At 46.1% G+C, this 60,692-nt stretch overlaps 8 protein-coding genes and 1 long non-coding RNA gene across 9 annotated transcripts; 6 read left to right on the top strand and 3 right to left on the bottom strand.

The window, feature by feature from the left end:
- Positions 1-13,951: 13,951 nt before the first annotated feature.
- On the bottom strand, positions 13,952-14,388 carry LOC128468896 (histone H3). Its single transcript, XM_053450713.1, has one exon. It carries the CDS (start codon positions 14,386-14,388, stop codon positions 13,978-13,980), a length of 411 nt encoding a protein of 136 aa, XP_053306688.1. The 3' UTR covers positions 13,952-13,977.
- A 667-nt stretch (positions 14,389-15,055) lies between these two features.
- On the top strand, positions 15,056-15,464 carry LOC128469001 (histone H4). Its single transcript, XM_053450803.1, has one exon. The coding sequence runs from the start codon at positions 15,085-15,087 to the stop codon at positions 15,394-15,396; it is 312 nt and encodes a 103-aa protein (XP_053306778.1). The 5' UTR covers positions 15,056-15,084; the 3' UTR covers positions 15,397-15,464.
- Positions 15,465-16,296: 832 nt separating this feature from the next.
- Positions 16,297-16,757, bottom strand: LOC128468963 (histone H2B 1.1-like). The gene has a single exon (XM_053450770.1). The coding sequence runs from the start codon at positions 16,676-16,678 to the stop codon at positions 16,298-16,300; it is 381 nt and encodes a 126-aa protein (XP_053306745.1). The 5' UTR covers positions 16,679-16,757; the 3' UTR covers position 16,297.
- A 250-nt stretch (positions 16,758-17,007) lies between these two features.
- On the top strand, positions 17,008-17,509 carry LOC128468918 (histone H2A type 2-B-like). Its single transcript, XM_053450732.1, has one exon. It carries the CDS (start codon positions 17,032-17,034, stop codon positions 17,422-17,424), a length of 393 nt encoding a protein of 130 aa, XP_053306707.1. The 5' UTR covers positions 17,008-17,031; the 3' UTR covers positions 17,425-17,509.
- Positions 17,510-34,112: 16,603 nt separating this feature from the next.
- LOC128468868 (histone H1B-like) lies at positions 34,113-34,851 on the top strand. The gene has a single exon (XM_053450687.1). It carries the CDS (start codon positions 34,127-34,129, stop codon positions 34,763-34,765), a length of 639 nt encoding a protein of 212 aa, XP_053306662.1. The 5' UTR covers positions 34,113-34,126; the 3' UTR covers positions 34,766-34,851.
- Positions 34,852-35,159: 308 nt separating this feature from the next.
- LOC128469052 (histone H3) lies at positions 35,160-37,473 on the bottom strand. The gene is made up of 2 exons (XM_053450847.1): positions 37,457-37,473; positions 35,160-35,680 (listed from the first exon to the last, which is right to left on the bottom strand). Exon 2 carries the CDS (start codon positions 35,677-35,679, stop codon positions 35,269-35,271), a length of 411 nt encoding a protein of 136 aa, XP_053306822.1. The 5' UTR covers position 35,680; positions 37,457-37,473; the 3' UTR covers positions 35,160-35,268.
- On the top strand, positions 36,433-36,781 carry LOC128469000 (histone H4). Its single transcript, XM_053450802.1, has one exon. The coding sequence runs from the start codon at positions 36,461-36,463 to the stop codon at positions 36,770-36,772; it is 312 nt and encodes a 103-aa protein (XP_053306777.1). The 5' UTR covers positions 36,433-36,460; the 3' UTR covers positions 36,773-36,781.
- LOC128469063 (uncharacterized) lies at positions 37,239-39,171 on the top strand. The gene is made up of 2 exons (XR_008345911.1): positions 37,239-37,391; positions 38,239-39,171. It is a non-coding gene; the product is annotated as an uncharacterized LOC128469063 (long non-coding RNA).
- A 1,072-nt stretch (positions 39,172-40,243) lies between these two features.
- On the top strand, positions 40,244-59,339 carry LOC128468205 (enoyl-CoA hydratase, mitochondrial-like). The gene is made up of 4 exons (XM_053449898.1): positions 40,244-40,724; positions 41,200-41,397; positions 41,996-42,123; positions 59,217-59,339. Exons 1-4 carry the CDS (start codon positions 40,664-40,666, stop codon positions 59,337-59,339), a joined length of 510 nt encoding a protein of 169 aa, XP_053305873.1. The 5' UTR covers positions 40,244-40,663.
- The last annotated feature ends 1,353 nt before the right edge of the window (positions 59,340-60,692 follow it).

The following is a 60,692-nucleotide window of genomic DNA, read 5'->3' as shown; positions in this document are numbered from 1 at the left end:
GCTGAGTTTGTCAGCAGCTCCCTCGCTGCATGTCGCCTACACTTGATGTTAGTTGCCACTTTGGCCTTTGACATCTGTGACACGTACATATATATACGTTTCATGCCCTGATAGCCTTACACTGATTGCCCTGTCCGCCTATCCTCGACAGCAAGCTTGCGGTGCCCTTTATTTTGGGGATCACCTCATTTATTCTGTTCCTGATCTGTCTCCCCGGTCCTCCTCTTCCCCATGTTCTCCTTTCGCTCATTTTCATTACTCTTGTCCTGTCTGCCTTTTTTTACCGTGTGTGTGTCTCCTCTTCCCCATACGGCGCCTTACGCACCCCCCCTGCGGGGCTGCGAGGAATTGCTTGTCCCTCTCCCTGGTCCCCTCACCCTCCTTTCTCGTTCTCTCCTACTCCTCCTGTCTTACTCCCTTCCTCGTTTGCCTTTCCTTCCTATCCGCTTTGGTGGGCCTCCCCCCCCCGAGCTCTCCTGTCCTCCTGTGGACAGTGATTTTGGGACTCTCCGTAGTCCCTCCGCTCATTAGTTGTCGACACTCTGTATCGTAATGGTAGGTGCTTCCAAGACCTACTTCCACTCCACACTTTGCACCTCATACACCATACACATGTTTTTCTTGTAGTTGTATTTTATTGTTTTTCATTTTTGGTTTATTTGACCTGTGGTGGCTCAATATCCTACTCTTGTACTATACAAGCTCCGACTATGTCCTCTAACCACCTAAATTTTGTGACGCTTAATATAAGGGGCTTAAATAAACCAGAGCAACGCTCTAAACTTTGCTCCTTTCTCCGTTCTTCTAAATCCCACATTGCTTTTATTCAGGAGACCCATTTTAAGCGGGGCTCTGAACATAGGCTCTATGATCGGACCTTTTCTCACGCCTTTTTTTCTAGCTACCCTTCCTCGAAAACTAAAGGTGTGGCTCTCCTTATACATAAAGTGGTCCGCTTCCAACTTCTAGACGAATGGACGGACGACGAGGGGCGCTGCGTGTTTGTCAAAGGCTATGTGGGTTCCCAGAAGGTCACCCTGGCGAATCTGTATGCCCCTAATAAATCTCAGGGCCGATCCATCATTGCAATACTTAATAAACTGGCGGACTTCCAGGAGGGGGTTACTGTCCTGGGTGGGGACTTTAATATGGTTTTTGACCCTCTAGTGGATACTTCCTCTGGTAGGTCGCACCTCCCGTACTCTTATATTCGCAGGGTTCTCAAACACCTTAAATTCAACCAGCTTATTGATGCTTGGCGTACCCTGCATCCTGAGGAGAGGGATTATACACACTTTTCGGCTCCCCATGCCACCTACTCCAGGATAGACACCTTCTTCATTTCCCACTTCCATCTCTCCTTCCTGCGCTCTGCTGTGATAGGCCCTTCTACTATTAGCGATCATGCCCCGGTGTTCATACAGCTTTCCCTGTTTGCTCTTCCCAGGCCCCGTGGAGTTGGAGGCTTAATGAGTCTTTGTTGGATGATCCCGGCAATTTGTCGGCTCTGTCGTCCCATATCACTAACTACTTCACTGAAAATACCACTCCGGACGTTCCTACCGCAGTCGTATGGGAGGCCCATAAGGCAGTTGTGAGGGGGTGCCTGATTGGTATGGGGGCCACGGCTAAACGGCAGCATTCGGATGCTGTCCTGTCTCTGATTAAACAAATTGAGTCCCTTGAACTGCGGCACAAGGCCACTCTCCTTCCGGCGCTTCAGCTTCAGCTTACCACTCTTCGCGCTCGGCTGGCGACTATGCTAGACACCCGTATCAAACGTAACTTTTTGCTGATGCGACATCTTTTTTATGAGTTCGGGGACAAGCCGGGCAAGTTGCTGGGTAGGGCTTTGAGGGCGAAAAGGGCTCAAACTTATCTAACTAGGATCCGAGATCGGCATAACAAGCTGCATTTCCACTCATAAAATTGCTGAGTGTTTCCAACAATACTATTCCTCCCTTTATAACCTCCCCCCTGAATCTCCCCTGGCCTGGATCTCCATACTGCCACCTCCGACTTCTTGGGCGCACACCTTACCCGGGTTGTTACTGCGGAGGATAGTGCGGGTTTAGAGGATCCGATTGTGACAGAACCCTCCATCACTGGGGTCCCTGGAGAGGCCTGAGAGCCAGCCTCCTCCCTATCGACTATGGGCCCAGGCCTTGTAGAGACTTCTGTGTGTGGATACAGGGGTTCAGTTTCTGCTGATGTTCGCCATGTTTTAGCACTCAGTGTCTCAAAACTGTAATGTCAGCTGGACATCCTGTGGTAAGAAGAAGGCTGATTGTCTTAGCATTGTTGATTGTATAGGTGTGAAGTGTTTCCCCTGTTATTGTGTGAGTTAACCCTTGTCTTAAGACCCCCTGTAGGTATGACTAGGTGTCACTGCTGCATACCTAATTATCCATTACATAACAGGTAGCTGTTAATCCTGTGAGCTCCTGTTATCCCTGTGTCCTGGCCATTGTCTGTCTTAAGCCAATTATATGTCTATCGTAATTCCACGTCTACGTCCCCAGTTAATGTAATTATTTATGTCTCGTGTCATCCTATTGTGTAGCAGGATTTGATCTAATTACTTCCTTCCTGACATGGTAATTAGATCATGTGATATTTGTCTTGCCCCTTTTCTTACTTGTGTATATATAACTCTGTATTTGTCTTTAATAAATGAGTCCTGTTGTCACCTCAACATGAGTGTTGACTGATGTTTGGGGTGGGCTGTAGCCTCGCTGTGTAGCTAAGCTTCGGATAGCCACAGTGCCAATGCAGCTAGGGTGCAGCGACGTCCCCCCTTCTATCTACAACGCTGGTTCTGCCCGGCGCTGAAGGGGTTACTTGTTGGTGTCCCGTCAGGAGGAAGCAACGTTTGGCGGGAGTACCCAGTCGCGGTACAGGTCGGTCCCGTCACACCGATAACTTTGTCGGAAATTGAATTCGCTGTCAAAAATTCCCCTCCGGGCAAGAGCCCAGGCCCGGATGGCTTCACGGCCATTTATTATAAAAAGTTCCTCCCGCTTTTGGGCCCACATTTGGTAACTCACTTCAACGCTATTGCGAGTGGTGAACCCTTCGACCCCAGAGCGCTCGATGCCAGCATTGTCGTGCTTCCTAAGCCTGATAAAAATTTGGACCTTTGCAGCAGTTATCGGACGATCTCGTTGATCAATGTTGATGTCAAGTTATTCGCCAAGGTCCTTGCCAACCGCCTCTGTCCCCTTCTACCTGGCCTGATTCACCCGGATCAGGTGGGGTTTGTGCCAGGGAGGGAGGCGCGAGACAACACGATCAAGGTCATTGATTTGCTGTCACATGCACACCACTCTGGTACCCCTCTAGTCTTAGCCTCAATGGACGCCGAAAAGGCGTTTGATAGGGTCTCCTGGCCCTATCTGTTTCGAGTCCTGGAGGGTATTGGCCTGGGCCTTAGGTTCCTGACGTGTATACGCGCTCTATACTCCTCCCCGGTTGCCCGGATTACAGTTAATGGCATACAGTCTGATCAGGTCGCTCTCTCCAACGGTACGAGACAGGGCTGTCCCCTCTCCCCCCTTTTGTTCCTCTTGGTGGTCGAGCCCCTCGCGGCAGCTGTCCGCGCTCACTCGGATATCGCAGGGGTTGACGTCCCTGGTCGCTCCCATGTGATCTCCCTGTTCGCCGATGACATCCTAGTGACGCTCTCTGACCCTCCCTGCGTTGCTGTCAGTTCTCGACCGCTTCTGCTTTATCTCTAACTATAAGATTAACCTCCAGAAGTCGGAGGTGATGGGGTTTCGTTTAGCGCCAGAGTTGTCCCATCGCATTCGTACCACTATGCCTTTCCGTTGGAAGGATGATTGTATTAAATACCTGGGGGTTCTCATACCCGCGGATCTGTCCCGGATCCGGTCCCTCAACTTTGATCCCCTTTTGAGCTCCCTCCTATCTGATCTCCACAAATGGGCCTTCCCCCATGTGTCCTGGTTTGGGAGGGTCAGCGTCCTCAAGATGAACGTTCTCCCCCGTTTCCTGTATCTGTTCCAGACGCTGCCTATTTTTCTCCCTCGGTCGTATTTTCGAAAATGTCATGGGGCCTTTCTCCGCTATATTTGGAGGGGCAAACCGCCTAGACTTTCTTTCTCTTACCTGACGAGACTTAAGACATTGGAGGGGATGGGCCTTCCTAACCTGGAGCTCTATTGGAGGGCTGCTCATCTTCGTCGTGTGGTGGAGTGGTCTGTTGGCGCGCGCCGTCTCTGGGTGTCTGTGGAGGCTGCTGCGTTATCCTGCCCGATTGCCGCTCTCCCTTGGATTGCTAATCCTCAGCGCTGTATCTCTCACGCTCCACACCCCTTGATAGGCCCCACCCTGAGAGCCTTCGGGCATGCTGCGAGGACGGGGGGTCTCGTGTCCGTTCCCTCCCCCCTGTTTCCCATCTCGGGTCACTCGGATTTCGCCCCGGGCCATGATGTGGCCCGCCTAGCGCCTCTTACACCTGCCGGTGTCTCCACTCTACGTGTATGCCATGTGACGCGGGGCCCTACTCTCAAACCCCTGCCTGAGTTGACTGGGACGGCGACTAACTCTTTCCTGACTCTTTTTCTGTACCACCAACTCAAACATTTCCTCTCCTCCACCGGGGCCCTGGGTGGGGGCTCTCGCACGCCCACTGTTTTTGAACAACTATGCCTTGAGGCGCAGGAACCTCCGCACCTGCTCTCTGCCTCATACGCTATCTTACTTTTCCCGGCGGTTATTACTAAACCCTACTATTTCAGCCTTTGGGAAAATGATCTGGGCCTTTCCTTCTCACTGGAGGATTGGGAAAGGATGCTTATGATTGTTCACAAAGGGACCGTGTCTAGCAGGGTGCAGGAAACCTTCTTCAAAATTGTTACCCGGTGGTATAAGGTGCCCCTTGATCTACATAGGTTTCTGCGTCAAATCCCCCCGACGTGCTGGCGTTGTAATTCCCATATGGGTTCCCTCTTCCATATCTGGTGGACTTGTCCTGCTATTAGGCCCTTTTGGGACAAGGTTGCCGAGGTTATTCGGGAGGTGTCGGACCCTACGTTTACGGCTACTCCGGCCGCTATACTCCTCCACTATAACTCGGTCCCGTATCAGGCCTATAAGGGCTCAATTAAGTTCCCTTTGATCAATGCTGCGCTTACTACCCTTCCCCGCTCCTGGAAGTCTGTCGTTCCTCCCTCTGTTTCTGCCTGGTTCCGCAGGGTGGAATTTATCTACCAGATGGAAGTCCTTTCGAGCGCCTCCAAGGGCCAGGACCATACGGTGGAGCTTAAGTGGTTCTATTGGCGTTCCTTCATATCCTCCCTGGATGGTCGCTCGGACCCCTCTCTGACATGATTCTCTACGCTCTTTACCCCTCCACACCGGGTCTCTGATTTGATTTGTTCTAATTTTTTTTTTATTCCTTTTTTATCTGCACGCCACACAGGTCTTTGTTTTAGTTTGGTTTACTTTGTTATCATAAGTACCCGTCTTATCTGGGTCTTCTGACTCGATTCTACTGCCGTTTGGTATTGCCGTATTCCGGAGCTCGTTGCTCTCTCTGGGTACTATGTTTATTTCCTGCTCCGTATGCTCGTATTGTTGCCACATGTCCGTTACACAAATCTATCTGCTATTGTCTGTAACTGTAACCATCTATTGTTGGGCACTTTGTTGTGGTACCCTCTCAGACTGTATCTGTGCGGGCAATTGTCGCTCTTATTGTGGTGCTCATTGCCTACCTCATTTGTGCCTTACTATTGCTGTAACGTTGTGTAATGTCATGTTGTTTTTCAATAAACAAAGAATTAATTAAAAAAAAAAAGGGGAGGTTCTGGGGGTTTAAATCTTTCCTGCCCTATTTGGATAGGCGGGGCTATCTCCTATGCTACCGGGAAGTAACAAGGAAAGGAAATTCTCAGGTAAGAATTTAATATTTCTTTCCCGACAGGCTAGGTTTAGGGAGGGGGCCAACCAGATTTACCGCTACCCGGCTAAAGGGCTCGTCTATAATGGAGAGGGGGTGAAGGGGCGCTCTAGCATGGTCCCCTTTACTCCCTACCCGCTGGCACACATTGCAAGTCCGGCAGTACTCTGAAAGTCTGGGTCAGTCGATGATTAGTCTTGGTCACCCCGAGGTTGCCGGTTAGGGGGATGTTGTGCCCTATTCTCAACAAGTCATGTTGGTACCCCCCCCTTTGGTGTCCCTTCTTGTAAAAGGCAACTTGTCCCATAATACACAGTTTTTCTTTTGTTGTAAAGATATCACTTTGCTTGGGGATATTGCCTACAGATTGCGGTAGGTTATCGTCCTGAAGGGAGAAGTAGTTCTTGCCGTAGAGGGACAACCTTAGGTCCCTGATCAGTCCATCAGAGTGGCCCTCCAGGAGGCTGTTTTACCCCGGGGTCAGTGTCTTCCAAGCTCCGAACAAAGGATTACAGTCCAGTGGGAACTACGGATGTCATTCCTGGGACAGCAACCCCAAGAGCAAAGAACAGCCCCGGAGGGAAAGAATTGAACAGAGGGGCCACATGAATGTAGTGCGGACGAGGTACCCATGGTCAAGCCGGTTTAAGGGGTTAAGGCATGACTAAGCGAAAATTTTGGCACTGAAAGAGTTAAGTTTGGTGGCACGTGCAGGGCCCCTGGGGGGGGTATATAAGGAAGGGTCGTGGCCAAAAGGTGCAATTATTTTCAAGAGAATTTTCCCGCCCATCCCTCCCCTAATTTTGGCATTTGCCGGGTACTCTGGTTTGTTAAGCTGGTACGGTGCAGGAGTTAACCATCTAGGTATGGTTACTTGTGGTGCACAGAGGTGTAAGTGCAGGACACTCCAGGGGCATGCGCCCCTATGAATCGTAGGGTCATGTGACTGCCGCTCTAGGGGACGCCCGCAGTTCCAGCAGAGATACAGGTGGACACGCCCATACCAGCAGGTTATTAATTTGGTTATTAAGTGGTTATTAATGGTTACAATTGGTTATGTTTGCTTTCGTTTTTGACAATAAATTATTGATATATATTGTGTCAAATTTGTGTGTTTATAATATTTGACACTTTGTAACATATTAATAAAGGTTGAGTGTCGCGGTGCTGAAGTTATTTTAAGTCCGCACCGCGGACAAATAATTCCATATCTGACGTTTAATAAAGTTTTGAAATAAAGAAGTGTCTCTTGTTTTTATTTGTAAAAGAGGTACCGAAACTGGACGCTACTTCATTCATGGGTATCCGAATTGGACAAGCTCGTCTGTGACAGCTCCAGGTTAATCGGTGCTGTCTGTAGTAGTTGTTGTGCCCATCAGATGGGTTAAAATGTGTGGATATATTAATTATTGGTGATTTATGTATTTTCCCCATATATGTAGGGTTTATTTGTGTAAACTTTGTTCTCTCTCATGTCCTATCCTATCCATGTGCCACATGCCCTGCCCCCGGACTGCTAACCTTGTATAACCCGGACACCGTGGAGACATGGAAAGATAATCCATCAGAGGTGGTTAATTCCTTTGTGTTAGCATTCAATGGGTTAATCTAATGTTGATCTAACTCAGTTTCTTTGTACATGCCCTCCTTATCTGTTCTGGCAAGAGGTGTCATCTTCCCAGGACCCCTGTGGTGATTCATGGCCTAACTGATAAGGATCCTTAGTTATAGGAATTCCATATCTATTTTAAGTGGAGGGGTTTTCCATCACCTTTACCCCACCATAATTTATTGGCACATCAAAGATGGGAACCAATTTTTGGAAAAGGTATCATATAATTGGCCATGTGGTCAAAGGGATGTTTTCTTGAAACAGAATCTGATTTAGGGGCAATGCAGCGACCTCAAAGCAGAACTTCACGATATACTCATAAGAAACCATCTGGACTTAACGAGTACCCACAGGCCGGCTTATTGAAGAAACTCGTGAGTGAGGGTCCTGTGTTTAAGTCCCATCATTTTAAGAACTGTTTGCCATTTTGTTTTTCTTTTGTACGTCTTGTTTTTTTGTAATTGTGGCACTGTGTAATCTTTGTCTTTTTGTTATTAAAATATTCATAATCCAAGTCTGTCTTTGGGCTCTAGTATAGATATCCACAAACCCTAAGAGAGGATAACACGTTACCGTATTGTTATTAAGTTCTAGAGGATATATATATATATGTTGTTTGCCCGGGGTGGGTTGATATATATATAGAGATAAAGGTTCTAATTCGGATTTCTCATGAATCCGGTATCAAAATCGTGAGTGGTGGCAGACTACCTGGGGGATAAAGGCAGGATTTGGGGGTTAATTTGGTATAACTGATGCCTTTGAGGGGTGAAGATAGTAAATAAAGAGGCCTGGTGCTATTAACCCCTTCATGCCCACACCCTCCACATTGTCACGGCTTGGCAAGTAGTCCTGACCGTGACAAACTTGGTGGCAGCCAGTGGCGGAACTACCGGGGTTGCAGGGGTCATGACTGCGACCGGGCCCTGGAGTTCTGCCAGTCAGGGGGGCCCAAGGGGTGCCGAGTGGTCGTTTTCAGCAACCGCTCGGCGCCCTTCTGTCTCCTCTGCCTCCGCAGCCGCCTGCCTCAGGGCTACCCCGACTGCAGTGGTGGGAGCGTGAGGCGTCTGTCATGCCGGGGCTCAGCAGTGAAGCTGTGTCACACCTGTGACAGAGGCCTCGCGCTCCCACCACAGGACTGCACGGTAAGTGACCTACAAAGGGGGGTGGGAGAGGGTAGATAGTGAGAAGGTGGGGGTAGGAAGAGGGTAGATAGTGAGAAGGTAGGGGTAGGAAGAGGCTAGATAGTGAGACGGGGGGTAGAGAGAGGATAGATAATGAGAAGGTGGGGGTAGGAAGAGGGTAGATAATGAGAAGGGGGTAGGGAGAGGGTAGACAGTGAGAAGGGGGTAGGGAGAGGGTAGATAGTGAGAAGGGGGGTAGGGAGAGGGTAGATAGTGAGAAGGGGGGTAGGGAGAGGGTAGATAGTGAGACGGGGGTAGGGAGAGGGTAGATAGTGAGAAGGGGGTAGGGAGAGGGTAGATAGTGAGAAGGGGGTAGGGAGAGGGTAGATAGTGAGAAGGGGGGTAGGGAGAGGGTAGATAGTGAGAAGGGAGGGAGAGGGGGTAGATAGCCTGAGAAGGGGGTTCATGGTGTGAGAAGGCGGTAGATTGGGTTGGGGGAGGCCCTTAACAGATTCTCGCACTGGGGCCCTGAGGCTTCTAGTTACGCCCCTGGTGCAGCAGTGGGATAACTAAATCATTTTTCCATCTTTTCTGTACCAGATTTCAGTGTTGCCGAATTTGCTAGTTAATCAGGGCACTAAAAAGAAATTGTTTCTCAATTTCCAAATGCTGAACTCGGTGCATACTTAGTATATTTACACCTCAACAGCCACCCCCACCCCCCCTTTCTCTGTTTTTCTTTTTTGCTATCGCTTGTTTGGGCCGGTTTAAAATTGAGTACCAAGCGCAGTCCAAGGCAGCACTAGACCATCTTTGCCGTGAGAGATTGATTCCCTGCTGGGAAAAAACTAAAGAGGAGCTAGTACAAGCATTGGTGGACTATGACATACAACAAGCAGCACAGATTGATACCTGCAGCTGATGTCAGTGACGCTACGAGATCTGGAGATCCCTTGGACTCTTATCTACAAACTGTTTTCAAATACGTGGACTCAGCAAATGTAAACCTAAGACTTCAGCTCATCCTTAAATATCAGGAGGCTGCAGAGCGCCAGGCGGCAAGAGAGCTTGAACTAAAACCAGCAGAGTTGGAAGGTTAAGTGCCTCGCCTATCAGTGTTGGTTCGAAAGACTTTTCTGCACCCAAACCACTTGGGAGAATTTCCCAACTTTGGACAAAGATGGGGATCTGGATGTTTTCCTGCACAGTTTTGAAAAGGTTTGCAGGCAGTACCATTACCTAAAGACCAGTGGGCAAAGTACCTCACCCCTGGTCTCAGAGGTCCTGCACTGGAAGCATTTGCAGAGCTACCAGCAGAATTTGACCAGGACTGTGAGGCAATTAAGGCTGCACTGCAGAAACGGTACAACCTTACTCCTGAGGTGTACCGAAAGAAAAGCCTACTGTAGCATCTTCTGCGTTAGCTTCTACCTCAGGGAGAGGGGGAGCTAGTGCCATTTCTACGCATGGGGATAGTTGCAGGTGGTTTATTTGTAAAAAAGTGGGGTACATTAGTGCTACTTGCCCGGAGAAAAGAAAGCCTACACCATCCACAGGAGCGGATCACCCCTCAGGATCACCATCTTCGGTGTTGTTCGTCTCCAGCACTGAGAACACCCCTAATGTGAATATGCAACCTGTCACTGTGGGAAACAAGGTAACTGTGGGGCTCAGCGACAAGGCGGCAGAAGTGACTCCTGTGCGTCCAGAGCTAGTGAGCTCCAAGGACTTTATCCCTGGCAAGACCTTATCAGTGAGATGAATTGGGGGAGTAGGTCCTGCAGTGCCAATGGCACGAGTATTTTTGGATTGGGGAGCAGGGAAGGATGTAAGAGATGTGGGGGTATCGAATAACATTCCTACTAATGTGTTACTGGGTACTGATTTGGGTAGGCTGTTATCAAAGTATATGCCTGAGGATGATACTTGTAATTTATCCAAGTCTACTAGGGGCCCTACTATAGAATAGGCAGTGTGTAACAATGTACCAAGGCAGCCTCAGGGGGAGAGTGGGCAGAAAGGTTGTGCATGTCCGTCTGTGCCAGAACCCAGGATGTCTGAGGTGCCGTGCGAGAAGGTGGAGGTTTCGCATCACTGGGAGGGAGGGCAGAGTGAATCTGTGCCAGAGCCAGGGATGTTTGAGGTGCTGTGTGAAAATGTGAGGGGGCCACCGACTGTGAAGAAGGGCAGAGGGTGAGTGAGTGTTCCTCTGTGTCAGGATTAGTTGGTTCCCAGGGTCCTGTATGTATGCCTCCTTGGAGTGGAACAGGTGGAGTGACAGAGGTTTCAGCCATAGCTGTGGTAACCTGGCAGCAGTCTTCCCAGAATTAAAGGGCAAGGGCTGACTCGGCCTGTGGACTCAGAGCATGTGTCCGCAGGGGAGCACACTGATGGTGAGACCAGGGGATCTGGAACCATGTTACCCTCCCCTCCAGCAGCTCAGGGGCAGGAATCTATTGCAGAGTACTTTGTTGACGCTGAGACTCAGGCACAGAGCCCCGAATTCCAGCAGACTCAGCAGACAGATCCCACGTTAGAAATACTCAGGGAACTGGCCTATGCCACTGTAGAAAAGGAGTGTCTTGTTATCGTTTGGGCCTTGCAAAAACTACAATCGTACCTACAGGGCCGGCCTTTGGGGTGTGCGACCGCACAGGGCGCCACACTCCAGGGGGCGCCGCCGCCGCCGGGTCCTCCCCCGCCGCCGCTGCTGCCGCCACGGGGTCCTCCCCCGCCGCCGCTGCTGCAGCCACGGGGTCCTCCGCCGCCGCCGCGGGGTCCTCCTCCTCCTCCGCCGCCCCCTCTGCACCTAAATGAAAACATTGTTGTTTTTTTTTGTTGTTGTTTTTTTTAACTTTATTTAACATGGAGGATGTTAAATAAAGTTAAAAAAACCAACAACAAAAAAGAACAACAATGTTTTCATTTATGTCCCGGGCAGGGGCGCCGAGCGGTTGCTCGTGAAGTTCTCAGCAACCGCTCGACCCCCCTTACTCTCCGTGACTCCGTCGCGGTGCCGGCGCTCAACATGAAATGCCGGCAGGACTCCTCAAGGTAAGTTAGGATAAGGAGAAGTAGGGAGAGCAGGGGGATAGTTTGAAGGAAGAGGCAGAGGGGGGTAGTTTGAAGGGGCAGAGGGTGGGGGGTAGTTTGAAGGGGCAGAGGGTGGGGGGTAGTTTGAAGGGGCAGAGGGTGGGTAGTTTGAAGGGGCAGAGGGTGGGTAGTTTGAAGGGGCAGAGGGGGGGTAGTTTGAAGGGGCAGGGGGGGGTAGTTTGAAGGGGCAGAGGGGGGGTAGTTTGAAGGGGCAGAGGGGGGTAGTTTGAAGGGGCAGAGGGGGGGTAGTTTGAAGGGGCAGAGGGGGGGTAGTTTGAAGGGGCAGAGGGGGGTAGTTTGAAGGGGCAGAGGGGGGTAGTTTGAAGGGGCAGGGGGGTAGTTTGAAGGCACAGGGGGGGTAGTTTGAAGGGTCAGAGGGGGGGTAGTGAGGGGGGGGCGCCAGAGGAGTAGTTCGCACAGGGCGCCGGAACACCTAAGGCCGGCTCTGAGTACCTACATGGGCGCCAATTTACTGTGATTACTGATCGCAACCCCCTACACTGGTTACACAGGGTGGCTGGGACAAATAGGAAACTTCTCCGATGGAGCCTAGTTCTCCAGCAATATGAGTTTGCCATACCGGACAAAAAGGGGAGTACGCATGGCAATGCCGATGGTCTGTTAGGCCAAGGGGAGGATCCCACCTAATACGCAAGATAGAGGCATGTGAGCCTCCTCCCGCTGTGACCGGTCATGCCGCTTTTTGGACCGGATGTTCCTGGACCCGGAGCGCCGCCTGGGCACCCCCGAGATCGTGGCCGCTCCCTCAGGATCACCCCAAAAACGACGGCTGAAAGCTGTATGGACATTGCGGAGCTCGGTGGCCTACGTGTGGCGCCGGACTGTCTGGGCAGGGCGGGGTTATGTGGACATGGTTTATGGCCTTTTTCCTGTGTTGGACTGTATGTAAGCCTGTGTGTTTCCCATATAAAGAGTACCTGTTTTACAACACTACGATTCCTGTCTTGTTATTGAGGTAAGCCTTATCAGGGCGGTATTGCTATACTTCCGTATACTACAGCGCCGCCGAGGTTCCTGAAAAGCTGTGTCCTCTGCTATGATCACGTATTGTGCTTTTCAGGACAATAGCCCCACTGTGTAGTTTAGCTTCGGCTATCCACAGTGGTAAGGCCCCTTCTCTCTGCAACGCTGGTTCTGTCTGGCGCTGAAGGGGTTAATCACTGGTGTCCCGGTGGCCATGGGGTGGAGGAAGCAACGTTCGCCGGGCGTACCCAGGTCGGTCCCGTCACATTGCTGGTAGCGGTGGGATGCTTCCTCAGTACCGAGACAGCCCAACCACTACCGGGACTAACAGGCTTGGGGAGGGAGATGTGACGTCCCGGGCACGGAAAGAGTGCGTTGTCCCAGGGTAAGGGAGCACAAGTCAGCGGAGGTAGTCGGTCGGACTAGCCAGATCCGTGACACATATGCATCTACTTTTTCATTTCCTACTTCTTTACAAATCTTGCTTATTCCTAATCTTTCTTCTTTTTGCCTTATGGTTCTTTTTTGTTTCAGATTTGTATGTTCTTCTTTATGATTCTCTTTTTCCTTTTGATTCTTTTCCCTTGCTCCTTCCTATTCTTTCTTTTTTCCCCTTATGATTCAATCAACCCAACAAAACACACAAACACACACAAACAATTCACGAGGATCTTTCCTGTTATTTTCCCTTTCTAGTTCTATACACTCAAGACTAAAAAGGCAGCCCCCAAAAAGCGAGAAGGGGGGGAGGGGTGGGTTTTTGGAGCGCCTCTGGTGTGTGCCTTCCCACTTAATTCTTCACACAAAAGGTTCTTTTCAGAACCATCATATCCTCCGAAAAAGAGAAAATAGGCGTTGAATCACCCGGCCACGGCTATGTGGGCCACCCGCTGAAAGCCTAGCCCCATACTTGTGTGTTATGCATGGATTGACATATTCGGCCAGCGCGCTCGCTCGGAGCTCTGTCCGTAACATAATAGAGATAAGGGGCGGGGGGCTTAAAGATTGTGCTTTGCCGTTACTTGTTATGCCCAGCCAGGGACTCGGCCACTCAACGGCTCGCTCGGTAGTGGGATAACGGTGTAGAGATATTTCAAGCTTGGGCGCAAGCAACAGGGTTAATTTCGTGCATGCGAAGGGAGACACAAAACACAAGCTCGTTTGAGTGACAGCGTGGTGGCTCTTAAAAGAGCCTTTGTGAGGGGTGAGGGGGAAACCGCGTTTGCCCACACCACGTTTACTTAAGCACGTTCTCCTCTGATCCTACGAGCCAGCTGAATGTCTTTTGGCATGATAGTAACCCGCTTAGCGTGAATAGCGCACAAGTTGGTGTCTTCGAAAAGCCCCACGAGGTAAGCCTCGCTGGCTTCCTGGAGAGCCATAACAGCAGAACTCTGGAAACGTAGATCGGTCTTGAAATCTTGAGCAATCTCACGGACCAGCCGTTGGAAAGGCAGCTTTCGGATAAGCAACTCCGTAGACTTCTGGTAACGGCGGATTTCCCTAAGAGCTACGGTGCCCGGGCGGTAGCGATGTGGCTTCTTCACACCACCGGTAGCTGGAGCGCTTTTCCTCGCAGCTTTGGTCGCCAGCTGCTTCCGAGGAGCTTTTCCCCCGGTGGACTTACGGGCTGTCTGCTTGGTGCGAGCCATGCTGGTGCGTGCCGATCTGATTCACCGACGGGTACAACAGAACTGTAACGATTATGTGGCCAACTCAACCCCTTTATAGAGTAGCGGTGAATGTGATTGGATACGCTTAATCACGCCCCTCTTTTTCATAGGCTAGGACGATGGTTTGAAAAATCCAGACTTTGATCAAGAGACTTCGGTGTGGAGCGTTATCTTTTTATTTATTTATTTTAAGTAAATGCTCGAATCGGTCATTTATTCGTTAGCTGCGGTTCTTTTTTTATTTATTTCTTCTCCTCTCTTTTGGTCAGCCTCCTACCTAGTGAACCTGTGTACTGGCTGACCGTTAACAGCGATACGGCGAAAGCTAAAAGCCCGCCTTTATCTTGGTCTCCGTTTGGCGTTTATTTACAGCGATATGCTGCCACCTAGTGGTAAATGAGGGATCGTCGAAAGGGATCACGTGGAGGTGAGGGAGGCAAAAGCATTAAGGTTTTCCGCGGGCGGGCTTTTGATATTCCTAAATAGCCAATCGGTGTCTGGGGCACGCTTGGAAGCTTCTCCAGCCAACCAACGAGAAGCATATATTAAAAAAAGCAACGCCCCCTTGAGGCAGAATGGTGCAGTTCCCCATCAGGTCCGTCCAATACGCATAAAAGAAAGCGGGCCGGCCGTAGCCGAGTATTGTGCTGGGGAACTCGTGGAGTAAGCGTGAGCATGTCTGGCCGTGGCAAAGGAGGTAAGGGACTCGGGAAAGGTGGCGCAAAGCGGCACAGGAAGGTGCTTCGGGATAACATCCAGGGCATCACCAAGCCTGCTATCCGCCGTTTGGCTCGCAGAGGAGGTGTAAAGCGTATCTCTGGGTTGATCTATGAGGAGACCCGTGGTGTGCTCAAAGTGTTTTTGGAGAATGTGATTCGTGACGCAGTCACTTATACTGAGCATGCCAAGAGGAAAACCGTTACCGCTATGGACGTGGTGTATGCCTTAAAACGCCAAGGCCGTACTCTGTACGGTTTCGGAGGTTAAGCTTGTTGACTCGTCACCCTGAAACACCCAACGGCTCTTTTCAGAGCCACCCACACACTCTCTTAGGCTATGATCATGTTGTCCCCGTGTCTGCCCGCGTTTTTCTATGCATGCCTTGAAATAACCAGCTTAACATTGTCTGGGTCTGGCTATAGATTGTGCTACTGGCAGGATCGGAGTGCTGGGCCCGTTTGCCGAGCATGTGCTGGGATCAGCAGCTGGTGTCCTCCAAAGGCTGGCCCATGGCTGGCTTGAAGGGGGGCCGGCCCAGGGTTAGTAAGTTCCGTCTGTGGTGTAGTTCTCTTAATTCTGTATGTCCCAGTATGTGAGTGACTTTTATTATGCCTTCGTCGTCCCCTCATGTCTTATCCTGTCCGTGTGCCACATGTCCTACCCTCGACACTACCGAGTCATATCTTAGTGGGGTAAGACTCGGCGCTGCCCTTTTCAGGGCGGTAGAGCGCTGTATTGCTATACTTCCGTATACTACAGCGCCACCGAGGTTTCTGAAGAGCTGTGTCCTCTGCTAGGATCACGCATTGTCCTTCAGGACGATAGACCCACGATGTAGCTCAGCTTGGGCTAGCCGCAGTGTTAAAGCAGCCCCTTCTCTCTGCAACGCTGGTTCTGTCAGGCGGTGAAGAGGTTAATCCCTTGGGTCCCAGCAGGAGAAACCAGCAATTAGCTGGAATACCCAGTCGGGATACAGGTCGTTGCCATCGCAGGAGCTCCTTCACCTTGGGCTTCTCTTCCCAAGCAGTCTGGTCGATGGGCACAATACCCCAGCTAACCTGGATAGCTAGCAGTCCGACAAAAGTGCTAGATCATTCACATAGCTCTGAGACAGACTGTGTGGGTGGCTCTCAAAAGAGCCTTTGTTTAAAGAGAGAGAACGAGAACTTTACTTGGCGCTGGTGTACTTGGTAACAGCCTTGGTGCCCTCTGACACAGCGTGCTTGGCCAGCTCTCCAGGAAGGAGGAGGCGTACAGCAGTCTGAATCTCCCGAGAAGTGATAGTGGAGCGCTTGTTGTAATGGGCTAGGCGTGAAGCTTCCCCGGCAATGCGCTCAAAGATATCGTTGACAAACGAGTTCATGATGCCCATGGCCTTGGAGGAAATGCCAGTGTCTGGATGCACCTGCTTTAGTACCTTGTAGACATAGATCGCGTAGCTTTCCTTTCTGCTCTTCTTGCGTTTCTTCCCATCTTTTTTCTGAGTCTTCGCAACAGCTTTCTTAGAGCCTTTCTTCGGAGCAGGCGCAGATTTCGCTGGATCAGGCATCGCGTCTGCTTTCTTTTCAACACGCAACGCAGGAGAAGGCGATGAACATTGAAGCGTTGCTGCGCTGGGCCCTTCCCTTTATAGGCACCGCATGCAAATAAGGCCGTTCTGCTGTCTCGCGTCCGATTCGATGAGGTTGTCACGTGTGCAGATGCGGCAGCCCATGAACCGCAGTGCCTACACCGATTGGTGTCTCAGACTATGTCCACCCGATTGGATGTTTTGAAAAGGAACCAATCAGTGACGAATAGCGTCACGGGGGGAAGCTACAAATAGCTGGGTAAGTGTGCAGCGGTTCATCTTTAACGTGTTTCTTAGTCGGTTATCAGGGTGGTTTTTTGTCGAGAGATATCATGTCTGGCAGAGGAAAACAAGGTGGAAAAGTTCGTGCTAAGGCGAAGACACGTTCTTCCCGAGCTGGTCTGCAGTTCCCTGTCGGCCGTGTGCATAGGCTTCTTCGCAAGGGTAATTATGCCGAGAGAGTAGGAGCCGGCGCACCCGTGTATCTGGCAGCGGTGTTGGAGTATCTGACTGCTGAGATATTGGAGTTGGCTGGTAACGCTGCACGCGACAACAAAAAGACCCGTATCATTCCTCGCCACCTGCAACTTGCCGTTCGTAACGACGAGGAGCTCAATAAGCTGCTCGGAGGGGTCACCATTGCTCAGGGAGGTGTTCTACCCAACATCCAGGCGGTGCTCTTGCCCAAGAAGACCGAGAGCCACAAGCCTGCCAAGAGCAAGTGAGTGCGGTAATCGGTAACCGCAGGGCAATTAGCCAACACCACCAAAGGCTCTTTTCAGAGCCACCCATAATCTCTGGAACAAGCTATATCTGTCCTGCTATAAATTTGCTGCAAGCTTCCCTAAAGGCAACTGCTTTCCACTGCAGTTTTTCAGCCCGATGTTTAGTTGCTGAGCTTCACGGTGGCTAAACACCATTCATACAAACTACATTATACACCATACCCCGTTTCAGGGCTAAAATTCGAGGCAAAGCTGCCAGCACTTACACGGATAAATATGGTTCTCAAGAAAGGTGGGTGGGCAAGTGCTACCACACGGTGGCAGCATTGCATAAGAAATTGTGGTTTACCGCAAATTAATGTGGCAGAAGCCGGGGAATCCCTCAGCTGTGTGATGATCGTGTAGCTGGCAATGGTCTGGGGAGCGTATTAATGAATTTGATAATCATTCTGAGAGAGAGCCGTGAGTAGCTCCACTGTAGACATCTCCCTTGCCTCTGAAAGCTTAATTGCTAAGAAGGGATTAACCCTTCCTATACCCCAAAGTAGTGATGCGATGTTCGGATCAGTAAAGTGAATCGGATCATTTCGAGTCGGTCATTGAAATGATCCGATTCATGATCCGAATCTTCGGATCACTCAGTGTGACTCATAGGAGTTACTGTTTCCCCAGTCCCTCCCTCCAGTCAAACTAACGTTTGGCCCCGCCCCTTTCATTAGCGTCAATGAACCCTCCTGCCTGCCTACTCTAGCGATGTCACTGAAGGCAGAGAATCGTTCAGAGATTCGAACCATTCAGAGAATATCACTGACACCACACTTTTATAAATAAATACATTAATAATCTTCACTGCCCCCAGGATTTAGATTCACCTTAGATTACCCACTTTAAGATTGCTTTTAGATTGCTTTACCTCTAACTGCACCTTTAGTTAACTTTATTAAATTAACCCTCAGTCCTCAGCATTAAATTAACCCTAAACACCCCATTAACCATTACTGCCCCTAAATTAACCCTAAAGACCCCCATTAACCATAACTGCCCCGGCGCGGCTATCGGACCAACGCCGGCTGTGCCGCGGTCCATCTCGGGGGAAGCTTCAACCTACTGCCGCTCGGTTCCCCTTCCCTTCCTACCCCATGTATCACCTGCCCTACCCATGGACTTCGGCTCTCGTAGCCCAGACACCCCCGCAGAGACTGGGGATCCCTTGTCACTGGAGCCGCTAGAGAGGTGGCAATCAGGCGGTGCGGCTATCATACAAACGCCGGCTGTCCCGGGGAAACTTCGATTTGCTGCCGCTCGGGGTCCCTACGGATATTGCGGGGCTCGGTTGCCTAAGCGTGGCGCCGGACCGTCTGGGCAGGGAGGGAAGATGTGTGCCTGATTTATGACCTTTTTATCACCTAACCTGTAGATAAGCCTGTTTGTTTCCCCAATAAAGTCTGTTACTTCCCTGGAACATTAGTTTCGTCTAATGCTTCAGGGACCCGCTGGATCACTAATTGTCATTTTCAGGACAATTACGGCACTGTACTCAGCTACGCCTCGGCGGGCTGCGGTGCCGTGAAGCTAGGGTCACCGGACCAGCTCGTGAGCCCTGCTCCGCTAGTGTCGGTGTGACGGACCGACCAGGGACCTCAGGTTGTCCCTCTCCGCCAAGAGCGACTTCTCCCTTCAAGACAATAATTCCCCGCAATCTGTAGGCAATATCCCCAAGCAAAGTAAAGGGATATCGCTATCCGGTACCCAAATGACCAGGCAAGACTAGTCTTTAGGTACAACAAAAGGAATAACTGTTTATTATGGGACAGGTGTCGCCTTTTATAGGTAGGGACACCACGAGGGGAGGAGGAGCAATACAACAGGACACCGGCACCACTAAGTCTGGGAGATAAAGAGCACACATTATCTTTATTAGATTATCTCTCAGACCTTAGTGTGCCGTGTGCAAACTTTTACAAAATAAGGCAATAATATACATTTTTATTAATAACACATTAAAGAGTTTCATGTCACTGGATAACATTAACTGAGGGGTAGGGTGACTGTAGGAACCATCACATTACTCCCCCCTTTGTTTCCAGTGACAGACCCGGCTAGACCCCAACGGGGTCGGCTTAGGGCTGTTTCTTTGGTTAGGTGGCTAACTCCGATTGCCGAGACAACGCGCAAGCATAGTCCTGGAGGCCATCGAGGAGTCGATCTACCATCCTCTGGAACGTCGCCGGAGCGTTCTTCATCCCAAAAGGCATAATCCTAAATTGGTATAGTCCCAATGGGGTGGTGAAGGCCGACTTCGGAATTGCCTCCGCCGCCAGAGGAATCTGCCAGTACCCCTTGCATAGGTCGAGGGTGGATAGGAACTTACCACGAGAGATGCGGTGTAACAAATCATCTACTCGGGACATGGGGTACGTGTCAGTCACAGTCCGGTCATTGAGCCTGCGGTAGTCTCTCTTAGGCACTAGGACTACCGGAAAAGCCAAGGGGCTCTCGGACGGCTCAATCACTCCCAGATCGAGCATCTCCGTAATCTCCCTTAACATCCCTTCTCGGACAGACTCAGGAACTCGGGACGCAGCTTGGCGGTAACGGGGTCTGCCCTGGAGTCTCCACGTGGTGGTGCATCCCGGGAGGGCAGAGAGTAAGCCGCCTCTCTGGTCTAACAGCTGGCGAACTTGGGCCTTCTGGGATTTCCCTAACTGCGCCGCTAACTGTATCGCGCCAAGTTCCCTCGTCCCTGACGCTACCTGGGGCAATTCTAGCAGGGTAATCCCTCAGGGTCATCTATCGCCGGGGCGCAAATAACTGCTACTTCCTCCGGACGCTCCTGGTAGGCTTTCAACATGTTCACACGGAAGGTTCGCTGGATCCTTCCGTCTGCACATTTAGCTACCATGTAGGTGGTGTTGCACAGTTGCTTCACCACCCGATACGGTCCCTGCCACACCGCCTGCAGCTTATCCGGGATGGTTTAAGCGCTAGGACCTTCTGCCCTACTTCAAAGGCGCGGCTCCGGGGCGGTCCGGTCGTACCACCGTTTCTGCCAACCTTGCGCCACTTGAAGGTTTTCCCGGACCATGTCCGTGTGGTCCTTCAATCTATCCCAGAAGGCCAACACGTACTCTACTATGGTCGGCCCTTCGGTCCCTGCCAGTGCTCTGTAAGCAAATCTAGGGGGTAAACGGTGGCATAGTCCACGACAGTGAGGATATATTTCCCTTGTTACTCCCGGTAGCATAGGAGATAGTGCCGCCTATCCGAATAGGGCAGGGAAGATTTAAACCCCCAGAACCTCCCCTTTACCCACAGTTGTTTCCTGCCCTACCGGGTAGGTACATCCCCCGTTTGTTGTTTTCAGAGCTCGTGGCAGAGCTCTCCTGTCCAGCGCTGCAGTGCCGCTTTGGGTAGTGGGCAAGGGTTTTTCGCCCGTTTTAACCCTCTCCGGTCCGGTCCTCGGTAGGAACCTGTTTACCGGAGCAGGGAAAGGCTCCTTCACGCAGGGTCCTCGGAAGGACTCTAGCCTACTTACCTTTAGCAGCCCTTGGGCGGGCTAGCTGTAAGCAGAACATCGGGACTCTGCTTCAGTCTGCCGACGATATCAGCCAGGAAGCGTCTGATCTTTGCGGTGGCGTGCTTCCGGTTTCATCTCAGTCTGCCAGGAGGCATCTGAGGTCAAGAAGGGGGCAGATCTGTAAGCAGCTCTCAGGTCCGAGAAGGCTTTTTGGTGGTTTTCTGGACCTTTTTCCCTCGGTTTGGTAAGGTTTTTTATTAGCTTGTACTGCTTTTAGTTTGCAGTTTTCTTCTGATGAAGAGTCCTGGCTTCCTGAGATTTTCTGTTCTGGTGTTTTCTGCCTCTTAACCCAAGTAGGTTATGAGTCTATGGGAATTTGTCTGCGTTTGTTTTTTCTTTTTGTTTTAACCGTCTCCTATCCTTTATTATTAGGATGTCGCTAGATAAGCCAGACTTCCCTGAAGAGTCACCAGCTCCTAGGAAGGCTGCATCCAAGACGAAACATTTTGCCTGTAAAAACTGCAAGGCTACAATGTCTGACGCCTCTAGGAAATTTTGCTCATCCTGCCTCAAAGCCAGAGAGGAGTCCATTTCAGAATTCAAGGAATGGATGAAAGCTGAGCTTCAGTCCACTTTTCAGCAGATTAAAACCTCTGTTATGGATTCTTTACCTCAGCCTAGATCTGTGGGCCCCGACCCTCGGCCTGGGTTCCGGCCCTCTGGTCAGGAACCTTACACTTCAGATTCTGAAAAGAAATGGCATATGGAAGATCCCGAATCCCTAGAGGATGGGGAACTATCGGAAGAATCCTTCTTCTTTCCAGCAGAAGACGTAAACAAGCTGGTTATTGCCGTAAGGGCTGCTCCGGATCTGGAAGAAGAGCAGCCAAAAGACAAACCAGGGCTCCTTTAAGAAACCTAAGGTTTTTCCTATTCATGAAACCTTAAAATCCATAATCACTGACCAGTGGAAGGCTCCGGAAAGAAGGCTAACTACCTGTAAAAGGGTGTCCAGACTCTTTCCTTTTCCAGACGATTTCTCTGAGCTCTGTTCAACTCCCAAAGTTGATGCTCCAGTGGCCAGAGCCATCGGAAGATCTGCTATACCTTTAGAAGATTCCTCTCATTTTTCGGATCCCATGGATAGGAAGGCAGAAGGGGCAGCTAAGAGATCTTTTGAAGCCTCAGCAGCTATCTTTAAGCCAGGCATTGCAGCAGCCTCAGTAGCTAGGGCTATGCGCTTATGGCTTCAACAAATTGAAGATGATATCCTAAGCGGTGCAGGAGAAGAGGATATCCTCCGTGGCATCTCAGATGGGAAGAGCGCTGCTGATTTTTTTATGTGACTCAGCTATGGAATCCGTACGCATGGCTGCTAGGGCCTCTGCATTGTCGGTTGTGTCTAGAAGGGCTCTATGGCTCAAAGCCTGGTCAGCAGACTCCGCTTCCAAGCAACATTTGTGCGGGATTCCCTTTTCTGGCAAAGATCTGTTTGGGAAAGAGCTGGAAACGTTATTGGAAAAGGCTACTGGGGATAAGTACTTCTTGCCTAAACGTAAACACTTACCTCGTTTTCGTCCAAATTGTTCGTTCAGGTCCTCCAGAGGTCAAGATTCCGACCCCAGGCTCGGTTTCGTGGTAGGGGCAGACCCTTCCCATCTAAACATGAAGATGGAGCCGCTAAGAGACCTTGACGCCAGGAGTTGTGCGGTAGGGGGCAGGCTGAGAATTTTTTTTCCACCTTTGGGCTCTTGTTTTTTTTCTACCTTTGGACCCTGGGGATCATTTCCAGAGGGTACGGTCTGGAGCTTGTCAGCACTCCCCCAGAGCGTTTTATGATGTCTACACCTCCCGCGGATCCTTCCAGGAGAAAGGCGCTTTTGGATCTGGTGCAGGATTTTGTCAAGAAACAAGTACTTATCCCAGTGCCTGCTGCCCAAAGAGGAAGAGGTGTTTACTCCCACATCTTCGTGGTTCCTTCCTTTCGGTCTCGCTTCAGCACCGAGAAATTCAGCGTCCGTTCTTCCCTCAGATGGTGTCTTTAGGCGAAAAGGCTGGGTTCAGGTCTGGTCTGGACCGAGCCCTCTTGGACAGTCTTTTCCACGGACGCCAGTTTATCCGGTTGGGGAGCTACGATGGACAAAGAATTCCGTCAAGGTTTTTGATCCAACCACGAGCGCCATCTTCAAATCAATATGCTGGAACTTCGGGTAGTTTGGAAAGCTCTCCTCTCATGGCAGTCCAGGCTACGATGGAAAGCGGTAAGAATTCTGTCGGACAATCGCACGGTAGTGGCTTTCCTGAACAAACAAGGTGGCACGAGAAGTCTTCAGTTAGGAAGTCTTCGTCAGAAGATCGGGAAGTGGGCCAAATTTCATCTTTCTCACCTTTCGGCCGTCTTCATCCATGGAAAGGAGAACGTCACTGCAGATTTCCTAAGCAGAACTTCTGTTCTTCAAGGAGAGTGGAGCCTGAGCTATGCGACGTTTCATCAGATCACGAAGATCTGGGGAGTTTCAGAGATCGACCTCATGGCTACTACAGCCAACAAGAAACTCCCTCTGTTTTATTCTCTGTCAGCAGCAGGCCATCCCTTAGCTCTGGATGCCTTTTCTCAGGTTTGGGCCTTCGATCTGGGTTATATCTTTCCCCCTCTTCCTCTCATCGCCTGGGACAGATGTCGGGTGATTCTGACAGCTCCCGACTGGCCCAAAAGGATTTGGTACCAGGAGTTGATTCGTCTGTCCATAGAGAGCCCTCTAAGGTTGGAGATCAAACCAGACCTGCTCCAGCAGGGGGCTGTCCTCCACCCAAATCCCGCCTGTTTCAGTCTTTCAGTTTGGCTCCTGAAAGGGAGACTTTAATTCAGGCAGGTCTGTGAAGAACCATGTCTCCTCTTCACTGTTATTATTATTATATTTATTTGTAACCTGTTTGAATGTAGCTGCAGCTCCAACCTTCAAAGAGACAATCCTGTAATCCGGCTGGGGCTCTTAATAAACCAGCACAGCCCTGTCTGCCCAGGCGGCACCCGCACTACAGGGGGGGATAACACAGGTGGGGGAAACCCATTGTATCTCTTAATCTCCTCACCCGACACATCCCCTGGAAACTGATGGGATTTGTGATGGGATGTGGCTGATGGGATTTGTGATGGGATATGGATGATGGGATTGGGTTCGGTGCTCATTGAATTGAGATTGTATATAAATTCTGTGTGTAATAAAAGGAGAGTTCTGTTTTAACCTCAAAGCATGAAGTCCTGTCTCATGATTGAGGGAAGTGCTGGTCTGTGACTGCTTTCTTCGGACAGCCACAGCGTGTCCGCTGACTGGGAGAGGGAAGGAGCTGGCTGGCGGATGTGTCCAGTCTGGGGCACAGGACGATCCGTCACAAGGTCTCTCTAAAGATGTAGCTGATACCTTGATGAAGAGCCAGAAACAAGTTACCAACCTCGGTTACGACGCCGGCTGATCTCTGCTCTCCTGGCAGCCCCAGCAGCCGGTAATCTATAGGAGGCCTCTTCCCGGAACCACCCCTGGTCCGTGCCCCCACCACCCGTGGGGTATCTCACGGTCCGTCACGGGGAAACTTTGAACAGCTGCCGCTCGGGGTCCCTTCGACCGATCGCCTAACCTTTTGGACAGGATATACTCAGGACCCTGAGCCAGTAGCGTACCTAGCGGGGGGCTGGGGGGCCGTTCGCACCGGGTGCCGCTCATCAGGGGGGTGCCAACTTGCCGGCACCCCTCCAGAGACGGACAGCAATGTCCGCCGCTGGAGGAGAAGGCTCGCAAGGGAGCGGTATCGGAGGTCTTTAACAGACCTCCGGCTCCCTTGAGTGATTTTAAGCCAGAGGAACCGGCTTAAAATCACTCAAGGGAGCCGGAGGTCTGTTAAAGACCTCCGATACCGCTCCCTCGCGATCTGCGTGGCAACTGCTGCTGTGCGCCGGGGTTTGTTGTCAGATCCCGGCGCACAACACTGAAGCCGCGCCCACCGCCGTCCGTGCCCTCTGAACCCGGAAGAAGACAGAAGAAGAGGAGCGAAGAGAAAGAAAAGGAGCTGACTGTTGTAAGAAGAAAAGAGGAAAGGTAGGAAATCATTCAGTTAGAGTGACAGTGAGAGTGGATGGGTAGGTTTGGATGGGTATGTGTGGATGGGTATGTGTGGATTGGTATGTGTTGAATCTGTGGATTGGTATGTGTGGATTGGTAAGTGTGAAATCTGTGGATTGGTAAATGTGGATTTGTATGTGTGGATTGGTATGTGTGGAATCTGTGGATTCGTAAATGTGGATTGGTATGTGTGGAATCTGTGGATTGGTATGTGTGGATTGGTAAGTGTGAAATCTGTGGATTGGTATGTGTGGAATCTGTGGATTGGTAAATGTGGATTGGTATGTGTGGAATCTGTGGATTGGTAAGTGTGGATTGGTATGTGTGGAATCTGTGGATTGGTATGTGTGGAATCTGTGGAATGGCAAGTGTGGATTGGCAAATGTGGATTGGTATGTGTGGAATCTGTGGATTGGTATGTGTGGAATCTGTGGATTGGTATGTGTGGCATCTGGAATGGTAAGTGTGGATTGGTAAATGTGTGAGAGTGATGGGTGTTATGCTGTACCATTTCCAATGTCTTTTTCATTATATAATTATGCTCTAAAGTACATCATTCTCACACATTTACCAATCCACACTTACCATGCTGTTCCATACAGTGGCAGAGCTGGGAGACAGAGGCCTTGCACCCCCACCCCAGGACTCCTGAAAGGTAAGTGAACTTCAAAGGGGGGAGAGGGTAGATAGTTAGGGGGGGTAGATTGGGAGAAGGGAGTGAGACGGGGTAGATAGGGAGAAGGGAGTAAGAAGGGCAAGATAGGGCAGAAGGGGGTGAGAATGGGTAGATAGGGAGAAAGGAGGGTAGCAAGAATATTGAAATAAAGAGTCAGAATGAGAGTGAAAATGAATGGATTAATGTGTGGATGAATTGTGTGAATGAGTGAGAGAATTAATGAATTTGTGAGAATGCATCAATGAATATGTGTAAATAATTTGTGTGAAAGAATAAATTATTGTGTGAATTAGTGAGTGACTGTAAAAGTGTTTGTGTTAATCATAGGTGTATAGTTGATTTGTCAAAAAGGCAAAGATGGTATAAGCAGGGTGTTTATGGGAGAAAAATGGCACAGGCAGGGTGTTTATGGGACAAAGATGGCACAGGTAGTGTGTTTATGGGACAAAGATGGCGTACACTGGGCTGTTTGGGAACAATGCTGACTCATGCTGGGCTGTTTGGGGGCAAAGATGGCACGTCCTATGTGTGTGTAATTTGGGTGCTGGTCAGGTTCTATGTGGGCAATGTGGACGCCGTTTTTTTTGGAGGGTTATTAAAGAAAGCACTATTATATGTTCAGTAAATGTTATTTAAACGTATTTATTTTACTTATAAGTTATTAATTTATTTTTTCAGATTTCTTGTTGTTTACAGTTTACATACAGTTTACAAATTGGTGCAATGAATATTCTTGCCAACATAATTTTGTAGATGTCTTTACATTTTTGGGGGAGCTACCGGGGATCGCCGCCGCTCCTTCAGGATCACCCCCGAAAACACCGGTTTAATGTGGTACGGCCATTGCGGGGCTCGGAGGCCCTGATAAGGGCAGCACCGAGCCTTAACTAAATAGCAAGACGAGACTCGTAGTGAGGCAAAACGGGGACTCTTTATTTGGGAAACACACGGGCTTATAAACAGGTTAGGTACACCCGCCAGACGTTGCATCCCTCTGCCCATAGTCACCGGACATACAAGACTTGGATTAACAGGAAATACAGCCTATCAGGAACCTCGCCAGCACTGTAGTATACGGAAGTGTAGCTGTCATGATTAACTCATATAATGTAGTGGATACATGGAAGGATAATCCAGCAGAGGTGGTTAATTCATTTGTGTTAGCAATGTTGATCTAAATCAGTTTCTTTGTACATGCCCTCCATATCTGATCTGGCAAGAGGTGTCATCTTCCCAGGACCCCTGTGGTGATTCATGGCCTAACTGATAAGGATCCTTAGTCGTAGGAATTCCATTCCTATCTTAAGTGGAGGGGTTTTCCATCACCTTTACCCCACCATAATTTATTGGCACATCAAAGATGGGAACCAATTCTTGGAAAAGGTGTCATATAATTGGCCATGTGGTCAGAGGGATGTTTTCTTGAAACAGAATCTGATTTAGGGGCAAAGCAGCGACCTCAATGCAGAACTTCACGATATACTCTGATCGGAACAACATCATAAAAAAAACCGTCTGGACTTAAGGAGTTCCCACAGGCCAGCTTATTGAAGAAACTCGTGAGTGAGGGTCCTGTGTTTAAGTCCCATCGTTTTAAGAACTGTTTGCCATTTTGGTTTTCTTTTGTACGTCTTGTTTTTTTGTAATTGTGGCACTGTGTAATCTTTGTCTTTTTGTTATTAAAATATTCATAATCCAAGTCTGTCTTTGGTCAGGGCCGGCCTTAGGGGTGTGCGACCTGTGTGGCCGGGACTTAAATTAAACCATTGTTTTTTTAGTATGTTTGGTTTTTTTTAACTTTATTTAACATCCTCCAAAAAAACCCCTCGATGTTTTAATTTAAGTCCTGGGCAGGGGCGCCGAGCGTCGCTCGTGAAGTTTTCAGCAACCGCTCGGTGCCCCTCACTCTCCGTGACTCCGTCCGGTGCCGGCGTTTCATGCTGAGCACCAAAATATGATGTCATATTCCAGCGCTCAGCTGTGAACATGCACCGCGGCAGATGGACGCCTCCCGCTCCCACCGCAGGACTCAACAAGGTAAGTAAGGATAATGAGAAGTAGTGAGATGGGGGGGAGGGGAAGGCAGTGAGATGGGGCAGAGGTGGTAGATAGTGAGAAGGAGCAGAAGTGGTTGATAATGAAAAGGGGCAGAGGTGGTAGATAGTGATAAAGGGGGAGAGGGGATAGATAGTGAGAAAGGGGAGTTTCGTGACAAGATTTTTTTTCCTTTCTTTTTGGGGGATGGGGGGGCGTCAGAGGAGTAGTCCGCACAGGGCGCCAGAACACCTAAGGCCGGCTCTGGTTCTACTATAGATATCCACAAACCCTAAGAGAGGATAACACGCTACCGTATTGTTATTAAGTTCTAGAGGATATATACCGTATTGGCGTGAATATAGGCCACACCCGAATATAGGTCGCACCCTAAAAATTAGGTGCTTTTTTAAAGAAAAAAAATTCTGCCACCCCCGAGATATGCTGCCACTCTATCCCCCCCTTCCCGAGATTTGCTGCCACTCTACCCCCTCCGCCACGGGAAGTACTGGAAAGGAAGATTGTTAAAGTACATCACGCAGATGTTCACCGTATGTTCGTTGTATGCTGCGGCGACGCGAGCATAAACAATCTCCGGCAGGGGAGGCTGTCTGAGCGTATCAGAGAGTAGGATGCAGGTCCCCTGCACCGCTGCGGGGGATCTGTATCATAACGGGACACATGTCCCGGGCGTCGGGCGCTAGACCCCGAATATAGGCCGCACCCCCACTTTTAAGACTTAAAGTGGGGGGGGGAGTGAGGCCTATATTCGGGCAAATACGTGGTGGGTTGATATACCGTATTGGCTCGGATACAGGCCGCCCCCGTATATAGGCCGCACCCTAAAAGTTTGGTGCTTTTTTAAAGAAAAAGTTTTTTTCTTTAAAAAAGCACCGAAAAACATGCTGCCACTCTGTCCCCTCACCGAGATATGCTGCCACTGTCCTCCTCCCCCCGAGATATGCTACCACTGTCCTCCCTCCCCGAGATATGCTACCACTGTCCTCCTCCGCCCCCCCCTGACTTACCGGAGCAGACTCCCGGGTGTCTTGCAGGGCCGGCGGGGGACATCTACGTAAGTCCGCGGGGGGGGCAAAGGTAAAACGCGGGGGGGGGCAAAGGTAAAACGCATCGTGCGGACGGTCCGCACGATGCTCTTAGACAACCTCCCGTGCCGGCACCCCCCCCCCGTGGGAAGTGCTGGCAGGGGAGGCTGTCTGAGCGTATCGGGGAGTAGAATACGGGTCCCCTGCACCGCTGCAGGGGATCTGTATCCTAACCCCGCCGCCTGCCCGGCGCCCGGGACTACATGTCCCGGGCGTCGGGCGCTAGACCCCGAATATAGGCTGCACCCCCACTTTAAAGACTTAAAGTGGGGGAAAAAAGTGCGGCCTATATTCGAGCCAATACGGTATATAGAGAGAGATAAATGTTCTAGTTCGGATTTCTCACAAATCCGGTATCAAAATCGTGAGTGGTGGCAGACTACCTGAGGGGATAAAGGCAGGATTTGGGGGTTCATTTGGTATAACTGATGCCTTGTTAAGTGGTGAAGATAGTAAATACAGAGGCCTGGTGCTATTTACCACTTCATGCCCAGGGCCGGCCTTTGGGGTGTGCGACTTGTGCGACTGCACAGAGCGCCACACTCCAGGGGGCGCCGCGGAGTCCTCCTCCGCCACTGCGGGGTCCTCCTCCGATGCCGCCGTGGGGTCCGCTGCCGCCCCCTCTGCACCTAAATGAAAACATTGTTTTTTTTTTTTTGTTGTTGGTTTTTTAACTTTATGTAACATCCTCCATGTTAAATTAAGTTTTTTTTTCTTTATTTAACATGGAGGATGTTAAATAAAGTTAAAAAAAAAACAACAACAAAAAAAAACAACAATGCTTTCATTTATGTCCCGGGCAGGGGCGCCGAGCGGTTGCTCGTGAAGTTCTCAGCAACCGATTGACGCCCCTTACTCTCCGTGACTCCATCGCAGTGCCGGCATCTCATGTTGAGCGCCGGACTATTCCGCCGCTCAACATGAAATGCCGGCAGGACTCCTCAAGGTAAGTTAGGATAAGGAGAAGTAGGGAGGGTGGGGTAGTTTGAAGGAAGGGGCAGGGGGGTTAGTTTGAAGGGGCAAGGGGGGGTAGTTTGAATGGGCAGGGGGGTAGTTTGAAGGGGCAGAGGGGGGGTAGTTTTTGAAGGGGCAGAAGGGGGGTAGTTTTTGAAGGGGCAGAGGGAGGGTAGTTTGAAGGGGCAGAGGGAGGTAGTTTGAAGGCACAGGGGGAGTAGTTTGAAGGGGCAGAGTTGGGGGTAGTTTGAAGGGGCAGAGGGGGGTAGTTTGAAGGGACAGGGGGGGTAGTTTGAAGGGGCAGGGGGGGTAGTTTGAAGCAGCAGAGGGGGGTAGTTTGCACAGGGCGCCGGAACACCTAAGGCCGGCTCTGTTCATGCCCACACCCTCCACACCGTCACAGCTTGGCAAGTAGTCCTGACCGTGACAAATGTGGTGTCAGTGGTGGGATAACTAAAAGATTTTCCATCTTTTTCTGTACCAGATTTCAGTGTTGCCGGATTTGCTAGTTAATCCAGGCACTAAAAAGAAATTGTTTCTCAATTTCCAAAGGCTGAACTCAGTGCATACTTAGTATATTTACACCTCAACAGTGTGATGGAGTGCTACCCACAGATTATGGACCCTGCCTCCCTCCCCTGGCGAGTGGGACTGTTGTCCTCGTCTGGGGGGTTAAAAGGCCACATTTGAGAGGTGTGCATTTTTCAAATTGGAAATGTGACGTGTGGTCCCTGCCCCCCGTGTTATCTGGGACATTGTTGAACCCGGCCAATTCAATTTACCCATCGAATCATACGTTTAAAAAAAAACACTAGACAACCCATGGACATTTAACTTGCTAGCATTTTAACTCTTTCCACGCAAGAATTGTCTGACACCGGCCAAACCATTCTTTTCCCTGGAAATGTTGGCCAGTAATATATAGTGGAGGTGGGGACCCCATTGTATTGTTAATCACTTTAATGACCCTATTGCCCCTGGGAGTCCAAATTACCCAGATTAAGGGGGCGGTTCTGTGGCCGTTGTAATCCAATACCTGACTGCTTATGTTAATGTTCGCTTTGCTGGCTATATCTAGCCATGTGTGTAAGGCTAAGGGAGCACAAGTCAGCGGAGGTAGTCGGTCGTACTAGCCAGCTCTGTGACATTACTGACATGGAACGACAAAATATTTTCACAGGAATGCAGGGGTAACTGGGGCCTGATCAGAGAATTAAAGAATAGTCTGGGCATCTATCTGCCTTTACTAACTGTTACGGAGCTGGCTAGTCCGACCGACTACCTCCGCTGTCTTGTGCTCCCTTAGCCTGGGACAACACTCTTTCCCCGGTTCCCCAGTCACTCGCCGAGACTCAGTGTAGGGTAAAACCAAACGAAGACTGATTTATTTCTCACACACAGGACTGGATGTATCCAGCAAAACACACATTTACATAAAACAAGATATTGGGAAACAAACCGCCCTCTTAATCTGCCTCTCAGAGACAACAGGGGCAGTAACGGGATTAACAATACAATAGGTGGGGGGGGGACTGATTTATACAACATTAAACATCAAAGAATGGTGGTCACTCCCTGGTGGCAGATCCTGGCTGTCTGCTGGAGATAATCCCCTCAGCCAGTGATGGATGATACTGCTGGGGGTAGCCACAGAAGTCTCTACAAACCCAGGGCCCATAGTCAATAGGGAGGAGGCTGCCAGTCAGGCTTCTCCAGTGGCCCCAGTGATGGAGGCTTCCGTCACACTAACTATGGCATAACTTTTACAGTAAATCAAAGAAATACCATTGGGAAGCGACAATGAATATATATATGACAAATATGCCACAATTATATAATACTGTAACAGAATACATTAACATACTCTGCAGCACTGTATATAGTATGTCAGTGTAATTTATTATCCATTATTTAGTTGTCGAACAATACTACTACTCTGAGCCATCACATATAAATGGAACTAACTTTATTTATACATATAATACATTGCTGGTATAAATACACATTATGAGGCCAGGAAGCGGTGGGAAGGGGCCCTCTGAGCGGAAGTCCGGATGCTTTGGGAGGGGGGGCCCGAGTGGCCGTTCAGAAGCTGTGGGAGGGGGGCCCATGAGTGGCAGTCCAGAAGCTGTGGGAGGGGGTCCCCCAGTGGCAGTCTGGAATCCTTGGGAGGGGGGCGCCTGAGTGACCATCAGGAAACTGTGGGAGGGGGCCCCCGAGTGGCCGTTCAGAAGCTGTGGGAGGGAGGTCCCTGAGTGGCAGTCCGGAAGCTGTGGGAGGGGGGCCCCCAAGTGGCAGTCTGGAATCCTTGGGAGGAGGGCCCCGAGTGGTAGTCCGGAAGCAGTTTGAGGGGGTCCCCCCATTGGCCGTATGGAGGGGGCCCCCCGGGTGGCCCCCTGGAATCCTTGGGATGTGGGCCCCCAAATGGCAGTCTGGAAGCTGTGGGTGGGGGCCCCGAGTTGCCTTCTGGAGGGGGGGGCCGAGTGGCCGTCAGGAAGCTGTGGGAGAGTGGCCCCCGCGTGGCAGTCAATCATCCGAGTCGCAGTCAGGGAGCTGTGTGAGCTTTCTCAATCCGCACGGAGAAGCATCCCCTCCTGTTACTGACAATTAAAGGAACGTTCGGCACCCTCTACTCGCCGGCATTCATTTATCACAACACCAAGTCAATGAACGCCTGGACAGCTGCCAAACCGCAACCAATCAATACACCGGGACTGCTGCCAAACCGCAACAAGAACACCGGGACTGCTGCCAAACCGCAACAAGAACACCGGGACTGCTGCCAAAACCATCAAAGTACTCAACAAGAACAACAAGAAACTAAATACCTAAGGAGCGGGACTCGGCTCCCTATTCAAGGCAGGAATCCATTTAAAATGTTATTTAAAAAATATATTAAAAATGTAATTTCACGTCCATCCGCTCTCTCCCTCCTCCAACTTTTTCTTGCCTTGAGCAGATCTGGGATCTCCAGAAGACACAAGAAAGGAAGGGGTTGATCCAAACAGACACTCGGGGGAGGGGCTAGGAGAATGAGAGAGGTAGTAGACGGCTAGATAGTCCCTCCCCTGTCTCTGTATTGGTGCCGGCTGCTGAAGAGGAAGCCCCGCCCTCTTAAGTAAGTCTGGTGCCGGCTCCCCTGTCACAAAAATACAGGCTTCGAAGGGCTGATTACAGGGCAGGGGGAGGGGGCACGCTAGTCCTTGTCAGTCTGTGTGTTACTATACAGAGGTCAGGGGGTTTTGTATAGAAGTCAGGCTGTGTGTTATTATACAGAGGTCAGTCTATATGATCATAGATGTAAAGCTGTGTTTTACAGAGTTCACACACACACACAATTCACAAGGATCTTTCCTGTTATTTCCCTTTCTAGTTCTATACACTCGCACTCACGTTAAAGAAATAGTATATACATCATTAATACACAGTGGTGCATGCACACAAACACATTCTCACGCTTAACCCTTTCCTCACTAACGTATGCTCACGCGCTAATACACACAAACACACTCTCGCACATAAAACGTCCTGATAAGACAAAACCTAATCTTAATAATTACTTTTATTTTTTTGAATAATAAATAAATAATATAATACGTTAATAATAAATAACCCCTAAGTAAACTCTTGTCAGCTACGAGTCCTAAGACAATCATCAGACCGACAGGCAGCCAGGCACTAGCAGTAGAAATACAATTTATTTTAAATTATTTAATTGATTATTATTAGTTAAAAATATCCATCATTTTTAATGTTATTCTTTAATGTATAAATATTAGGCTATTCTTAAATAATAATAAATGATTGGGTTATATAAATTTGTAGATTAAGTTTAAGGGTAAATTAATCTTTAATAGGTGATACCGTATTAAATAATTTATTTTATTAATTATCTGTATTCATTATTTTATTTATTTATTATTTCACACCTCTTGGGTGCTGTTCCTTGGCAGTTTTTTTTCTATCTTTTTTTTGGGGGGGGGGCTGCACGGTGTAGGACATCCAACTGCTTTGGAGTTAGGATCTAAAATTAGAAGTGTGATGAGACGTTTACGCGCAAACGGGAAATATATTTTCCTTTCAAACCCCCCTCCCCCTGACTGCAAATCCAGCGATGCCCCGGCGATCGGCAGCATGGGGAGGTTTCAGAAACGGCGTCCAATCATAGACTCGCAGGCTACTGCTCATGAACCAATGAATGTGCGGCAGCTCGTCTATAAAAGCCAAACTTCTGGCGGGTTTAACTCCGTGTTTACGTGCGATTTGAACTGTTTTCTGGCGGGGTCCAGGCATTGAGATGGCCGAGACAGCTCCTTCCCCTGCGCCTCTGCCGGCAGAAACCTCTTCCAAGAAGAAACAGCCGAAAAAGCCGGCAGCTGCAAAAAGCCGTCCTGTGAAGTCCGGTCCCAGTGTCTCCGAGCTGATTGTGAAAGCGGTCTCTGCGTCCAAGGAGCGCAGCGGAGTGTCTCTCGCAGCTCTTAAAAAAGCACTCGCTGCTGGCGGCTACGACGTAGAAAAGAATAACAGCCGCCTGAAGCTCGCTCTCAAGGGTCTGGTGTCTAAAGAGACCCTGATCCAGCTGAAAGGAAGCGGTGCCTCTGGCTCTTTCAAGCTGAACAAGAAGCAGCTGGGGAGCAGAGAGAAGACATCAAAGAAGAAGGAAATTCCCGTAAAGCCTAAAAAAGTAGCCTCTAAGAAGGTTGTGAAGTCGCCCAAGAAAGCCCCTGCAGGAGTGAAGAAAAGCCCGAAAAAGATCAAGAAACCGTCGGCCGCTGCCAAGAGTCCCAAGAAGCCTAAGGTTGTTAAAGCGAAGAAAGCTGGCAAGAGCCCAGCTAAGAAGGCCACAAAGCCCAAGGCAGCCAAAAGCTCCGCTAAGCCCAAGGCAGCCAAAAGCCCCGCTAAGCCCAAGGCTAAAAAGGCAGCCCCCAAAAAGTGAGAAGGGGGGGCGTGGGTTTTGCAGCGCCTCTGGTGTGTGCTTTCCCACTTAATTCTTCACACAAAAGGTTCTTTTCAGAACCATCATATCCTCCGAAAAAGATTAAAAAAAGCGGTTAATCACCCGGCCGCGGCTATGTGGGCCACCCGCTGAAAGCCTAGCCTCATACTTGTGTGTTATGCATGGATTCACATATTCGGCCAGCGCGCTCGCTCGGAGCCCTGTCGGTAACATAATAGAGATAAGGGGCGGGCTTAAAGATTGTGTTTTGCCGTTACTCGTTATGCCCAGCCGGGGATTCGACCGCTCAACGGCTCGCTCGGTAGAGGGCCAAGGATCAATGGTGTGAGAAGTTTGAAGCTTGGCCGAGGCAACAGGCTTAAATTTGTGCAAGCGAAGGGAAACACAAAACATAAGCTCGTTTGAGTGACAATGTGGTGGCTCTTAAAAGAGCCTTTGTGGGAGGGTGAGGAGGAAACAGCGTTCGCCCACACCACGTTTACTTAGGCACGTTCACCTCTGATCCTACGAGCCAGCTGAATGTCTTTTGGCATAATAGTAACCCGCTTAGCGTGAATAGCGCACAAATTGGTGTCTTCGAAGAGCCCTACGAGGTAAGCCTCGCTGGCTTCCTGGAGAGCCATAACAGCAGAACTCTGGAAACGTAGATCGGTCTTGAAGTCTTGAGCAATCTCACGGACCAGCCGCTGGAAAGGCAGCTTTCTGATAAGCAACTCCGTGGACTTCTGGTAACGGCGGATTTCCCTAAGAGCTACGGTGCCCGGGCGGTAGCGATGTGGCTTTTTCACACCACCCGTCGCTGGAGCGCTTTTCCTCGCAGCTTTGGTCGCCAACTGCTTCCGGGGAGCTTTTCCTCCGGTGGACTTACGGGCTGTCTGCTTGGTGCGAGCCATGCTGCTTCTGCGTGATGATCCAATTCACCGATGGACACAATGTAACTATAGCGATTAAGTGGCCAACTCAAGCCCTTTATAGAGTAGCGGTAAATGTGATTGGATACGCGTAATCACGCCCCTCTTTTTCATAGGCTAGGACGATGGTTTGAAAAAGCCAGCCTTTGATCAAGAAACTTCGGTGTGGAGAGTTTTTTTATTTTATTAAATGGTCGAATCGTTCATTTATTCGTTAGCTGTGGTTCTTTTTTTGTTTATTTATTTGATCTCCTTTCTCTTGGTCAGCCTCCTACCTAGTGAACCTGTGTACTGGCTGACCGTTAACAGCGATACGGCGAAAGCTAAAAGACCGCCTTTATCTTGGCCGCCGTTTGGCGTTTATTTACAGCGATATGCTGCCACCTAGTGGTAAACGAGGGATCGTCGAAAGCGATCACGTGGAGGTGAGGGAGGCAGAAGCTTAACGTACGTCATGCAGTAGAGAGGCTCGATTAATAAAGGCTAGGCATCTTGAAAAGCAGACGCGGCCTTGGTGTAGGGAGTGGCACAAAGGAGGTTGGTTTGAATTGTTCATATCCGGTTTCCTTTGATTTTCCTAAATAGCCAATCAGTGTCTTGGAAGCTTCTCCAGCCAACCAACGAGAAGCATATATTAAAAAAGCAACGCCCCCTTGAGGCAGAATGGTGCAGTTCCCCATCAGGTCCGTCCAGTACGCATAAAAGAAAGCGGGCCGGCCGTACGCGAGTATTGTGCTGTGGAACACGCGGAGTAAACGTGATTATGTCTGGCCGTGGCAAAGGAGGTAAGGGACTCGGGAAAGGTGGCGCAAAGAGGCACAGGAAGGTGCTTCGGGATAACATCCAGGGGATCACCAAGCCTGCTATCCGCCGTTTGGCTCGCAGAGGAGGTGTAAAGCGTATCTCTGGGCTGATCTATGAGGAGACCCGTGGTGTGCTCAAAGTGTTTTTGGAGAACGTGATTCGTGACGCAGTCACTTATACTGAGCATGCCAAGAGGAAAACCGTTACCGCTATGGACGTGGTGTATGCCTTGAAACGCCAAGGCCGTACTCTGTACGGTTTCGGAGGTTAAGCTTGTTGACTCGTCGCCCGGAAACATCCAACGGCTCTTTTCAGAGCCACCCACACACTCTCTTAGGCTATGATCATGTTGTTCCCGTGTCTGCACACCTTGAAATAACCAGCTGAACAGTGGCTGGGTCTGGCTATAGATTGAGCTATGGCAGGATCGGAGTGGTGGGAGTTTGGCCCGTTTGCAGAACATGTGCTGGGATCGGCAGCTGGTGTTCTCCAAAGGCTTGAATGGGGCTGTCTGGCGGTGAAGGGGTTAATCCCTGGGGACCCAACCGGCGGCGGGGAGCGGAGGCATCCTGGATTTCTGTCAGTCAGGGGGTCCTAAGAGTTGCCGAGCGGTCGTTTTCAGTAACCGCTCGGCCTCCCTGATTGACAGAAATCCAGGGCCCGGTCGCAGTCGCGACCCCGGTAGTTCAGCCACTGTGTTACGAAATTTGAATAACGCCACAGAAAAGGCACTCCCTGGGTGTATCCAATGCGCATGCGCGAGAAGCGAGCGGCTGTCGTGAGGTAAAGCGCCACAGCAGTCGAGATGGCAGGATTAAGCAGAGGGGCCGCTCGTCTGACAGGGCTTGTTTTTCACGGTCGGCATCAGGTTTACCGAGTGAATAGCGCCGGTACGTCCACAAAACAATATATAAAATACATTTGATAATAATTGTATTAAATGCTCAAAGTTAACGGGAATAAGGCGTTATTAGTTAGGGGTGAAAAGGTTGTGCGAGTTATGTCATATTAAGTAGAAGTGCTGGGTATAAAATACTGTAAATAACGTTAACTCCAATATATATTTTCTCTACATAAATGTAATTTATAATATCATTTATTAGTATTATTTTTAATTTATAATTCATATTTTAAGATATTGCAAATTATAACTTATATTAACTTTATATTTTTGTTATTTTTTTTAATTTAAGTTTATATTAAAATGTATATTTTAAACATATCGTAAATTATATTTTATTCAATATGTTATATTTTTATTTTTTTAATTCAGTGTATAAATTATAATTTATCTTTTACAAATATTGTAAATATTATTTTATATTTTTAATTCTAACATATATAAACATTTTTATATTATAAATTAGAATCTGGAGGACCTGTCTATATGAATATTTAATATAATATATTTAATATATCTTTATATTATATATATTCATATTTTCTAAGAAAGCAAAAAACACGAAAATCCACGTGTAAATTCAATAAAAACGAATATCAAATACAATAATAGTGCGATATGTGGAAATTAAAAAGACTTTAATATGGTGTAAGATCCACTCACAAGCGGGCCGGATCAAATAGGCTCATCAAAAGGTTCGGAGAAATGTTCGTGTTTAACCCCTTGGCTGCCAAACCATTTCCCACCCTGGGTGCTAAGCTGGTTTTCGGCATTTTGGTGCATCTCACGTTTAGTGGGAATAAACTATGAAAACCATATATTGTTTTTTTTTTCAGCATACCCAGCAGATTCCAAATATGCCTTTTTGATACATCTACGTCTCCTTAGGTTTGCAAAATAAAGCCAAAAATGGGGAAAAAAGTGTGTTTTTTTTTTTTTTTTCTTCCGACTCAATAAAAACTAGTTTGTAATTGTATTTTTCGAAAACTCTAATATCAAAAGCTGTGTTGCTAGATATTTGTAGCAGGTAACCGGTCTAAAATAAACAGAAGTTGACAACAGTAGACTGTGTTTTTCTAATATTTTATTGCTAAAAGTTCAATTTATTAGACTATCACAACAGACATCTTTACATTTAATGCATGGCTGCCGTCAATTAAACAGCTCTAGCTGCCCGGGATGTTAAAATATGCCAACAAAACTATATATTTTTAGAAACTACACCCCCAGCCGCAGCAAATGAGGTCTTATTTGTATTTGTATCACAAATCTGCCGTGCACAGCAAATAAGTGAATATCACACTTATATTAAAAAAATATATTAAAAGAGACAAGTTCATTTATGTCTCTAGTCTTGTGCTACTAATACATGCAGCCCCTCATTTGATGCGCCAAGGGGTGTAGTTTCTGAAAATATATACTTTTTGTCCCATAATTTAACTTCCCAGCTGTCTAGAGCTGTCTAATTGCAGGCATCACCCCTAAAAGTTTTAAGACAATTTTTTAACAAGATTTTCAAATCTGCCATTTCTGAAGTTAAAGATCTAGACATCTGGGAAGTTAAATTAGGGTACATAAAGTACACATTTCAAGAAACGACACCCCTTGGAGCTTCAAATGAGGGGCTGCATGTATCTCTAGGACAGAATTTGAGTGTAGGGCTGCAATTATTGGGCTGATTATATTTTCGATTAATCGGGTAAAAAAAAAAAAAACAATATGCAAATGTTTCGTTTATTTAAAATAAAAACTTATAATTTACAATGGCATTTCACGATTTGCCTTCTTATTTTACTGACATAAATAATTAAAGCCAAGAACCTCAAAAAGCTTTACTAGTAAATATTCAAGTGAACTATTTTTGCCCAGTTGTGCGCATCTCACCCCAGCTTGCCTCTCTGTCCCAGAAATGCCTTATACCCCCTATATGCTACTCTGCCCCCAGATATGCCTTATACCCTCCTATATGTCAGAGATGCCACTGTGCCCCCTTATACCTCCTATATGCCACTCTGTCCCCTAATATGCCACTGTGCCTCCCTGATATGCCTTATAGCCCCATATATGCCACTGTGCCTCCCTGATATGCCTTATAGCCCCAGATATGCCACTGTGCCCCCCTGATATGCCTTATAGCCCCCTATATGCCTTTTACCCTTGATATGCCACCATGCCCCTTATGCCTTTTACCCCAAATGCCAATGGCTGATTTTAGTAATATTTAAAGTTCATCAGGAGTTCAAAAATTTCTTTCCTCTACCATTGGCTAAATTTAACCCCATGATCAAAGGAATCATGGGGTTAAAATTTAGTATCGGCCATTTTTAAAAAGGGAATGTGACTTTTCATAGCTATATGATCACCGTGGTAACATTGGCTACCACAGTGATCATTTAGCTAGAATACTTAAACTTTTTTTTTTTTTTAAAGTAACATTAGTTTATGTTTAGATCATTTAATTTGGGGGTCTCTGGGCAATTTTGATCTTTATTTATCTGCCTTTAGAGACCCCCAAATATTTTTTTTACTTTTTTTTTTTACATTTTCATTTTTTAACTTAATATTTTTTATTCTTTCTTTTACAAGCTTTATACCGGTATGGTTCTGTGGGAATTCCCGGCAAGGGAGGTTGTTAAAGCACATCGTGCAGATGTGCCGGCAGCGGAGGCTGTTTACACTCGCATTGCCGCTGCCGGTGAACGTCTGCGCAATGCGCTTAGACAATCTCCCGTGCCGGCATACACACACACGCCCCCCCCATGGAAAATCAGAGAGTAGGATACGGGTCCCCTGCACCGCTGCGGGGGATCTGTATCCTAACCCCGCTGCCTGCCTGGCGCCCAGAACTGCATGTCCCGGGCGCCGGGTGCTACACCCCGAATATGGGCCACACCCCCACTTTAAAGACTTAAAGTAGGGGGAAAAAAGTGCGGCCTATATTCGGGCCAATACGGTATATACACCTTGATTCATCCCATCTATGTTCCTAGCCACTGTATACGCTATCAGCCATGCAAACGTAAGAAACACAGACCATCAAAAGGACTAATGAATAATAATATTATTTTTAAGTTATATTTTTATTTGTGACTTTTGTGGCTCCGAAATGCGAGACCGAGATCCATAAACAAGAAGACGGGTCATCTGTCGTTTTTGCTCCGTTAAGTTTCTTCAAGTGAATGGCGTCGTTCTGTCCGTTTTCCTGTATGGGAAGGTATAATCAGGAAAGGAAGCCGCGTGACCGCGAGATAATGACGCGTGATGACGCTGTACGCTTTTCCTCTGCACGTACGAGATGACGAGACGCCGGACAAACCCGGAAGTAATTACTTATAAGAACGGACCGACGAGTTCATATTTTATAAATTATTAACTTTCAGCCCAAATTTTTTTTTTCCCAAATGCTGTATAATTTATAGATATTAAGTAAGAAATTGGACACGTTTCTGTAGAGTGTACTCACTTTAGCTTCTATTATTATTATTATTTATTGTTTTATATAGCGCCATCATATTCTGTAGCGCTGTACGATGGGTAATGCTAGTTTATTATCTGTTCAGTCCTGGAGTAGTAGATCAGGAGGAGTATATATAATGTATGGTTAGATACCTGCCAAGTGTGCCTTTTTGGGAGAGATAGTCCCTATTTTGATAACCCATAAGAATTCATAACAATGGCCCATGCTTCTAACCACCCCACCCCCGCCAGAAAATTAAATCTGCGTTCTTGCGTGGTGGGTCCGCGGGGTCCGCAGCTTGATGGAATGACGTATATATCTTTTACATGTCCCCCGGCAGGTCCGGCCTATGAGTACATATTGGTGGAGCACAAGGGCAAGAAAGAGAACGTGGGTCTCATTCGGCTGAACCGTCCCAGGGCGCGGAACATTTTCTGCGATGCCATGATGACCGACCTGAACCAGGCCCTGGACGCTTTCGAAGAGGACCCGCAGGTCGGGGCCATTGTGATCGCAGGACGCAAGAAAGCCTTTTCAGGTCAGTGACGTCTACAGCCCCCATAAGAGCAGTAAAGCTCTGGAATGCTCTCAGTTGCCACGGGTGACGGGAATGCTTTTAAAGGGACAGGCACAGCAGAACCAGCCCCAAAAATTAAATCAAAGTCCCGTCTCCGCTGGGCGCCGTCCTGGTCCCCTATAGCAGGAGAATCTGCTGGCGCTAAACGTTTAACGTGGGTTCCGGAAATCTCTCTTTTTTTCCAGGCACAAAAGCAGCAAAAAATATCTATAATTTATGTTTGAGTGTTTATTTAGCCGCCTGTGACACATTAGTCTTGTTTGCAGTGGTTCACCGTTCCGTTTAATATTGTTTAGTTAGCTGATTAGAAATGAAAAGAAGCGGCTATAACATTAAAGCGAAGAATTAACGCCAATAACTACTTTCCCATAGTACCAATAACTTTACTGAAAGGGTGGTAGATAAGTGGAGCAGCCTTCCACCAGAAGTGGTAGAGGTTAATACAGCGAGGGGATTTAAACATGCATTGGATAGGCATATGGCTCCAGAATGTAGACGGGGGGCCGGATGGGCCTTATGTGGAACTTTTACATTTTAATGCTCTTATTTACTATTCCAGGTGGAGCCGACATCGAGGAGATGCAGAACCGGACGTTCCAGGAATGGTACAGCGGCGGCTTCCTCGCTCACTGGAACCGCGTCTCTTCTATGAAGAAGCCCGTCATCGCGGCTGTCAACGGATACGTGGTGAGTGTGGGGGGGTCCGCCATACACTGCATTATGTCTGTATAGCCACGCAGTACCTACACATAGAACATTAAAGTGGGCCTATGTATAGTGTATATGTGTGTAATTATATATATATATATATATATATATATATATATATATATATATATATATGACTGCAACTAACGAATATTTTCATAATCGATTAGTTGGCCGATTATTTTTTTTTCGTTTAATCGGACAAAAAAAAATATAGAATTTTTTTATTTATTTAAAATAAAAGATAATTTACATTAAGATGTGTCATTGACACTTTTTTCTCTTTATCACAATGCCATTTCTCTATCCGCCTTCTTATTTTACTGACGTAATAATTAAAGCTATATTTTAAAAAGGTACAAGAACCCAAAACACATTATTTCTCAAATTAAGTTTTACCAAAATACCAAAAAAGGTTTTACTAGTACATATTAATTCATGTAAACTGTTTTTTCATATTTAATAAAAACTATGATTGAGAAAAATGCCTCTTTATATTTTATGCCACTCCTATGCCTCCTATATGCCACTCTGTCCCCCGATATGCCTTTTACCCCTGAAATGCCTAATAGCCCCCAATATATGCCACTCTGTCCCCTGATATGCCACAATGCCCCCTGATATGTCTTTTACCCCTAGATGCTACTGTGCCCCCTGAAATGTCTTATACACTCTGATATGTCTTATACCCCTGATATGCCTTATACCCCCCTGATATAAGAAAAACTGACAGCGCTAAAATAGGTATAAAAATATATGCTTTAAAAAATATAGATAATACACAATAAAATATAGATATATAAATATATGGACAATGCAAACAATCAAATATTACAGCAATCAAAAAATAAAAAAACACAAATTAAAGAATGCACATAATTAATAGATCCCGAAAAAAATTCTACCTGCCTCACCAGGGGTTAATATATCAACAGAAGAAGCGCAGGGCAAATAAGCATAAACATAAAAATAATACTCCAGGCTTAGCTTACCCAGTGGTGCTTATTTGTCCCGTTTTTCTTCTGTTGATACATTAACCCCTGGTGGGGCACGTGGAAGTGAAGGGAAGTAGCGGAGGTTGCGTGTTTTGCACAGACCCCCACCAGCTGAGAGAGGATAATCCAGGTCTCCTGCAGCGCTGCGGGGGATCTGGATTCTAGTGTTATAATCCGATCTCTATTAGATTTCGGATTATAGAAGGAGGGGAATTTTTCCCCTTGACGGACCGTGAGATACCCCACGGGTGGTGGGGGCACGGACCAGGGGTGGTTCGGGGAAGAGGCCTCCTATAGATTACCGGTTGCTGGGGCTGCCAGGAGAGCAGAGATCAGCCGGCGTCGTAACCGAGGTTGGTAACTTGTTTCTGGCTCTTCATCAAGGTATCAGCTACATCTTTAGAGAGACCTTGTGACGGATCGTCCTGTGCCCCAGACTGGACACATCCGCCCGTCAGCTCCTTCCCTCTCCCAGTCAGCGGACACGCTGTGGCTGTCCGAAGAAAGCAGTCACAGACCAGCACTTCCCTCAATCATGAGACAGAACTTCATGCTTTGAGGTTAAAACAGAACTCTCTTTATTACAAACACACAGAACTTATATACAATCTCCATTCACTGTGCACCAAACCCAACCCCCAATCCCATCAGCCACATCCCATCACAAATCCCATCAGCCACATCCCCTCACAAATCCCATCAGTATACAGGGGATGTATCAGGTGAGGGGATTAATGGATACAATGGGTTCCCCCACCTGTGTTATCCCCCCTGTAGTGCGGGTGCCGTCTGGGCAGATAGGGCTGTGCTGGCTGATTAAGAGCCCCAGCCAGATTATAGGATCGTCTCTTTGAAGGCTGGAGCTGCAGCCACATTCAAACCGGGTACACATAAATATAATAATAATAATAACAGTGAAGATCAGACAGGGTTCGTCACAATGCCCTTTAACCCCCTAAATGCCAGAGTGGCATATAGGGGAATAAGGCATTTCTGGAGGCAGAGTGGCACATAGGGGGGGTCAAAGGGCATATCATGGGGCACAGTGGCATATAGGGGGTATAAGGCATTCCTGGGGCAGATGTGCATAACTGGGGGGGCAGGTTGGAAAATACAAGGCAATAAAAACAAAATATTTTTCTCAATCATAGCTTTTGTTAAAACCCCTTCAATCCCAGGGGTTTTTGGTACCTCAAAGCCCAGAGCAATTTTGCCATTTTTGGGGTATGTCGGTTTAGCGATTATTCTCTGTTCCTGTGAATAGTGTACCCATGTAAACTATATATTGTTTTTTCAAGGAGAGATAGAGCTTTCGTTTGATACCATAGTTGGATGATTAGCTGAAAATTTAGAATGAGAAATTTAGTAAAAACTAGCGAAGATTAGAAAAATAAACTAATTTTTTTTTTACATTTTCCCTCTGAATCCTCACAAAATTAGGTAAAGTGATGGAAAATCCCCTCCAAGTTTATCAATTCAGGTGTCCTGATTTCAGAAATACCTAATTTAAATAGATTTTCCATACTTTCCCAGCACCAGGGAGCATACTATTAGGTGTACAATTTTGTATAATTTTTATGCCTATGGCTTAACGGGTTTGGGGGTTGTGAACGGGGGCAATGGGATGTAAGGTTTTTTTAAGAATTTTTTTTATTATCTTTTTTTATATATTTTTTTTAAAAAAAATTATTTACATTTTTTTACATTTTTTTGTATTTTTTATATATTTTTTTTTTTACACAGTAATGGTAAGAGGTCCTCCTAGGGACCTCCTGAACATGCCAGTGATGTCACAGTGACATCACAGCTCACAATATAATTTTTTTTAGTATTATTTATATTATTATTTTAATGATTTATTTAATATTATTTTTAAATCACTAACCGTTTTTTTTTTCCCCAGCTTTTCTGTTACAGGACGGGAGGGGGAGTGAGAGAGATGGTTTCTCACTCCCCTCCCCGCGATCCCCCTGCACCGATCACACTGTGATCTCTATGCAGGTCCTCACAGACCTGCATAGAGATCGTAGCGTCTCTGCCTCATCGGAGGGCAGGATATCCCCGCGTTTGCGATCGGGCAGTTTACAGTGTAACAGCTTACCGGCTTCTGCTGTCAGTGGGGAGTCCAGGCTGTCAAACGACAGCCTGGTCTCCCGTGCAGCGGCAGGGATGTGTCCCTGACGCTGCACGAAGGGCTGGACGTACCGGGACGTCCATAGGGTTTTCTTAGTGGGTGTTTTTTGGACGTCCCGGTATGTCTATAGGGGAACGAAGGGGTTAAAAAAAATACATGAATTAACTTTCACTGGTAAAACTTTTTTCCTTTAGGGTCGTCTTATATTCAGTTTTTTTTCTTCCCCCCCCCCCCTAAATTAATATTCAGCTTTTGGGGGGTTGTCTTATAATCAGGGTCGTCTTATAATCGAGCAAATACGGTATTCTGATTGTATTTAACATTATTATAGCTATTCTAATATCCTCCATTAACACTTCTCAAGTAATTGTGCCGTTATGATGTTCCCAATATTATGTTCGTACCTGTTATACGTCATCTGACATTTCCTTTAGCGGAGCTCAGCTGACAACATAACATGATATGTTCAAAGAATTCAAAGTGGATCTGTTAAGTATTCCAAACAAATACCTATTTTCAGGGCCGGACTGGCCCACCGGGATACCGGGAAATTTCCCGGTGGGCCGGCAGGTCCGTGGGCTGGGACCAGGGGCGGGCTGGGACCTGAGCGGCCGCTGGGTTCTGATGCGGCCGGCGCTACTATAATACTTTTTTCTTAATTTAATATGGCAAGCTGGTCCGGCTTGCCATATTAAATTTTAAAAATGTATTACAGTATCGCCAGCCGGCCACATCGGCACCCAGCAGCCGTGTGCGATGGCCGCTTAGTGATGGGAGCAGCGTGAAGGGTGAAAGCTCCGCCCCCTCGCACTGACCTTTCACCCCTCACGCTGCTCCCATCACTATGCAGCCATCAGATTGCTGGGAATGTAGTCTGAACGGCCAATGCGTGCTGATGATGCCGGCCGGCTCTGCTTTAATACTTTTTTTTTTTTTTACTTTATATGGCGAGCCGATCCTGCTTACCATATAAATAAAAAAAAAGTGTTAAAGGGGGGGGTGGAGCCATGACGTAAGACGCGAATACGCGCCGTGCGTGGCGATCTGAGCCTAGGCCGCGGCATGTCCAATGGTCCCTGACGACTTATCGTCCGAGATCCCGCCCGAGATTCCTGGAGACCTGGTAGACTGGACCCGCTGTGGAGCATCGTCGACACGAAGGTGAACGCTGTCGGTGCGTGCACACGCGGATGGACGCGGATGCAGATGCGGTGCTGATCCGATGCGCTGCTGATTTGAATTTGGACACAGACGCTGCGGATGCAACGCAATTGTTGAGGTTGGCTGGAGGAGGGAAGGTGTGGAGTTGAAGTGGTATGCTTCTTTTCCGCTGCGTGTTGGAGCTTTTGCCGCGGGGGGAGTGTGGATGGATGATTTTTTGTGCCGAGGGGAAAAGCCTTAATTAGCTACCGGCAATATAACCCATTCCCATCCCACCCATTTTTGGCAAGTTTTATGTTACTCCCTGAGGATTGCCACTTCTGAGGAACTCCCTTGATGACATGAATTGGAGCGATTTCTTCCCCAATTGCCACTTAGATAAGTAGATCTTCTCATAAACTTTATTATTTTCTCGTTTGAATTGCACTTTTGCATATTGTCTGTTTAAAAAGAATCGCTCTCGAATATATGAAATTTGAATATCTAACGATATATGGTGATTGACTGAACATAGATATTGTTCAAGTTTTTTTTTTTTTTTTTTTTTTTTTTTCCCCCTACATTAAATTTATTAAATATTATAAAGGGGAACTATAATTTAGGTTCTAATTTGTTACCTGAAGAAACATCCCCCTTTAAAATCTACTATGGCGGCAAAAAAACCTACTGATAAAGCCTCTAGAAGAGAAAAAAGAGATGATAAAAAAGATAAACCAGAGAAAAGGTTGTCCTTCTTTTCTCCACATACCTCAAAAATGGATAGTGAAAGATCTGAGTTGGAACATACGATGAACAGATCAAGCTCCGGAGAGGAAGAACAACATAAAATTATGACATCTATATCAGATACTACACCTTTAATTCAGGATCAGTTAAGATCAGCATTAGATTTCCAATTCGAGAGAATAAAACACGAGATTCAAATCCAGATACAAGACTTGAGAAATGATCTCTTATCAGTGGCAACTCGAGTTAAATCAAATGAAGAAAAAATTGAGTCATTATTCTCACAGGATTTGATACAGCAGGATAACATTAAACATAACAATACTAAAATAGAGGCTCTGGAACAAAAGCTAGCGGATTATGAAGACCGCGCACGACGTGAGAACTTAAGGATAAGGGGAGTACCAGAAAACCTCATCAATGAAAATCTAGATTCTTTCCTAAAGGATTTCTTCCAAAAATTGGGAGTTATACAAGATGGACATATTCCACTTTGGGAATACCACTACAGGCTTATAAAAGGTTCTGGAATCCCAGCAGACATACCTCGAGACATTTTATTACGCTGCGCCAATTTGAAAATCCGGGAGAAGATCATAAAAGCATTTAGAGAAGGCCCTCTGGGAGAACCATATCAAAAAATAAATATATTCCCAGACCTGTCATACTTCACAAGATCAAGAAGACGGCAATACGCTCACCTTACGGAGATTTTGAGGAGAAACCAAATCCGGTATAAATGGTCATATCCTGTTAAAATTACTCTAACCTATGAGCATAAAGTGCGGACTTTTGACAAAGTAGAAGATCTTGAGAAGTGGCTCCAACAGAAAAAAATTCAGTAATCTCAAGAACACCAGGAAACATCAAGAACGAACATATACGGATCTTGGACTTTTTTTTTTTTTTTTTTTTTCTCCTTCTTAGGAATTTCTATGTTGTCTTAAGGATTATTATTTTTTTTCTATACTATTAATTATAACTGCTATGGGGTTGTCATCACTTGGTTATAATACTTTTCGGGCCATAGACTCCCGAATCTTGTCGGGTGGGATTATAGTTTTTATTTTGTCCCTTTTTTTTCCCTTTTTTTTATTTTTTTATTTTTTTTTTTTATTTTTTTTTTTTTATTTTTTTTTTTTTTCCTACTCCCACGAGGGGTTATTCTTCACATACATATACTCACTTTTTTTTTTTTTTAAACTCACTTATTTGTTCACATATTTTACTTTTTATGGTGATACACTGATTCCATAGGATTTATTCACTACAAACATGTAAGAAGGAACGAGAGGCAAAGAATAAGAGGAGAGAGAAGAATAAGTAGGGATAGACACGATTGCTTGGATATGATAAGACACTTTATATTCACATTACACATATATATCCTTTTTTTTTTTTTTTTTTTCTCTCTCTCTTTTTTCTTACACGAGGGGCTATTAATTACATACATTCAAGATATATATATCTTCTGTATATATTCTGCAATTATCACGTAGTCACATATTTATTTTGTAATTGCCTACACATTGATTTCACATTATAGGAGTCAGATACATTAATATGCACGAAGAAGAAAAGAGGAGGGAGGAGAAGGGAAGATATGATAATTTACTATATATCCACATATAGTACACATACACCTACATAATTTTTTTTTATTTATTTATTTTTTCTCTCTCTCTTACACGAGGGGCGATTAATAATATATATTTTCTATATAAATACTCACCTTATATAATTATGCAATTATCATGTGATCATATATTTAATTTTTATTTGTTGACACATTGATTTCACATGAGTTAATTTTATTAGTATGTTAGAAAGAAGAATAAGAAAAGAGTAGGGAGGAGAAGGGAAAGACATGACAAGACACCATATACTTATATACATTATATGTATATTCATATACTCGTTTTTTTTGTTTTTTTTTCTTCTCTTTTCGTCTTAGACTCATTATTTAATAAGATTAAAACATAATATAGGCCTAGACTCAAATGTCATCGTAAAGATGGCAATATTTATTCGCAGTAATAATGAAGGGATGTTCTGCGGATATAAGTGGTGTGTTCAGGGTAAGCCCCACTTAATGCCTGTTTTATGTTATATGTTAATTGTTTTTTTATGTGGATCCTATTCTTTTGTATTACAAAATATTTCTGGTCTGGCAATCGAGCGGAGTACTAATAATTTCTTAAAGAAACAGATATGATAAAATTTGGTACGATAAATGCTCAAGGTCTGAACTCGAAGAAAAAAAAGGCCATAGTGTTACAAAGATTATGGCAAGAAAGATTAAACATATGTTTCTTGCAGGAAACACACTGGCGGCTTCTAGATAAATTAGATATTAGTAAATATAGATTTCCTTTTATTATTACAGCATCCTTAAAAACAAACAAAAAACGAGGTGTGGCCATTCTTTTTTCCAAAGGTTTAAATTTAAATTTTAAACATGTAGAAACTGATCCGGAAGGTAGATATATAATAGCCATAGTAACTATCAATAATATGCTGTTTACATTAGTTAACGTGTATGCACCCAACCATGCACCAGTCAAATATCTGACTAAGTTATTAGATAAAATATTAAAAATCAAACAAGGACTTTTAGTGTGGATGGGTGACTTTAATTGTGTCTTAGATCCTCAACTAGACAAACTATCCTCTAAAGGTACTATAAAAGGACGAGGCTTAATATCACAGGCCCATAGATTTCAATCATTACTTAAAAGGCATGTACTCTATGATATATGGCGGACTTTCCATCCGACGGATAGAGACTATACTTGTTTTTCAAAAACGCATTGTGCATACTCGCGTATTGATTTAATAGTGGGGGATAGTAATTTGATTTCTAAGGTTAAAGAGATAAATATATATGAAGTAACTTGGTCGGACCATAATCTGCTCTCAATGAATATTGATGAAAGCGTAGAGAGATGCAGATCTGATTGGAGATTAAATCCTAATTTGATGAAAAAAGAGACAGACATTGAGTATATAAAGAGGACAACAAAGTATTTCTTCATCGAAAATGATAAGGAGGGTATATCCCCCTTAAATCTATGGTGTGCCTATAAGGCCGTAATCAGAGGTCATTTTATCAAATTGGGTGCCAATGCAAAAAAAAAGACAGAAGCTAAACTGTCCGATTTATATATAAAACTTTCACAAATAACTAAGCTTAATAAAAATAATCCTACAAAACACAATTCTGATAGGATCACAGAATTAAAAGATAAAATAAATCTTCAACTTCTAGAAAATACTAATAAAGCTTTAATGACTTTAAACTCCAAACGTTACTATAAAGGAAATAAAGCCGATAAAATGCTATCTAACCAACTCAAGAAGAGAAGAGAAGATAGGATTATTTCTAAAATTATACATGAAGATAAAACCCTGCTAGCTCCCAAAGATATAGGTCAGGCCTTCAATCATTTCTATGAAGACTTATATAATTTATCTACCAAAGTTACTGAATCAGACATAAAGCAGTATTTTCTGGAAAGAACGTTTATAAAACTTTCCAATCAGTCTACAGATAGATTAAATGGGGAAATTTCTCTAGAAGAAGTACAAAGAGAAATTCGTAGACTTTAGGAGAGGAAAGCCCCTGGACCAGATGGCTTTGATGCCACATTTTATAAGGTTTTTATAGAAGATCTGGCTCCACAATTAGTTTTTGTGTTTAATGAGATTATGGATAAAGGGTTTATTCCAGAAGAACTTTTGCGAGGAAATATTATCCCGATATTAAAAGAAGGTAAAAACCCAGAAAAAATAACCAGCTATAGACCCATTTCTCTATTAAACACTGATATAAAAATATATGCAGGAGTTCTTGCCCAGAGACTTAATCCTGTACTCCCACAATTGATACACAGTGATCAGGTTGGTTTTATAAAAGGCAGGCTAGCGACAAATCATATAAGGGCACTAGTGGGCCAAATGGAACATACCCTACAAGAAGCAGTTCCCCAGCTGACCCTGTCATTAGACGCCGAGAAGGCTTTTGACAGGGTCAGCTGGAAATTTATGGCTGAAACCCTGAAAGCCTTTGGAATACATGGGAAATTTCATCAGGCGGTTATGGCCATGTATAGTAATCCCAAAGGCAGAGTGTTTGGTTCGGGTATAAATTCCAATTGGTTTCCCCTTACAAATGGAACAAGGCAGGGTTGTCCCCTCTCCCCCCTGCTATATATTCTCTCACTAGAACCTCTGGCGAGAGATATCAGAGCCTGTCCGAATATAGTCGGTTGTGGAGTGGGAGATTTTCAGAAAATAAAACTTTATGCGGATGATATATTAATCACACTTAAAGATCCTTTAAATTCAATAAAATACGTTTTGGATTTAATACATAAATATAGTTTTGTTTCTAATTATAAACTAAACATAAATAAATCTATTGCACTCCCACTACATTTAGACGCAGAACAAAGGAATGAAATAGAGAAAATGGGTCTGAGCTGGGCCAATGAATCTCTTTGTTTCTTGGGAGTTAAAATTTCAAATACCCCAAGAAATTGGATGGAAATCAATCTTATGCCTTTGATAAAAGAAATAAACCTCTCCCTCAAAAAATGGCGAGGTTTATTTATTTCCTGGTGGGGGAGGATAAACATAATCAAAGCATATATGTTACCTAAGTTCTTATACTTATTTAGGATGATCCCTTTGAGTATTCCTCCTAGTTGGTTAGAGCTAATTCAAGGTTCCTTTAATAAATTTATATGGGGTCCTAAAAAACCAAGATTAAATCTCCAACTGATATCTAAGAATAAAATGCAAGGGGGCCTTAGTGTCCCACTGATACAGGATTATTCTCAAGCAGCTTTATTACTCCATGCCTGTTTAACTCAGAGACAGGAAGCATCCTCTGAAGCTTGGTATAAAGGGGAGATTCCAATGGGATATCCATATAAAGATTTACTAACTCTTTTCTGGATCCCGACTAAAAAAATTCCTGAGATAATGGAAAACTCTACCAGTTTAACATTAAGACATCTTCTGATTTTTTGGAATCGAATTAAAAAGCGTGCAGGGTTAAAGGATAAAATTATAAATACGCTTCCTCTCTGTCTTATAGAAAGAACTATTGGAAACTTGAACTTAAATCTTTGGAGACAAAAAGGTATACTTAGGATAGAACATCTGCTGGTGGGAACTACCATCAAATCTTTTTCGCAAATCCAAATTGAGTTCAACCTTCCAACTAAGGAACTTTTTAATTATCTAAGAGTTAAAAGCTTCTTAATAGATTCTGTAAATTCGAATCAGATCCCAAAAATACAAGAATTATTTTCTTATTTAATTACAGGAAACTCTCAAAAAAAATTACTTGCAAAATCATTAAAATTGATTACCCTACTTAAAAAAGACTATGGCCCTCCGGCATTAAAAAAATGGGAGAATGATTTAGGAAGACCAATAATTGAAGAGGAATGGAATAAAGCACTGAATTTAACTTATAAAGATATCCACTGCTTAAACCTCAACGAGTTGCAATACAAAGTAATGAACCGTTGGTACCTTGTGCCGACATTATTAATGAAAATCTCTTCTAGGAATATATCTAACTGTTGGAGATGTGGCTGTACTAATGGTGATTTTTTTTCATATATGGTGGAATTGTTTTCCACTAAAGAAAGTTTGGATGAAAGTCTCATGCAAACTTATAGATTTTTTTGGCACCCATTGGAACCTGACTCCAGACAGAGCTCTATTGCACCTAAATCTTCCTAAAGTGTCTACTCAAGAAAGGAAATTTTTATTACACCTGCTGACTGCTATTAAAATAACAATAGCTAGAAATTGGAGATCCTCAGAACCTATTCTTTGGGAAAAAATTAAAACCCAGCTTTTATATCAATGCCACATGGAGAAATTGATCCTTTCCCAAGAAAGAAGAACTCATGTATACCAAAAACATTGGGAAAAATGGATCAAAATACTCCAAGAGGGAAAATTAGATTGATAATATGTTCAGTCTTTGGTATATTATAGTTTTTAGCCAGAAATATTTTGTAATAATATCTTAACTGCTACATAATTGTTTTAATATATGTAATGATATTTATTCTATTTATTCTAGTATTATATCTTAATTATTTAGATACATAAGTATCGGATCCAATATATGTCCTGTCTTGTATATGTAAAGTCCTTTTCTGTCTTTTTCCTTTATATGGTAATATATGTGCCAATTAAGGTAAAAATGTTTAAAGTTTTTTGTTGTGCGTTTTAAAAAACAATAATAAAAAATATAAATATAAAAAAAAAAAAAAAAAGTGTTAAAGTAGCTCCGGCCGGGGGCATCAGCACGCACCGGCCGTTTAGATTACATTCCAAGCTGTCTGATGGCTGCATAGTGATGGGAGCAGCGTGAGGTGGAAGCTCCGCCCCCTCGCACTCAGACTGCTGCAGCACCGGATGTCAGGTCAGTGACATCCTGTCAGGAGAGAGAAGAGAACATTGTGCGGCTATCAGAGGACGGAAGTCAAGAGAAGTAGAAGGTGAGTAAAGTAATGTATTTTTTTGTATAAATGTATAATATTTTTTTGAATGTGTTAAAAACAAAAAAAATCGGCATGTGTGTGTATGTAAGTGTGTCCCCCTATATGCCACTCTGCCTCCAGAAATGCCTTTTACCCCCCTATATGCCACTCTGTCCCATGACATGCCTTTTAACCCCCTATATGCCAGAGTGGCATATATGGGTATAAGGCATTTCTGGATGCAGAGTGACATATAGGGGATTAAAAGGCATATGATGGGACAGAGTGGCATATAGGGGAACATAAGGCTTTTTTGGAGGCAGAGTGCCCCATGATATGCCTTTTAACCCCCTTTATACCACTCTGCCTCCAGAAATGCCTTATACCCATATATGCCACTCTGTCCCCTGATATGCCTTCTAACCCCCTATATATGCCTTCTAACCCCCTATATATGGTTAAAAGGCATATCATGGGACAGAGTGGCATATAGGGGTATAAGGCATTTCTGGATGCAGAGTGACATATAGGAGGTCAAAAGGCATATCTGGAGGTATAGTGGCAAAAAGGGGGTTAAAGGCATATCACGGGGCAGAGGGGCATATAGGAGGGTTGAGGCATATCAGGGAGGCAGAGTGGCATATGGGGGTTAAAAGGCATATCATGGGACAGAGTGGCATATAGGGGGTATAAGGCATTTCTGGAGGCAGAGTGGCATATAGGGGGTTAGAAGGCATATCAGGGGGGCAGAGTGGCAAGCATGGGGGCAGAGGTGCATAACTCGGGGGTGGGTTGTCAAATGAAAGGAAATAAAAACCAAACATGTCTCAATCATAGCTTTTATTAAATATGGAAAAAAAATAGTCTACATGAATTGATAAAGAAATAAAAGTTTCTTACCAGAATATCGTGAAGAATAATGTGATCAGTGTTTTGTTCCACTGAATAAAATGGAACTCTTTCATCTAAAAATGTTCGCAGTAGTAAATGTTTTGATCCCATTATGTGTAATGTATTTCATTTATTAGGGCCTTTTAACACTTTTGCTTTCTGGCATTTTCATACAAATAATGAGATAAAAAGAATGGCGAATAGTGTGAGTCGGGTATGTATAAGGGGTGCGTGTGGTTAAAGAGCGCGACCGTGAGATAAACTATATGGGGCTGGTCTCCAAATTTTTCCAGGGCTGCTTTTCAGTCCCAGTCCGGCCCTGCCTATTTTGAGAAGTGACGTAATCATTCTCTCCTATTTAGTTAACTCTTTAAGGAGCAGGCTGTTTATTTTTTGAACCCTTTGCGATCCAGACTGTTAACACTTTTTTGGTGCTCGTGTTTAGCTGTAAATTTCTTCTGTCTTGTTTAGTGAACCCACACAAGTTATATATTGGTTTTTTTTCTTTAAGGGCTTTAATTATTCTAAAAAAAATATGCTGAAAATGTGAAAAGAAAAAAATCTCTTACTCATCTACAAAAGCTAATGGGAAAAAAAACTGCTACCAAGTGTTTTTTTTGCAAGTTATTGGGCAATAAGTACAAGTAGTGTTTTGGGTCTCAAATGCCACATTTGGGAGGTGTGCATTCTTCAAGTTAGAACTTTACCATCTGGTTATCCTGCCCCCATGTCTTATTTGGGATATCCTTGAACTCGGCCAATTCAATTTATCTCATCAAACCAGTTTTAAAAACTAGACACTACAGGGTATTTAAAGTGTGGTAAATAGTAAGTGCTAGCTCCATTTTTTATTTTTTTTTAGTCAGAAAGTGTGGCAACTGCACCATGCATTATTCTCATTGTATTTACTGCCTTTTAGGCTTTGTTTAGCAGGATACTGCAGCTAAAATCATTGTAATGCATATGATAACTACATGGCACCTTTTTTGTGATATCCTTCTTGCAAATGAAATGCAAAATCCTAGAGATTCCCTCCCCCGGCTATTTTGTGTGCATGCGTCGTTCAGCCGGACAAATATTCCTTCACAGGATATGCTGAACTCAACTTGGCCAGTGCTATGGATGGGTGTGTATCTGTTCAGAAATTGCAGATTTTAGTGGGAATTAGGGCTGCAACTAACGATTATTTTCATAATCAATTAGTTGGCCATTTTTTTTTTTTTTGGATTTAAAAAAAATAAATGTAAATTTTCCATTTATTTAAAATAACAGGATGTTAAAAAGAAACTGCAGAATAAAAAAACTATGATAAAAATGCATTTCTTGTTTTTATTTCCCAACCAGCCCCCCGAGTTATGCACATTTGAGCCCAGGCTTGCCACACTGCCTCCTAGATATGCCACTCCTCCCTCCCAACATATGCCTTATACCCCCTGATATGCCACTCTGTCCTCCCCACATATGCTTTATACCCCCCCAGATATGCCATAGTGCCCTCATAGATTCATAGACTCGTTCACAGCACAGACTCAATTAATCCTTAACACCATATTAACCGTAACTGCCCCTAAATTAACCCTAAACACCCCATTAACCATCACCGCCCCTAATATTATTTTAATACTCGGTTAGATGTCTGAGCCATGTGACAGGGAGGGCCTGGGAGAAAAGGGGGCGGGGCCAACCATCAGAGTGACTTCAGGGAGGGCCTGGGAAGTAGTAACTGCTGTAAGTTACGTTGAATGATGATTATTGGATTATAATATATATATATATTTTAGGGAGCATTTGCTCTGAAAAAAACCCTCATTTTATAATCGATAAAAAAAGATTCAACTAATCGATAATGAAATTCGTTGGCAATGATTTTTATTATCGATTATTAGCGATTAGTTGTTGCAGCCCTAGTGGGAATGTTTTACTGCCAATGATTGGCTGTAGCAAGAATAGCCAGACCACCGGCAACTGCAAGAAATCCTAACCATAACTTTACTGTAAATCAAAAATGATCAGTTTCTGCTTATGCTTTTAAATAACATTTTTATAATTTCTTTACTATTTTATGAAAATAGCATTTACAGAGCGTATTTACATCTCTTGCAAGTATTAAAGTTGGCCAGGAAATGTAGTCTTGGACAAACTGAAACTCTTAAAACTTCTTCTTTCAGCTATCCAGGCTTCCCAGTGAAAATGAATACCGGTACTTCCCATCAAGCCATAGGCCTAACTAGAGCGCACACTTTCCATGGATGCCTGGAAATATCGGGATTTATTCTCAAAACCGAGAAAATGTCATGCCAAATGCTTTTGTCAACTTTCCTCATACCCATTCATACTACTTTTTTTGAAAGGGGAAACTGTCTTTGTGAGAAAAGAGGTTTGCCAATATTTGGCAAATTAATTAAAAACGTTTGTTTTTTGTATATTTTTAGAGTTTTATCATTGTGGCGTTACATTGAGTTTCTGACATGTAGCAGAATTTTCACAGAGTAAGTTTTACTGGGATTTTACCCATTTTGTAGTATACCGGATATAAAAATGTGTAAAAATAGGCAAGGTGCTGAGTATTTAGTCACTTGTATTGTGCGGTGTATAAAATAAAAAAAATAAGTTTTATTTTTCCAAGCCTATTGGATATATTTTATCATGGAATGCAACCAAACAGTACTTGGGGTATATTCAGAAATATGTGTATATATATATATATATATGTATGTATGTATATATATATATATATATATGTATGTATATATATGTATATATGTATATGTATGTACCGTATTGGCTCGAATATAGGCCGCACTTTTTTCCCCCACTTTAAGTCTTTAAAGTAGGGGTGCGGCCTATATTCGAGGTCTAGCGCCCGACGCCCGGGACATGCAGTCCCGGGCGCCGGGCAGGCAGCGGGGTTAGGATACAGATCCCCCGCAGCGGTGCAGGGGACCTGCATCCTACTCTCGGATGTCCTCAGACAGCCTCCCCTGCCGGCACTTTCCACGGGGGGGGGTGCCGGCACGGGAGGTTGTCTAAGCGCATCGTCTGGACGGTCACCGGCTGCAGCGATGCGGGTAAACAGCCTCCGGGTTGTTTACCCGCATCGCCGCAGCCGGTGACCGTCCACACGATGCGTTTTACCTCTGCCCCCAAGACTTACCGGAGCAGACTCCCGGGTGTCTTGCGGGGCGCCGGCGGGGGACATCTACGCAATACGCGTATACAACTTCCGGTTGTATACGCGTATTGCGTAGATGCCCCCGCCGGCCCCCCAAGACACCCGGGAGTCTGCTCCGGTAAGTCGGGGAGGGGGGGCAGAGTGGCATATCTCGGGGGGGGGGAGGACAGTGGCAGCATATCTCGGGGGGGGCAGCATATCTCGGGGGGGGCAGCATATCTCGGGGGGGCAGTGGCAGCATATCTCGGGGGGAGGAGGACAGTGGCAACAAATCTCGGGGGGAGGAGGACAGTGGCAGCATATCTCGGGGGGAGGAGGACAGTGGCAGCATATCTCGGGGGGAGGAGGACAGTGGCAGCATATCTCGGGGGGGGAGACAGAGTGGCAGAATGTTTTTTTTTTTTTTTTGGTGCTTTTTTAAAGAAAAAAACTTTTTCTTTAAAAAAGCACCAAACTTTTAGGGTGCGGCCTATATACGGGGGCGGCATATATCCGAGCCAATACGGTATATATATATATAACCTCATTTACATTGTCCCACCAATAATTACTGATAAGGAAGCTGAAATAAAAACAGTTTTCGGTTTTAGGGTCTCCTTCCTTTATCCGAAACAGTATACGACATGCTGAAGGTAATCTGGGTATTCCAAAACAAGACGTGTGCTTTGGTAACCATGATGTGAAAAGAAGTTACACCAATCGGCCATAACATTACGACCACCTGCCTAATATTGTGTAGGTCTCCCTTTTGCCGCCAGAACAGCCCTGACCCGTCGATGCATTGACGCCACTAGACCTCCAAAGGAGTCCTGTGGTGTCAGAACCAGTATTATCTTTTTCAGGAATTTGAGCTACAATAGCTCGTCCGTTAGGTTTACTCACATGGGCCAGCCTTGGCCCTCCACGTTCTTTGAGCCTTGGCTGCCCATTACTGTCGCCGGTTCACCGCTCTTCTTTCCTTGGACCTCTACTGACCACTGCAGACTGGGCTTAGCCCACAAGAGCTGCGGTTTTGGAGATGCGCTTACCCAGTCATCTCGCCATCACAAACTGGGCTTTGTCAAAGTCGCTGAGATCCTTACTCAGGATGCTTCTAACGCATCAACTTCGAGGATGAGATGTTCGCTTGGTGCCTAACTTATCCCTGACATGTGCCGCGATAACAAGACTATCAGTGTCATTCCCCTCACGTGACCGTCGTCCGTGGTCATAATGTTACGGCTCATCAGTGTATAGTGTTTCTGTGTGTAGTGACATTTTTAGTTATTTGTCCTTGTTCCATGTTAACCCCTTTGTGACAATGGGGTTTTTAACATTTCTCCAGTTTTTGTTTTGCCTAAATGGCAATTATGTACAAGCGATTAAAATGCTACACATTTTTTTATATTTTTGTTTACTTTTTTTTTTGTTTGTTTTTTTTAAGTATACTTCTAGCAGGAGGGGTACAAGGTGTTTTACATTGTTTTTTTTAATTGTATGTACAGGGCTCCATCGCTGACCGCAGTACCTGTGATCCGTCTGCAGGAGCGCAGAGGTCCTGGGAGAAGCTCACGATTGCTTCCAGCAGCTCCAGCCGCACTGAAGGAAAGCACAGCTTCAATATTTAGTGTGGTGGCCACGTGAAAGCTGTGACCTCAATTGATTTCCCAGTTTCATGATACCCACCATATAACATTTGGGAATTGTTAGTCACGGTAAAGCGAAGCCGACACTCTTCTTCTTTCTATTAGTCTCGTTCAACATGAAACCTTACTGACTTCATTACAGACCTCTTAGATCCATGGCCCAAGGACTGATTTAAGGTTTTAAGTATCCTTCCATAGATCCAGTGGTACCAAACGCTATGGTTACGAATACACCTTGTTTTATACGTATATCCAGTGGACGTCCATCAGCACACCTAACCAATCTGTTCACCAAGATCTTCTCTGCTCTTTGCAAGCCTGGAGCAAAGAGCCGATATCGATGTAGCAGCAATGAATGAATTTCAGAGGGCAAGCGGAACGGAACCTAAAAGCTTGAAGCTGCTCCTTCAAGAGAAGCCAAAGCTATTTCTGAAACAATATAGACAGAGTCTTCATCGAAATCCAGCCAGGGTTCACATACTTCTTTTTCTCCAATTAGCGGAATCTTAAAGTTTCTTACAAGTACAGCAGCGGAGAGAAAACCTACCTACTGTGCTTTAAAGGTACCCTTGCTTAGACCCTAGCAATAACCTCCTGCGCATTTGCCAATACGCAGGGGCGTAACTAGAAACCTCAGGGCCCCGGTGCGAGAATCTGTTAAGGGCCCCCCCCACCCCCAACCCATCTATCCCTTTCTCACAATCTCCCCTCTCCCTCCCTAACCCCCCTTCTCACAATCTACCCTCTCCCTCCCCCCCCTTTCTCACGATCTACCCTCTCCCTCCCTACCCCCCCTTCTCACGATCTACCCACTCCCCCCCTACCCCCCTTCTCACGATCTACCCACTCCCTCCCTACGATCTACCCACTCCCCCCACCCCCCCTTCTCACGATCTACCCACTCCCCCCTTCTCCTGATCTACCCACTCCCTCCCTAAACCCCCCCCTTTGTAGGTCACTTACCTTCAACTCCTGTGTTGGGAGCGTGAGGCGTTTGTCTCAGGTGCCGGCGCTTCACTCCTGAGCGCCGGCATATGACGTCATCTGGGCAGCGCTGAGGCAGGCGGCGGCGACGGAGGCAGCAGCGGCTGGGAGCAGAGGCATCCTGGATTTCTGTCAGTCAGGGGGGCCAAAGAGTTGCTGAGCGGTCGTTTTCAGCAACCGCTCGGCACCCCTTGGGTCCCCCTGACTGGCAGAACTCCAGGGCCCGGTAGTTCTGCCACTGCCAATACGAGGTGGCCAACGGGGCCAAAGCCACAACTTTACTGTGGATTACCCTGGGCAAAGGACTATAGGGGAGGGGTGTCCAACCAGCGGCCCTCCCGCTGCTGCAGG

This window comes from Spea bombifrons, chromosome 11 (assembly GCF_027358695.1).
Source record: "Spea bombifrons isolate aSpeBom1 chromosome 11, aSpeBom1.2.pri, whole genome shotgun sequence".
Taxonomy (NCBI): domain Eukaryota; kingdom Metazoa; phylum Chordata; class Amphibia; order Anura; family Pelobatidae; genus Spea; species Spea bombifrons.
This window is presented reverse-complemented; position numbering and strand designations above follow the sequence as displayed.

Excerpts from the sequence above, each read along its gene's own strand:
- LOC128468896 (XM_053450713.1), bottom strand. The coding sequence starts at position 14,388 with ATGGCTCGCACCAAGCAGACAGCCCGTAAGTCCACCGGGGGAAAAGCT.
- LOC128469001 (XM_053450803.1), top strand. The coding sequence starts at position 15,085 with ATGTCTGGCCGTGGCAAAGGAGGTAAGGGACTCGGGAAAGGTGGCGCA.
- LOC128468963 (XM_053450770.1), bottom strand. The coding sequence starts at position 16,678 with ATGCCTGATCCAGCGAAATCTGCGCCTGCTCCGAAGAAAGGCTCTAAG.
- LOC128468918 (XM_053450732.1), top strand. The coding sequence starts at position 17,032 with ATGTCTGGCAGAGGAAAACAAGGTGGAAAAGTTCGTGCTAAGGCGAAG.
- LOC128468868 (XM_053450687.1), top strand. The coding sequence starts at position 34,127 with ATGGCCGAGACAGCTCCTTCCCCTGCGCCTCTGCCGGCAGAAACCTCT.
- LOC128469052 (XM_053450847.1), bottom strand. The coding sequence starts at position 35,679 with ATGGCTCGCACCAAGCAGACAGCCCGTAAGTCCACCGGAGGAAAAGCT.
- LOC128469000 (XM_053450802.1), top strand. The coding sequence starts at position 36,461 with ATGTCTGGCCGTGGCAAAGGAGGTAAGGGACTCGGGAAAGGTGGCGCA.
- LOC128468205 (XM_053449898.1), top strand. The coding sequence starts at position 40,664 with ATGACGCTGTACGCTTTTCCTCTGCACGTACGAGATGACGAGACGCCG. Across the intron at positions 40,725-41,199 it reads GACGCCGGACAAACCCGGAA|GTCCGGCCTATGAGTACATA; the intron begins GTAATTACTTAT and ends GTCCCCCGGCAG. Across the intron at positions 42,124-59,216 it reads CGGCTGTCAACGGATACGTG|GGCTCCATCGCTGACCGCAG; the intron begins GTGAGTGTGGGG and ends TTGTATGTACAG.